The sequence below is a fragment of the Lutra lutra genome, chromosome X (assembly GCF_902655055.1).
Source record: "Lutra lutra chromosome X, mLutLut1.2, whole genome shotgun sequence".
In the NCBI taxonomy this organism is placed as follows: domain Eukaryota; kingdom Metazoa; phylum Chordata; class Mammalia; order Carnivora; family Mustelidae; genus Lutra; species Lutra lutra.
In genome coordinates this window covers 57,178,851-57,248,504 of record NC_062296.1, presented here as the reverse complement: position 1 = coordinate 57,248,504, position 69,654 = coordinate 57,178,851, and the positions used below count along the sequence as shown (strand labels likewise).

The 69,654-nt window shown below is 47.3% G+C and overlaps 2 protein-coding genes and 1 non-coding gene across 14 annotated transcripts; all 3 read left to right on the top strand.

Annotated features, from left to right (window-relative positions):
• Window positions 1–4,619: 4,619 nt before the first annotated feature.
• Window positions 4,620–8,161, top strand: RBM3 (RNA binding motif protein 3). 3 transcript variants are annotated; one of them, XM_047715333.1, is made up of 7 exons: window positions 4,620–4,761; window positions 5,360–5,479; window positions 5,729–5,835; window positions 6,477–6,582; window positions 6,679–6,772; window positions 7,218–7,300; window positions 7,616–8,161. In XM_047715333.1, exons 2-6 carry the CDS (start codon window positions 5,377–5,379, stop codon window positions 7,273–7,275), a joined length of 468 nt encoding a protein of 155 aa, XP_047571289.1. In that variant the 5' UTR covers window positions 4,620–4,761; window positions 5,360–5,376; the 3' UTR covers window positions 7,276–7,300; window positions 7,616–8,161. The 3 variants fall into 3 exon arrangements, with proteins under 3 accessions (XP_047571289.1, XP_047571287.1, XP_047571288.1); XM_047715331.1 differs by having other exon boundaries at window positions 7,215–7,300; XM_047715332.1 differs by lacking the exon at window positions 4,620–4,761 and adding an exon at window positions 4,791–5,227 and having other exon boundaries at window positions 7,215–7,300.
• A 12,775-nt stretch (window positions 8,162–20,936) lies between these two features.
• Window positions 20,937–39,480, top strand: WDR13 (WD repeat domain 13). Of its 10 annotated transcripts, none has more exons than XM_047715323.1 (12): window positions 20,937–21,091; window positions 21,439–21,518; window positions 22,198–22,438; window positions 23,267–23,376; window positions 23,487–23,617; window positions 24,168–24,475; window positions 25,287–25,467; window positions 25,564–25,705; window positions 27,082–27,200; window positions 27,531–27,711; window positions 38,967–39,024; window positions 39,332–39,476. In XM_047715323.1, the coding sequence occupies exons 2-12, from the start codon at window positions 21,478–21,480 to the stop codon at window positions 39,350–39,352; spliced, it is 1,533 nt and encodes a 510-aa protein (XP_047571279.1). In that variant the 5' UTR covers window positions 20,937–21,091; window positions 21,439–21,477; the 3' UTR covers window positions 39,353–39,476. The 10 variants fall into 10 exon arrangements, with proteins under 10 accessions (XP_047571279.1, XP_047571280.1, XP_047571282.1 ...); XM_047715324.1 differs by having other exon boundaries at window positions 20,963–21,091; window positions 21,424–21,518; XM_047715326.1 differs by having other exon boundaries at window positions 20,963–21,131.
• Window positions 39,481–46,596: 7,116 nt separating this feature from the next.
• On the top strand, window positions 46,597–46,699 carry LOC125092521 (U6 spliceosomal RNA). The gene has a single exon (XR_007124981.1). It is a non-coding gene; the product is annotated as a U6 spliceosomal RNA (small nuclear RNA).
• The last annotated feature ends 22,955 nt before the right edge of the window (window positions 46,700–69,654 follow it).

The window sequence follows — 69,654 nt, the reverse complement described above, 5'->3', positions numbered from 1 at the left end:
AGAAAATTAAACCGGATGTATTAGTTATCTACTGCTCTAGAACAAATGACCCCCAAACTTAGCAGCTTAAAACAGCAAACATTTATTTTCTCAGCCTCTGGAGTGTCAGGAGGAATCTGGGAGCCACTCAGCTGGGTGATTTTAGCTCAGTCTCATCTGAAGTTTCAGGCAAGTTGTCAGGACTGAAGACATGACCCCTCGGCTGAAGGACCCACTTCCAACATGGCCCACTCGGGAGGCTGCTGGGAGGAGGCTTCCATTTTTCGCCACCTGAGCCTCTCCGTGGAACTCCTCACAACACATGGTCCCAACAGGCAGGCAGGAGACCATGAGCAAGACGGAACTGTAGTGTCTGTTAGAACTTAACCTCAAAAATGACATACCATCACTTCTGCTATATTTTCTTGGTCACACCAACCAACCCTAGGACAACACGGGAGGGAATTACACAGGATGTGATTCCCAACAGGCAGGGATCGTTGGGAGCCATCCTGGAGGCTGGCTAGTGTACTGGGTATGCCATATAATTATAATATAATATAATATAACAATATAATATATAATATAATATCAGAAGAAGTATTGGGCCAGACATGAGTAATTTTAAGTAAATACAATAAATAGATAAAAGTAGAATATAAAACCAGAACAAGTGATATAAAAGGGACCTAAAGAAAATAGTAGGTGTGAGTAGGATAGGAAAAAAAGGAACAGAAAAGTACTGTAAATAGAGAATACGAAATGGGATGTCGGAAGTTTTACTATAATAACAATCACAAAAATATTTAGAACACAGAGACCCTCGTTGGATTTAAAAAAAAAAAAAAAAGGTCCCCAAAAAGAAAAACAGTCCAACAACACCCACACAAAGATTGGGAAATGTTGAAAATGAAAAGATGAAGAGAGGATAGAGCACATTAATAAAAGCCCAAAGAAAGCTGAGATAGCCATCCCAATAATTAATAACAAAATTTAAGATCACAAAAGACAAAGGACATACACTCATTGGCAGGAAAATATGTCTACCATAAACATACACACCTAAGGAGTACTGAACAATTTTTTTGAAGATTTTATCTATTTATTAGCGCACAGTGGTGGGGGGCAGAGGGAGAGGGAGAAGCAGGAAACAGACTCCCTGCTGAGCACAGATCCTGACACAGGCTTGATCCCAGGACCCCAGGATCATGACCTGAGCCAAAGGCAGGCACTTAACCAACTAAGCCACCCAGGCACCTGTGAACAATACATTTTTAAGCTTGGTATTTTATATATACACATTTATTTATACATCATATTATATATATGACTTAGATATTAATATATATAAACACATTCCTATATATATGTATGGTTTTTATATATTCACATATATGTAAGAACACATTCCTGTATAACCCACACTTAACAAATGGAGAAGACTACTTTTTTTTTTTTAAGATTTTATTTATTTATTTGACAGAGAGAGATCACAAGTAGGCAGAGGCAGGCAGAGAGAGAGGGGGAAGCAGGCTCCCTGCTGAGCAGAGAGCCCGATGTGGGGCTCAATCCCAGGACCCTGAGATCATGACCTGAGCCAAAGGCAGAGGCTTAGCCCACTGAGCCACCCAGGCGCTCCAGAGAAGACCACTTTTATGCTTACACTTAGTTACAAAAATAGACCATGTTAGGGCACTAACATCTCGATGAATTCAAAAGTATTCAATATTGGGGCGCCTGGGTGGCTCAGTGGGTTAAGCCGCTGCCTTCGGCTCAGGTCATGATCTCAGGATCCTGGGATCGAGCCCCGCATCGGGCTCTCTGCTCAGCAGGGAGCCTGCTTCCTCCTCTCTCTGCCTGCCTCTCTGCCTGCTTGTGATCTCTCTGTCAGATAAATAAATAAAATCTTAAAAAAAAAGTATTCAATATTAAACATTATCTCTGACCATAGTACAATAAAATTAGCAACAGCAAAAAGCTAAAAAAAAAACCCATCTTTGAAACATTACTAAATAATTCTTAGATGAAAGAAATCATAAAGGAACTTTAGAAATATTTACAACTAGGGCCACCTGGCAGGTCATGATCTCAGGGTCCTGGGATCAAGCCTTGTGTCCAGTTCCGAGCACTTTGTCTGCTTGAGAGTCTCTCCCTCTCCCTCTGCCCCTCCCTCCTGCTCTCACTCTCTTTCTCTCTCTCTTAAATAAAATGAATAGGGGTGACTGGATGGCTCAGTCTGTTGAACATCTGCCTTCAGCTCAGGTCATGATCTTGGGGTCCTCCAAGCCCTGCACTGGGCTCCCTGCTTGGCGGGGAGTCTGCTTCTCCCTCTCCCCCCATCTGTGCACGCACTCTCTTTCTTGCTCTCTCTCAAATCTAAATAAATAAATAAATACAATATTTTTAAAAAGAAAGAAAGTAAAGGGGCCCCTGGGTGGTGCAGCCAGTTAAACACCTGATTCTTGGTTTCAGCTCAGGTCATGACCTCAGGGTCTTTTTTTTTTTTTTTTTTTCATTTTATTTATTCATTTGAAAGAGAGAGCAAACACAAGCAGGGGAGCTGCAGGCAGAGGGAGAGGGAGAAGCAGACTCCCTGCTGAGCTGGGAGCCCAAAGTTGGGCTATATCCCAGGACCCTGAGATCATGACCTGAGTCAAAGGCAGATGCCCAACCATCTGAGCCACCCAGGCACCACATGATCTCAGGGTCTTGAGATCAAGCCCCGAGTTGGGCTCTGAGCTCAACAAGTAGTTTGCTATAGTTTTTCTTCTCCCTCTCCCTCTGCCCCTCCCTGTGTTCTCTCTCTTTCTCTCTCAAATAAATAAATCTTAAAAAAAAAAAAAGATTGGGGGGCCTGGGTGGCTCAGTGGGTTAAGCCTCTGCCTCCAGCTCAGGTCATGATCCCGGAGTCCTGGGATCGAGCCCCACATCGGGCTCTCTGCTCGCTGGGGAGCCTGCTTCCCCCTCTCTCTCTGCCTGCCTCTCTGCCTACTTGTGATCTCTATCAAATAAATAAAATCTTTAAAAAAAAAAAAAAGATTTACAACTGGGGGCACCTGGCTCGTGCAGTTGATAGATCATGGGACTCTTGATTGTGGGGTCAAGAGTTCAAGTCCCATGTTGGGCATAGAGTTTACTTAAAAATATAAATAGAGACACCTGGATGGTTCAGTCCGTTAAGCATCTGACTCCTGATTTCATGACTTAGGTCCTGATCTCAGGGTCCAGGGACTGAGCCCCAGATTAGGCTCCATACTTGGTGGGGATTCTCCTTGGGATTCTTGCTCTCCTTCTTCCTCTGCCCTTCCTCACCCCACTCTCCCCTCACCTCATGCTCTCTCTCTCAAATAAGAATCTTAAAAAATAAAATGTTAAAAAATTTACAACTAAATAATATAAAAATACTACATGCAAATTTTGTAGATCACAGCAAAATCAGTTAAAACAAGAAACCTGTAGGTTTAAATACATTTATCAGGAAAGAAAGGTTGAAAAAGATACACTTTAAAACCAATAAAATGGTTAACTGTAGAAGGAAGAGAACAAAAGTTGGGTGCAGGATTGAAAGAGAATAAAATGAGGGGCTTTTTGTGTAACAACAATGAAGATGTGTTATGAACCATAGAATATGATCAGAGCTCACTTTGAGAGTCAAACGGGTACTTCTTTTTGCATGGGGCCTCAGATTCCCTGAGGCCTACCTAAGACTATTATGTATATGCACAATGTGAAATCTATTCATGTCCATCCATGCCTGGATATGGCAAAAGCCAGACAAGTTCATTTTGTGGATGCATACAATTGTGTACTCCAAAAGTTAACAAATCTAGTCTGTATTTGGAGGGCTGACCCTTAGTAGGACTTGGAAATGTAGAGTTTCTGAGAGCAGAGGAACCCAGTCTTCCTTGAGGGGGAGCTCAGAAACTCTGAAAGCTGGACAGGTCCACTGTGTACTGTGAAAGTCTTTGCGGATCAAGGGCTCAGGGACCCTCCATGATAACAAAAATTGTTCTGTGGATTGGAATTTACTCCCTCTGAAGACTGGGGCATGCTGTTTTGTAGAAAGCATCTCGGGCAGTCTACCGGCAGAGAAATCAAGAGACTGACTTCGGGAGGCAGTCAGATAAGGAGTAGGGCTGAAGTCAGAAATGAGAAGGAATGATGCCAGGAAAAAGGATCCCATGACAGGCGGCTAGATGTTGGGCAGAGAAAACATAGGGATCAGCATCACACACTGAGAAAACAGAGGATCTGACGTTAAGGACTGTGAAGGGTGAGGACGACAAGTAAAGTAGGGGATAAAACATCCGATCCTTGAGGAATACGAGAGAACTGGGGGGTGAAGGAGGTTACAGTAATTACGTCTTGGGGACCTGCAGGAAGACGACTGAGATGGAGGGGAAGACGCCAGAACCAATGGACGATATGACATCAAGGACGGCCAGGGTGACGTCAGGGCCGGAAAAGGGTATCAGAGCGAAAAGGCTCCTGCGCACCGCTGGGCCCGCGAATGGATACGGACTCCACAGTACACCAATCGCACAAGGCTCGCCTCCCTTTCCGGAAGCATGCTGAGCTTATTGGTCCGTCTGCTCTGCCATCCCTTCCTCCCACCCCCTTGCTGGCTTCAGCCAATGAGCATGAACGCCGGTGCGCGCGGGGGACGTTTCGTGACGTGCATGCTACGTGCGCTTTATCAAGCGTCTTCCTGCGCGGCAATCTTCCCAGTCTCTCCGCTCCTGCACGGTAGCTGTTCTTCCAGTTCTTTTGCATAATTTGCAGGTAAGCAGCGCGTATCTTGTGGGCCGGCTGCTCCTGGCCTCACTGATGTGCGACGCGCCAGCCAGGAGCTAGGTGCGCGAGTGGGGAGAGCAGCGGCTTCTGACACGTAGGCTTGGGCTTCTCCCGAGTGGGTGGGTCCGTGCTGAGAGATGAAACTTTTCTTTTGGTGGGAGGCTGGCTCCTTATATCCGAGTGCGAGGAATGCTGGGAGGGACTGGCGACGTCTGTGGCGGGAGGGACCGCGCGACAGCCGAGATTCGCGGGTGCCCTTCCCCCCCCCCACCACGTGACCGCCGCCATCTTGTTCTGCCGGCGCGGAGGGAACGCTAGGTTGATCCGACCCTGCGCAGTGGCACAAAATGACGGGCGTGGTGGTGGTGATTTGAGCATGCGCGAAGGCCGCCCCCAAATGGCTGCTTCCCTGATCGGGCTCTGCCGATTCCCGGCTTTTCCGCTGTTCTTTTAGGTCTGTGTTCAGGTGTCTCTTTGTTTTCTCTTTTTTGTAGTCTTCCTCTTTCTTTATCCTTTCGTGGTCCTGCTTTTTTCATTTTTTCTCTCTCTACGGTTTCTCCCACCCTTTTTCGTACTCCCTTTGCAGTACTCAAATTGACGGCCATGTCTTCTGAAGAAGGGAAGCTTTTCGTGGGAGGACTCAACTTCAACACCGACGAACAGGCTCTTGAAGACCACTTCAGCAGCTTCGGTCCTATTTCGGAGGGTGAGATATGGGCTAGTTGTATGATGAGTTGGGTGTTTGAAAGTCTGGGGCCCTTGAGTTTCAAGAAACAGAAGAAAAATCAGGACCTCAGACTTTCACATATTCCTTTTTTTTTGTTCCTAGTTCTAAGGTAATCTTGCAAGAACCCCCTAATTTTCAGTTGAGGAGTGATGGGAGGGGTCTGTTCTCTAGGGGACACCCTTTGCGGCTTATGTTTCTTCCTACCCACATTTTTCTCTTTTTCCCCAGTGGTTGTTGTCAAGGACCGGGAGACTCAGCGATCCCGGGGTTTTGGTTTTATCACCTTCACCAATCCAGAGCATGCCTCAGATGCCATGAGAGCCATGAATGGAGAGGTGAGGTCTCCTACCTGCATAGGGGCCCTGCCCCCATCTGCCACTTGCACCATTCTTTCTGTTTTTCCCTCTGTGTCTGCTAGGGGCATCGCGGCCACCAAACCCCGCAGTGCCCACTCACAGGAGCGTGACTGCCTTCTGTTCTAGGGGGTGGAGGGCAGCGGCAGACAGAGCCGGGCTGCCTGGGAGGCGACGACTGGTCCTGCATGAGGCCGAGAAGCCACCTGTGGATGGTTGACCTGCCCTGGGCTTAGGTAGTAGAGTCTGCAGACCTGCGGGCCTGGCCCGGAGAGGACCTCGTGAGTCTTCTGGGATGGACTCTGAAGTCTCAAACCAAGAGAGGTGTCTGTCTGGCCCTAATAGTGGGGCAGCTTGTAGGAGTGGGGAGGAGAACTCAGCCTGAGTTCAGTCAAGATGTAAGTAGTAGCAGGGGGAACACGGTGGATTCAGGTCATTTTGTGGGATTCTATGGCTCCTGATAAAGCCGTTCTGGTGAAAGGAGCTTATTCTGGAACATGGCACCCAGAACCTGGTGCCCAGCAGGAGTTTCTGGGCAAAAGCCCACCTGCCCTACCCATTTTTCCTTCACCACTGCCCTGTTTGACCACCAACCCATCCTCCTTGTGTCTCCCCACACGTAGTCTCTGGATGGTCGCCAGATCCGTGTGGATCACGCGGGCAAGTCAGCCAGGGGAACTAGAGGGGGTGCCTTTGGGGCCCATGGGCGTGGTCGCAGCTATTCTAGAGGTAAGTGCAGTGGTAAGTGTGGATATGGGGGAGAGTGGCTTATTAGTGACTTATGTCTAGATGGCTGCTTTTCAATTTTTTCTTAATCTACTGTAGGTGGTGGGGACCAGGGCTATGGGAGTGGCAGATATGACAGTCGACCTGGAGGATATGGGTATGGATATGGAAGGACCAGAGACTATGGTGGCAGGTGGGTAGCCAAGGGATTGGGGTGCTCTGGTGGTGCTGCTTTCTTCTTAAGAGCTCAGCTGCCTGGGAGTTCATACATACTTGATTTTGGTGTTAACTAGTGTCAGTTTTTACGAATTGTAATGAGGTTTTAAGTGTGATACTGTGTTTTGAGGTGTGTATGATGCACTAGTATATGGTAAGATGATGCAATTGTAATATGGTAGGTGGTAATAACATGTTTATCATGTTTTGTTGGTTGTATGTGTTGTGTGTGTAATATGCTATGTGCAAGTTACATGTCCCGTAATTACGTGATTTCTGTACAGTATGTGTTTGATACATGATTTACATGTTACAGTGTGTAATAACAGAACGTGACAGGATATGTAAATATGTGTGGTTTTTAATACCAGGGTTTCTAGGATATGTTCTTGCTAACTGCCATGTATGTTTTCTCCCAGAAGCCAGGGTGGTTATGACCGCTACTCTGGAGGAAATTACAGAGACAGTTACGACAACTGAGATGAGGCATGTGCACCTAATGTAGGTGAGGCTTATGTGTTGCCACTGAGCGGACCTCTGTCCACCAGCCCTGTCCTGTTCCACTCGAGCTTTCCTCCTGCCTGTACTTAGTTCACCTGGCCCACCTGACACCATTCCTAGGCCTCCTTTGCTCTCAGGTGCCTATCAGCTAGTCTGCTGTTGGGAGGGGATGTCTAAAAACCTGTCTACCCTGTATCTCTTGCCTGGGTATGGAGGAGATGAAGCGGCATTGCTCAGCAATCCTTACCAACCCTGGGAGGTGAGCATGTGTACCTCTGCCTTCCCAACATTACAATTCTCCCCTTCTTACTGTTCTCAGATACACAAGGAATAAAACTTCTGGTCCAGGATCATCCTTCCAAATGGCTGTATTTATAAAGATTTTTGGAGCTGCACTGACATCTGTTTTAGTACATCAACTTCTATTTTTGAACTGAGCTCCCAAGGTAGCTTGTCACAAAGAACTTTTAGAAAGCTCCATGTGTTTTTAAAATTTTTTTCTCTTTTAAATAATAATCCTGGGACTTTTGTAGAGTTTGGGTATTTTTTCCTTCTGCCAATTTTTCAGTTTGGGCTCTCAGGATTACTGATTATGGCAAAAAAATAATGTTCAGACTGTTGTGTTTTGTTTTTTTAATAACGTGCATTTAACATAAGCATTTCCAAATGCAAGTACAAGAAATCAGCACAATTAGAGGTGGGTTTTTTTTTATTCAAGGTCCCCACCCTTGAGAATACAGAAGTTTCTTAAAGTATTTGTGAGTGTCCTTTTTTTTAGTACTGGAAGAAAAAATACTCTGTTGTGTCTCACTAGCATTTTAGGATGTTCTTCACGGAGCTGATTAAAAAGTTTAAAAATGAAAAACTGATATGTGTTTTTTTTCCTTTGCTGACCTGTTTTCAAACTAAAAATGGAAGATCAACAAGGGATGCTTCTAGGAAAGAGTTTAGTTGGGGGGTGGGCAGCAATTTCCGTTAAGAGTAGACCTCTCCAAGGCGCCTGGGTGGCTCAGTGGGTTAAGCCGCTGCCTTCGGCTCAGGTCATGGTCTCGGAGTCCTGGGATCGAGTCCCACATCAGGCTCTCTGCTCGGCAGGGAGCCTGCTTCCTCTTCTCTCTGCCTGCTTGTGATCTCTCTGTCAAATAAATAAAATCTTTAAAAAAAAAAGAGTAGACCTCTCCAGCCCAAAGTTTGGTTGCGTTTGGGTATACATGAAGTGTGGGGGTGCTGGGGGTTACAGAGGAAATAAATACTATGCTGGAATTGGGTTTCCTGAGATAGCCTTTTGGTTCCATTGTTTTTTTCACCATTGTTTTGTTCATTGTCAGCTTGGGAATCCGACTGCTTCAGTTTGAATCTCCCTAGCATCTTGGAGCATCAGTGGGTACCCTCCTCACAGGATTGTTCTGAGAATTTAACATCTGGTGGGAGTTCGATCCTTTCATAAACAGCATTTTCAGTTTCTTTTGACTCTGAAATGTTGGGAAGTGGAGGAAGTGTGCTAAATTCCCCTTTGAGGAACACGGAAGAATCCTGACTTGAAAACAAGGTTCTAAGAGCCCAGACTCTGGATTCAGATCCAGGATTAAAACAGAGCCTCTGCTGCTCCCCAGCTATTTGATCTTGCGTAGGACACTTAACCTGTGTGCCTCAGCCTCATGGGCATTTCACATTTCTTCTTGAGGGTTTGAGTACAGTGAGTAGGCATGTACAGCCATTGAGAACAATTACCAAACTTCCTACAGGGATTCATTCAGTCTGGTGGTGTGAGGGTCTTTGGTGGTAAGGTGGCAATAGTTGGGTCTGCTTTTGCACCTGTAGCGGGTCTTAGTTCCTCAGTCCTCCTGCTACTCCCTTTGGTCCTGGTTCTCAGCTGCACTGAGGTCCTGTTGGCTTTATCCCTCCTTTTGGAATTTAATGGTGGTGTCTATGGCTTCTACCTGATTGATGCAAAAGTCCCATACCACCAGATAGCCAGTTCTGGGACATCTTTAACTGCCTTATTCCCTCATTCGTAGGGCATGTGTTAATAAACTCAGTATGTTCCCTCAAAAGTCCTATATTGAAACCCCAATATGATGGTGTAAGGAGGTGAGGTTCTTGGGGAGCAGGGGTGATGAAGATAGGTAACTAGGTCATGAATGGTAGTACCCTGAGTCACAGGAAAGCTTCCCCCTTCTGTTCTCAGCCACGTGAGGATACAAGAAGCTAGTAGTCTGGGAAAGCACTCAACAGAGTTCAACCATGCTGCACTGTGCTAGACTTTAGCCTCCAGAACTGAGAAATTGATGAGCCACCTTATTTGCCAGAGCAAGCACAAGCAGGGGAGTGGAAGGCAGAGGGAGAAGCAGGCTCCCCCCTGAGCAGGGAGCCCCGTGCAGGGCTCAATCCTAGGACCCCAGGGTCATGACCTGAGCCAAAGGCAGATGCTTAACCAACTGAGCCACCCAGGGGTCCCAGTCTGTTGTGGTTTTCTAGCTCTGAACTGACTGAAATTACAGGTTCCTGTATTGGAAGAGTCCCATATTGGAAGCCTCCCTCCTGGCCCCAGCTAGTTGGGACAGGCTTCAAGGACCCTTCTACCTAAGCAGTCATGAATCTGCTTAGTTTGGCAGGTGGGTGGAGACTAGGGAACTTCATACCTCCTGACTGAGCCAGGAAAGGGGGCATTGTGGCTACCACCACTGGTTAGGTATTGGGTACTTGGTCTGAGAAGGTGTTCTGTGCAGGGCCTTTGGGGAGCAAAGGCAGTGGGGGCTTGCAGGAGGAGCACCGTTACCATCGTGTAAGTAGGCCATGGTGGGGGGCACCTGCTCCCTGCTGTTGGGAAGTGAAACGTTCTCACCCTTGGTGTGGCTTGAGATTGCATAGTCCGCTGCAAGAGTTACTGCAACAAAGTGATCCCCTAAGTGATATCAGTAAAGACTACAGCTTCCTACACCTGCTCTGCTATCCTGATGCCTGATGTTAGAAAGACCTTGTAGAGGTGCCTGGCTGGCTCAGTTGGTAGAGCATGTGATCCTTGATTTTCGGGGTTGTGAGTTCAAGCCCCACATTGGGCATAGAGCTTACTTAAATAGAAGATCTCTTATAATCCAGCCGGGGAAGGCCCAGTCTCTGGCTGATAATTTGCTCTAAAGAAAAGGGCTTAGAGAACTCTTGGTTTTTCTCACTGCAATTGCTGATAAAATTTCCAGATATGAGATTCAAAGTCCCCTTAAGATGTTTATTAGTCCCTGCTAAAGTTTTACCAGAATTTCCCTAGTGTGCGTGCTTGTCAAGAACCCATGGAGACCAGAAACTCCAATGCAGAAGTTCCTTGAGTACCTCTGAGCCGGGGCATATGAAGACCAGATCCCTAGTCTGCAGATACTTCTATTTTCAAGCCCTAGATCTTGCCTACACCAAAAACGTTGACCCAAATGTTTCTTCTAGACACCCCACCTCGCCCATTTCAAGAATAAATCCAAGGCCCTAACCCCTCCCACCTCATGTGGCCTGAAAACCCTGAAGTCCTTCTTCACAGCTTTCTCTGCCTCAGGTTCAACGTGTATAAAATGGGAATAATAGTGCCCATCAGATGGACATTTGTAGGACATGGCAAATTACCAAGTGAACACCCACAACCTTGTCCCACACACTCCTGGATCTGAGGGTCTAAGAAACAAAAAAGCTTTTTAAAAGCTGCTGTGAATACTTGAGTAAGAAGGCATATTGGATAATGGTCAGTAGCCAGTGTTCCACGACTGCTCAGGACAAAATCTGTCCCTGCCCAGCTGCTGCTTCCACCGTCCCCCACCACTCCCCCTCCCCAGGCTAACATAAAGGCCATGATCCTTTAGGATTCACAGTGCATAAAGATCTGAGGAACTAGAAACAGTTTTTTTCAAATTGGGTACAAGACTTGACATGGTGCTTTTCATAATCTTTTTATTTTTTTTTAAGTAACCTCTACACCCATTGCAGGGCTCAAACTCAAAACCCCAGAATGGTCGCATGCTCTTCTAACTGAGCCAGAGCTCTCATAATCTTTCTTTTCCTCCATGTGCAAATGCATGCAATATACCGCTATAAAGCAGTTATGGCAAGCTGCTCCAGATCCTAATGGGTGGGTGGTCTTAACATACAGAGAAGGCACAAGGAAAGTTAAAAGTTTCTAAATTGTCAAAAACAGACCATGACATTCTGTATAAATGTTCCTTGTACAATGTTGAGTCAAATGTTTTAACTCCATTTTAAGCTTCCTCTAAGTAAAACTCATCTTTGGAATTTTTCTTCGCTTTTTCTAGTTCTTAGTAGTTGAACACAAGATTCGCAGTCTCTATTTTAACCTTTATGACTGTAATCCATAGTAGCAGGGACATTTTTCCTCACTGGAGTCCAGTCCACCCATTTTTCTATGTAAGTGGAAGAATGGCTTGATGAATGAAATGGGCAAAGTGCCCTGGTGTTTCCCACTTTATTGTATCTTTTTTTAAAAAGATTTTATTTAATTATTTGACAGAGATCACAAGTAGGCAAAGAGGCAGGCAGAGAGAGGGGAAAGCAGGCTCCCGGCTGAGCAGAGAGCCTGATGCTGGGCTTGATCCCAGGACCCCGAGATCATGACCTGAGCCAAAGGCAGAGGCTTAACCCACTGAACCACCCAGGTGCCCCTCTTTTTCTTTTTCTAAGACTTTATTTACTAGGGGTGCCTGGGTGGCTCAGATGGTTAAGCGTCTGCCTTCAGCTCAGATCATGATCTCCAGGTCCTAGGATAGAGCCAGCTCAGCAGGGAGTCTGCTTCTCCCTCTCCCTCTGCCTCTCCCTCTGCCTCTCCCCCTGCTTGTGTCTCCCTGTCTCTGTCTGTCTCTCTCTCATGAATAAAATAAATCTTTTTTTTTAAATTGACAGAGTACAAGCAGGGGTGCTTGTTCTATAAATACCAGCTTCTCTTTCTTGGCATCCGACATTATTTTCCAGATACTGGCCCCAGAACCGCATCCTGCTTCCCTGCCCCAATCACAGATCTCAGAACCCCTCTGGCTTTTCCAGGCAAAAGGACTATCGCTTTGCCTGGCACTGGAGTTCCTGCTTCGAACCTCTGTACCCAGGACCTCTGGCCTATAAAAGGGGGGTAATGAAGGTAGCCCCTTAAATGAGTTAAGACATGGGAAGCACCTAGAACTATGGTAATTGCATGTGGTCCATAAATGTTAGCATTGTTTTGTTTTGTTTTGGGTTTTTTTAAGATTTTACTTATTTGAGAGAACATGAGCAGGAGCGGCGGTAAGGGGCAGAGGGAGAGGGACAAGCACACTCCCCACTGAGCAGGGACCCAGAGGCAGGGCTCTGTCCCAGGACCCCAAGACCATGACCTGAGCCAAAGTTAGCTGCTCAACGACTGAGCCACTCAGGCGTCCCAAATATTAGCATTTGTTATGTGTGACAGATAACTGTAGGAACAGCAATGGATACATTTCTTTCCCTCAGGAATCATGTCATACTGGGGTTTAAAGACAGTAAAGTAAGAAATCAGTGTGTAACATAATGTTAGGGAGTAGCAAGAATTAAACCCGGGGGTGTGGAGAGCGATGGGATCCACTATTTTATCTAAGCTGGTCAGGGGAGGTTACTCAGGAGGCAGCCTTTCAACAGAGACGTGAAGATAGCACTGGCGGGGGAGAGCAAGCAAGGAGGTTATCTGGTGCTGAGGAAGGGTTCTGCCATGGCACTCAGGCTGCCTTGCACGTCTCCACATAGGCCAAGTAGGCAGGCTGATCTAAGTACTGGCAGAACGCCCTGTGAGCCTCAGGACACGGAGCACAAGCAGCTTGAGGAACTACCATGAAGCCATTTCTCACCCCTTGTCTACAAAAGAGGCTGTCATGAGGCGGTTTTCCATCATGCATGGATCTGGGCAGGTATGAGGCCTTCTGTCCTTTTCCTCCACTGCCTAGCATGGCACTTGCTCCTCGGCAACGGGGTGTCCCGACATCTGTGCTGCGGTAATCTGGCCCCTTCCATTTCGGTGTTCCCCAGCACGTGGGACACGGGCTGCATCCGTGGCTGGTCCTGTGTTCACTGTCTGTAAGTAACCTCTTGATCGAGTGAGGGCACATTTCCTTGCTGACCAAATCCGTCAGCCTAGCTTTGCCTTGACATCTGGGAGAGAGTTAGAGGCGGAAGGAGAAGCAAGCAAGTGCAAAGGCCCGGAGGTGGGAGCTTGTTCAGGGTGGCAGGAGCAGGGTGAGTGAGGGAGCCAGTGGCAAGAGGCAAGGTTGGAGAAGTGACAGGGGCCTGGTCCTCTAAGGCCACACTGGCCACAGGAAGGACTCAGTCTTCTCTCTGAGAGATGGAGGCAGGACAGGCATGTGAGCAGAGGAGGGCCGAGGGCTGACTTGGGTTGGAGCAGGACTCTCTGGCCGCTGTGAGAACAGACAGGGAGGGATGGGGGTGGAAGCAGTGAGGCCACGGCAGTAGTCGAGGCCAGTGATGGCGGTGGTGGCAGTGAACACGAAGAGGCAAGGTTGCGTTCTGGATACATTCTGAAGGTGGAACTGACTGCTGACGGGTCGAATGAGGGGAGCAGGATGAGAGAAATACTTGTTACAAATCCACATTAGAGAGGCCCCTGGGTGGCTCAGTTGTTAAGCATCTGCCTTTGGCTCAGGTTACGATCCCAGGGTCCTGGGATCAAGCCCCGCTTCAGGCTCCCTGCTCAGAGGGGAGTCTGCTTTTCCCTCTCCCACTCCCCCTGCTTGTGTTCCCTCTCTCAGTGTCTCTCTCTGTCAAATAAATAGATTAAATCTTAAAAAAAAAAAAAAAGCAAGGATTCCCAAAGCCAAGTGGCCTGGGTACACATCCAGCCCTGGCGCCAAATGACTGACTTTGGGCAGGTCATGTTGGCTCTTCCTTCCATTTCCCCATCTCTGACATGGCCTAATAGTACCAATTTCATGGGGTGGCTGGACTAGGATGAAAGGTTTTCCATGTCTATAAAGTGCTTAGGACAGTCCCTGGCACAGAGCACTTGTTCTTAGTAACATTACTGTAGGATGAATGGAAGCGTTCACCGAGAACGCACGGGAGAGAGTGTTCCGGAGCCCAGGAACAGTCTGTGCAGTTTTCAAAGGATGTGCAAGAAAGCCAGTGTGGCTGGAACCAAACGCGATAGAGTAAGAGCAACAAGGGGGCGAAGATAGAGAGAAGGCCTGAGAGCCGCTCCTCACAGCAGTCGGGAGCCATTGTGAGTTTCAGGATGGACCTGCCAGTGCAGGAGGGCAAAAGAGACAGGAGGGAAAACCAATCTGAGACTCGGGCCCGGGGGTGTATAGAGAGGAGAGGGAATGGAGCACTGTTGTCAACACCAGGGGCTGGTGGTTTCTGATTTCTGGGGCCCAGGATAAGAAAATGAGTCCAGTTTGACTTCTTGCCTGAGTCCAAATGCTGGTTCTAGTATCTTCTGCTTCCGTGACGGGCGGTAAACTCCTCCACAGTTCACTTTCCTCATCACAGCGGGGCTAAATGGCACACATACCTCTCACTAGGGTGGTTTGTGACAGTTACAGAAGATGGAAGTAGTAAGAGCCTGGCAAATTCAGGCTGTCACCGAGACCAGGCAAGGCTGAGCTCAGGAAAGCAAGGGTGCCTTAATATTCAAAGAGCAGGGGCACCTGGGTGGCTCAGTGGGTTAAGCCTCTGCCTTCAGCTCAGGTCATGACCTCAAGGTCCTGGGATTGAGCCGTGCATTGGGCTCTCTGCTCGGCGGGGAGCCTGTTTCCCCTCCCCCTCTGCCTGCCTGTCTGCCAGCTTGTGATCTCTGTGTGTGTGTGTGTGTGTGTGTGTAAAATCTTTAAAATATTCGAAAAGCAATGAGATGTAGTTAGTGTATTAGGAGAAAACAAATGTAAAGAATCAAGGGCTGTGCCCATTTATCTATATTGCTAGAGAGTGAGGTACCAAACGCAGGGTCCAGTCTTTCCCAGGCCCACCATCTGGCCCCAAATCCTTCCCCGAGTAAATAGAATTGAGATCTTAAGAGCAGACTGACCCCAGTTCTAGCCCCGTGAAGTGACGTTCCCGTCTCTGAGTCAGTCACTGACGAGCCTCATTGGCCTTGTCCACACACTCAGCGTCCAGAGCTCTGTGTGCCTGGCTCCTTTTCATTCAGTTTCCAGCCAAAATGTCTTTCTCATCCCTCCTTCCTTCCCCCACAGCTCAGCAACACTAACCAAACTTCTATTTTAACAATAGTACCAATTTCTTTTTTTTTTTTAAGATTTTATTTATTTATTTAACAGAGAGACACCAATAGAGGGGGTACAAGCAGGGTGAGTAGGAGAGGGAGAAACGGGTTTCCCACCAAGCAGGGAGCCCGATGTGGGGCTCTCGATCTCGGGACCCTGGGGTCATGACTCAAGTCGAAGGCAGAAGCTTAATGACTGAGCCACCCAGGCGCCCTGAGTATCAGTTTCTTATATGACCTTCTTGTTTATCTGTCCAGTTACAGTGGCAGCTCCGTGAGAGTGGGTTCAAGTACTACTGTTTTCCCAGTGCCTGGCACCGAGTAGGAGCTTGACAAGTAGGTGCTGCTTGGTAGGCTGGCTCTCCGTTTCAGCCTGCGGGGGCTGTTCAAGTGGTCTGTGAGGCTTCTCCCAACCGCAGGAATCTTGTTCCTGACTCAGGCCATGGAGAGTTATTACCATTAAGAACTTTGGTGATGAGGAGAACTTTGGCTTCAGAGGCAAATGTTTTTTTTTTTTTTTTTTTTAAATATTTTATTTATTTATTTGACAGACAGCGATCACAAGTAGGCAGAGAGGCAGACAGAGAGAGAGGAGGAAGCAGGCTCCCTGCTGAGCAGAGAGCCCGATGTGGGGCTCGATCCCAGGACCCTGGGATCATGACCTGAGCTGAAGGCAAAGGCTTTAATCCACTGAGCCACCCAGGCGCCCCTAGAGGCAAATGTTTTTTGTCAGGAAATGGTAAAATTTAAGTTATGACCTTATGTCCCAACCCCCACTTGTCCTGTTTAGGAAGAAACTTTGAAGGTGAGATAAGTGAATAAAGAACCCTACACTCCAGGGTCACCTGGGGAGCTCAGTTGGTTAAGTGTCTGCCTTTGGCTCAGGTCACACCATCCCAGAGTCCTGGGATCGGGTCCCATGTCGGGCTCCCTGCTCACCAGGGAGCCCGTTTCTCCCTCCACCTGGTGCTTCCCCTGCTGTGCTCTGTCTCTCTCTGTCTCTTTCTCTCTCTGTCTCTCTCTCTCTCTCTCTCTGGCAAATAAATAAATAAACTCTTTAAAAATAAATAAATAAATAAATAAATGTAAAAAAAAAAAAAAAAGAACTCTAGACTCCGGTTACACCTCAGCTCTATGTCTCCCATTTTGCTCTTGGGTCTTGATTCTCAGCATACCCTTGTCACCCCAAGCCACCCAGGCTTTCCCTCAAATTGCACTGCCCTTTGTCCCAGAGGATGGGGCTCAACTTCATGTTTGGTGTCAGCCTTAGTAATGAAAAGTGTTTGCAGCCAGTGTGGTCCAGTGCTTGCCTTTGCATTTCTAAACTAGGGGCCAGGGGTGGGGGTTGAATGGGCAGGAGGCACAGGAAGGAAGGAAGAGTCCAGGAAAGACATAGCCCCTGGCTGTTTCTCCCACCACTCAAGTCCCTATTGTGATGTGTTATCTTCAAACAGCTCTGGCTTCCAGTCTTTTCTGTCTAAATCTGTTTGTTCTTCTGTCTAGGACCCTTAATTATCAATCTGACAATAAAACAGCCCCAGGTCCTGTTAGAGTAGGACTTCATGGGCTTCAGCTTTTTTCTCTAGATGTCATGATTGCAACCAAGGTCACTCCCAGCCTCCCCAAGCTGCCTCTGATGACTTGATAACCCCAGACCTGAGACCCTCCTTTCCCTCCCCACTGACCTGCCTGCCATTCTTGCCAATAAATTCTGCCACGTTCTGGCCAAGCTCCCAGCAAACTGAAAGGTGCCTTATGTCACCAACTTGTTCAAAACCCCTTGTTTAACCCAGTGAGAGTGTGTAAATATTTTAGAGAAAAATGCAAAATATGGGGCCCCTGGGTGGCTCAGTGGGTTAAGCCTCTGCCTTCGGCTCAGGTCATGGTCTCAGGGTCCTGGGATCAAGCCCCACATCGGGCTCTCTGCTTTGCTTCCCCCTTTCTCTCTGCCTGCCTCTCTGCCTACTTGTGATCTCTCTCTCCCTGTCAAATAAATAAATAAACTCTTTTAAAAAACGCAAAACAAAACGAATGTAAGAGGTGGCTGTGGTTGTTAATTCACATTATTTCTGTACCAGAACAACCTCTGGCAGATGGAGCTGTATTGGGAAAAGTTCTTAAAACAACTGATGGTATTCAACCTTTATTTTTTTTAAGATTTTATTTTTTTGACAGAGAGACAGTGAAAGAGGGAACACAAGCAGGGGGAGTGGGAGAGAGAGAACAGGTCTCCCTCGGAGCAGTGAGCCTGATTCGGGGCTCGATGCCAGGACTCTGGGATCCTGACCTGAGCCAAAGGCAGCTGCTTAACGACTGAGCCACCCAGGCACTCAAGCAGTCAACCTTTAGTGGGTATTTTCTCTTCTCCAGATGCTCTCTAAGCTTTACAAGTATTAACTCATTTAGTCCTCCGTATAACCCTATGAGGCCATTTTTTTCAGATGAGGAGACTGAGCTACAAAGGGATTAAGTGATTTTCCCAAGATCACAGCTCCTATTTGGCAAAGCCTACAGCAGTGGCCAAGTTATACTGCCTTCTGAAAAGTACGGTAGAACTTCTCAGAAAAACAGCAAACGTTCACACAACAGGTGTTGTGAACACTTACTATGCATTATTTCATTCCTACTTACCTCAACCCTATCATTAGGTTTTTATCTAGTATCTTATAGCATGATAGGAGTGAAAATTTAAAAATAATTTTTGAAATTTTAACATACAGAATATTGTAAAAACAACAACAACAACAACAACAAAAAAAAAACAATTCCAGCAGTTCAGAGAGTACGTGTCGCTGGCATCCCTGACTTTCCTGTACTTTTTTCCCCACCATGTTTCTTTGGAAGCTGAGTGGTAGTATGAAAGGGCGGGGCCCCATCCAGGGAGGGTTAAGGTGTGAATGGGAAAGAGGTTGGTCACAGCATCCTTTATGGAAAGAAAAATACTTGAAAGTAAACCCGATGCTGGTCTCAAATAAAAGACCAGTTCAATAAAATGTCACCCTTGAACTCCCTGGGCTTCAGCTTTCCTCATTTGTAAAATGGAGATAGTAAGGAGACCCAGAACATTCAGTTATTAGTATTAAATGGATTAATACATGTAGATCACCATGTGTCCAGCATATTAGCCAATAAATGTTAGTGGTTATACGTTTGTGCAGTGAAACAGTTTATTCTTTAGCAACCATCAAATAGAAGGTATTTAAAAAGACACACATAGGGGCACCTTCACTGTTAAATGTCTGCTTTCAGCTGGAGTCATGATTCTGGGATCAAACCCTGGGATCAGGCTCTCTGGTCAGCAGGGAGCCTGCTTCTCCCTCTTCCTATGCCTGCTGCTCCCCTGCTTGTGCATGCTCGCTCTCTCTCTCTCTCTCTCTGTCAAATTAATAAATACAACCTTTTAAAAAAATTTTTAAAAGACACCCACAGCTTAGTTACATGGACAAGGGAGGTGCTCTGTTGATCCAAAACAGAGTGGTCTATTTTTGTTAGAACACACAAAGTGCAATTCGTGTTTTGGATGTGTCTCCTCATTTCTTTTTTTTTTTTTTTTAAGATTTTATTTATTTATTTGACAGACAGAGATCACAAGTAGGCAGAGAGGCAGGCAGAGAGAGAGGAAAGAAAGCAGGCTCCCCACTGAGCAGAGAGCCTGATTCGGGGCTCCATCCCAGGACCCTGGGATCATGACCTGAGCTGAAGGCAGAGGCTTTAATCCACTGAGCCACCCAGGCGCTCTGTGTCTCCTCATTTCAAGTGGCTTTAAAACTGTTCAGATTAGGGGGGCACCTGGGTGGCTCAGTGGGTTAAGCCGCTGCCTCCAGCTCGGGTCATGATCTCGGGGTCTTGGGATCGAGTCCCGCGTCGGGCTCTCTGCTCGGCGGGGAGCCTGCTTCCCTTCCCCTCTCTCTGCCTGCCTCTCTGCCTACTTGTGATCTCTCTCTGTCAAATAAAAAAAAAAATCTTAAAAAAAAAAAACTGTTCAGATTAGGGACACCTGGGTAGCTCAGTCAGTTAAGCTTCTGCGTTTCGCACAGGTCATGATCCCAGGGTCCTGGGATAGGGTCCCACATCCTGCTCCTTGCTTAGCAGGGAGCTTGCTCCTCCCTCCGCCTACAGCTCCTCCTGCCTGTGTATGTGCACGCCCTCTCGCTCTCTGACAAATAAGTAAGATTTTAAAAAACTGTTCAGATTATTGTATGTTATAAAAAGTAGTGTGAAAAATAAAAGTTTTGAGAATTGTGGTAGTTAGTGGATGTTAAGATCTAATAGGAAGCTACTAGATTTTGTATTTCAATTTTTTTTAAAGATTTTACTTATTTATTTGACAGACAGAGATCACAAGTAGGCAGAGAGGCAGGCAGAGAGAGAGGAGGAAGCAGGCTCCCCACAGAGCAGAGAGCCCGATGCGGGGCTCAATCCCAGGACCCTGGGATCATGACCTGAGCTGAAGACAGAGGCTTTAACCCACTGAGCCACCCAGGCACCCTGTATTTCAATTTTTTTTTAAAGATTTTATTTATTTATTTGAGAGAGAGACAGTGAGAGAGAGCATGAGCAAGGAGAAGGTCAGAGAGAGAAGCAGACTCCCCGCGGAGCCGGAGCCCGATGCGGGACTCGATCCCAGGACTCCAGGATCATGACCCGAGCCGAAGGCAGTCGTCCAACCAACTGAGCCACCCAGGCGTCCCTGTATTTCAATTTTTTAAGTTCTTTTAATCCTGACCACATTAAGATGAATAGAGGGGCACCTGGCTGGCTCATTTGGTAGATCATGCAACTGCTGATCTCAGGGAAGTAAGTTTGAGCCCCATGTTGGATGTAGATTACTTAAAAAAAAAAAGATAAGCAGTTAAGAGTTGCAACTTCCTGTTAGAGTTGAAATAAGGATGCTTCAGATAACCTCTTGGGATCCAAAGCCTGTTGTGCCTACTTAAATGCTTTCTGCCTTTGGAGACTCAGGCCCAGACCAAGATTCCTGGGACCATCCAACTCCACCCCACACACACCCCCACCACAGAACAGACTACTCTCATCAGGGTTGTCTGGATGCTCATCAATCACTTTAAGAACTGGAGAACAGCCTAGGAGCCTCTGCATGTGTGATTATTTTTGATGGTATAACAAGTGATCAGCAGTGGTGATGGGGGTCCCTCCCATGCTTCAAATCTTGCTTAGCCAAGATTGTGCTAAGTTTATTCCACGGTTTCAAAAGAAAGTCGTATTTCTAATTTGGGGGGAGTGATTCGCATACTCGACCGTCTCTCTGACCCCTGGACATTATTCTTGTGTATACAAAAAGTGCCATTAGGAATTGGGGGTGGGGTGGGTAGAACTTAAGGGGTGGAGCCTCCATCCAGTACCGGAAGCTACTGTCCCAAAGCGCGCTTGCGTGGTTCTCCCACGCCCTGGGAAAGATTCCTATCCATTCGCTCTGGGCTTGGCAGCTCTTCCTGGCAGTAGGCGGCCATCTTGCTGGAGCCTGAGAGAGGGAGCCGAGAGAAGGAAAGGGCGACACTGGTCTCAGGGCCGCCCCGGGGGCCTCAAGAGCCGGAGGCAGCCCCGGAGGTGGTCTCTGATCCCCGGCTCTGCTCTTGAACCTGAGAAGGGAAGGCGGAGGGCGGTGGGGGATGGGGAATGCCAAGAAGGATTGCTAGACGGGAGGAGGGGCGTCGCTATGGTGACCGGGGAGGGGCGGGATCAGATCTGAATCGCTGTTGTGAGTCTTCCGGGAACTGCCCGGGAAGGGCAAAGCAGGGCAGGGCTGGGGTGATGACCATGCTAGCTGCCGGGTGGTATTTCGCGATGTCCCGGCGTCGAGGGACTTGGTGTCTACGGCAAAGATCGTCTGATAGAAGGGGCGGAATTAAATCCCTTCACTTGAAACTTTGACATTCCAGGCCCTTGTCCTGCAGGCTCCCGCGGGCGGACACGCCAGAAGAGGAGGCCGGGGAATGGCCGCGGTGTGGCAGCAGGTCTTAGCAGTAGACGCGAGGTGAGGCGTGGGGTCGAAGCCCATGGGAGCGGAAGTTACTGTGGTGCATGCGCAATGGCGATAAGTGAGGCTGGGCGGAGAACTGGTTTTATGCGGCTGCGTGGGCATGCCGGAGTAGAGCATGCGCAGTATCAGGGTGTGGGGGCGTGTAGGGCTGGCAAGAGGGTCGAAAAGAGCATGCGGGGAAAACGCAGCCAGATCTGGGCATGCGCAAGGAGGCTGTGCTGTCAGAGCCTTTGGAAGGGGATGATGGAGCTCAGGCTGGTGACATCCTATTCCCCACCATTGCCCTCCCCCCGCAGCCTTCTCTTACCATCATCACTTCCCCAATCTGACCCCATCGCCATCCCATCCTGACTTCCACCATTGCCTACACTGACACCCCCATCACCATGTCACCCTGACGCCTGCTATTGTCTACACTGACTCAGTCACCCCATACCAACTCCAGCAAAGCTGCAGACGGCCTCCATTGTCAGCACAGTGACCTCATCACCATGCCTTTTATTACTGTAGATCCACTCTCATCACAGCACCAGAGGGACCCCCATCACCACTGCTGATCACTTGTCCTCCTGACCCCTCGCTGCCACACACCTCACTCTCTTTCCCTGTCCCCTGGGCTGATTGATTCCCTCTATCCTGTGCCTGCTGCCCGTCCTGCCTCCTGCCATCATAGGTACAACGCATACCGCACACCAACGTTTCCACAGTTTCGGACACAGTACATCCGACGGCGCAGCCAGCTGCTGCGGGAGAATGCCAAGGCTGGGCACCCCCCAGCGCTGCGTCGGCAGTACCTGAGGCTGCGTGGGCAGCTGCTGGGCCAGCGATACGGGCCCCTCTCCGAGCCAGGCAGTGCCCGTGCCTACAGCAACAGCATCGTTCGCAGCAGCCGAACTACCCTAGACCGCATGGAGGTGAGCTCCTCCCCACACTGCCAGCCATGCACACCACCCGTGTCCATATGCATTCACTCAGCACACTTGTCGGGCACCTGCTCTGTGCAAGGCACCGTGCCAGGCTCTTAGGAGAAGCAAAGGGCAGAAAGAGATAATAACATGGGACGCCTGGGTGGCTCAGTTGGTTAAGCCACTGCCTTCGGCTCAGGTCATGACCCCAGGGTCCTGGGATCGAGTACCGCATCGGGCCTCTTGCTCGGTGGGGAGCCTGCTTCTCTCTCCGCCTCTGCCTGCTCGTGTGCTCTTTCTTTCTGACAAATAAATAAATAAAATCTTTTTTAAAAAGACAATAACGTGATAACTCAATAAATGGACAACAGACAAGATGAACACATTGATAAATAGGCAATAAACAAGATAAATGGGTCAAGAGACATGCGAAGCCAGATAAATCAATAATTAACATGGCTTACTAAGATGGAAAAGTAAAGCAGGCCTGGGGGTAAAATGAGACTCCTGTGGGGAACAGAGGGGAGCTATTTCTGATGGGGACGATCAAGAAAGTTCTCTCCGAGGAGGTGACAGTTGAGCTGAGGCTGGAATGAAGCAAGAGCTGGCTCTGAGTGGTTTTCAGGGGGAAAGTGTCCATTCTTTCCTCACAGACTATTTATTGAGTATCCACTCAGTGGGGAGCTAGTGCCGAGGCCACCCCGGTAGTACCGGCCATGGTCATGGTAGTGGGTAGGGTGAGAAGGGATCTGGTTCTGGGTATATTTTGAAGACTCCAGACCACACGTTCTTGAGGACCATCTTTAAGATGTGCCCACCCTGACCTTCCATTTGCAGGATTTTGAGGATGATCCTCGGGCCCTAGGGGCCCGTGGGCACCGCCGTTCCGTCAGCCGAGGCTCCTACCAGCTGCAGGCACAGATGAACCGTGCTGTCTATGAGGACAGGTATGCAAGGGGCAGTTATGAGCTGGGGTCTGTAAGGGGGAGAGGGACCATAGGGCCTGAATGCTAGCACCTACTTCATGTTATCCCCCCCAACTCCTGTTGGGGCCCAGGCCCCCTGGCAGTGTGGTACCCACATCAGCAGCAGAAGCAAGTCGTGCCATGGCTGGGGACACATCGCTGAGTGAGAACTACGCCTTTGCGGGCATGTACCATGTTTTCGACCAACATGTGGATGAGGCAGGTAAGCCAGCAGGTAGCGGGTCCCCTCACCACTCATTTTCCCGAACTGGGACAGCTACTCAGTGCATCCCCTTCTGCAACTCAGAGTCTCCGGCCCACCTCCGAAGGAGGAGTTGCCATCCCTAAACCTCTCCCCAAGCCCACAAGCCCTCTGCAAAGTAAAGCAGCCCACAAGATCTCAAGTACTTGGGCTATCGTAAAAGGGCCTGGCAGCTCAAAAGAGGACTTTGCAGAAGGCTTCCGGGGTCATGAGTTGCTTGAAAGAGTTTAGAGCCTTGGCTACAGAGAAATCCCCTCACAATGGGCAGCGCAGGCTTTGCAAACCGCTGAGACGTTGGTAACTGTAAAACACTGGCTAAAGTGTAGGGAGCTTTTGGCAGAGGGCCTTCTAGGGTTCCCACTCCCGTTCTCAGCCAAGGAAAGCCTTTTGCAGAAGCCCCCGTGCTTGGCTCAGTGGGTTCCAGCCCCCAGTGCGCACAGCAGAGCCTTTTATAAATGAAAGCGCCTGGCGAGTGTGCTCTGTCCCACCAGCGGCTTCTTGGCATTTGCAGTCCCAAGGGTGCGCTTTGCCAACGACGACCGGCACCGCCTGGCCTGCTGCTCCCTGGACGGCAGCATCTCCCTGTGCCAGCTGGTGCCCGCCCCACCCACAGTGCTCCGCGTGCTGCGGGGCCACACCCGAGGTGTCTCTGACTTCGCCTGGTCCCTCTCCAACGACATCCTCGTGTCCACCTCGCTCGACGCTACCATGCGCATCTGGGCCTCTGAGGACGGCCGCTGCATCCGGGAGATTCCTGACCCCGACGGCGCCGAACTGCTCTGCTGCACCTTCCAGCCGGTCAACAACAACCTCACAGTGGTCAGGCTTCAGGGTGCCGCTCACCAAGGGTGGGGCTGCCGGGCCTGGAGAGCCATCCCGGGGAGTCAGTATGGGTGGGGGGGGGGTCCCCTCCAGTTCCTCATCACAGTCGTCCATGTGGTCAGACTCAGAGAGAAATAGGTCAGAACCGGGCCACTGTGCTTGACATTGGGTTGGCTTGCTGTGACAGACTCCAGTGGGGGACTGGTCAGGAGCCAGAGTCCCAGCTCTGGTACTCCTCCGGTCCCATCAACAGCAGGGCTGCTGTTCTCCAGCCATGGGGGCCACTGGTTGGGGGGCAAGATGGCTAGTCAGAAGACTGGGCTCCTCCCAGTGGCACAGCTCCACTGTGGTCTGACCCCAGGACTGAGAGTCAGAGGGCGGGGAAAAGAAGTGAAAATCTGGCCAGGCTCCGAGTGGCAGAGAGGGGACCCGCTGAGTGAGCCTGTTGCATTCTGGGGTTCCTTCGGCTGCAGCTCTGGCCCCAGTGTGGTCAAGTCTCTGGCGAGGACCAGTCAGGAAGCAGACTGGCTGTCCTTACCAGCCTGGGATGGCCCTGTGGTTTGCCAGTCACAGGGTTGGGGGGCATGCTAAGGGGCAGCTGCCCATCCTGGTTAGATGGCAAGAGGGGGCTGGCTCTGGTTCTGAAGGATCACAGACCTCGGTCACCTCCCAGTCTCCCCGCTGCAGCCGCCCCAGGGTTAGATTCCAGTAGGAACCAGCCAGTTCCATCGACAGCTGCTCCGTCGTGGTCAGACCCAAGGAGGGGCGGGCTGAGAGCAGTGTGTGGTGTGCTTGGTCTCCCCCACAGGTGGGGAATGCCAAGCACAACGTGCACGTCATGAACATCTCCACGGGCAAGAAAGTGAAGGGGGGCTCCAGCAAGCTGACAGGCCGGGTCCTCGCTCTGTCCTTCGATGCCCCTGGCCGGCTGCTCTGGGCAGGCGATGACCGTGGCAGTGTTTTCTCTTTCCTCTTCGACATGGCCACAGGTAGGCCAGCCCCAGGCCTGCATCTGGGGTATTCGGGCTGCCACCGTCCCAGCACACAGCCTCTTATTTGTGTCCCCTCTTCCTCTGTTGTTCCAGGGAAGCTGACCAAAGCCAAGCGTCTGGTGGTGCATGAGGGGAGCCCCGTGACCAGCATCTCCGCGCGCTCCTGGGTCAGCCGCGAGGCCCGGGACCCCTCGCTGCTCATCAATGCTTGCCTCAACAAGCTGCTGCTCTACAGGTGGGTCCTCCCCTTCCAGGTCTCCAGGAGAGGTGGGGCCTGCCGCCGCCATCGGACTGGCGTGGCTAGGGCCTGAGAGCCTGTCTCCTCCATCAGGTTAATTTGAGTGAGCAGGGAAATCAGGTCTCCTGACGATTATGCCGGCTGTCAGTGGGAGGAGTGGTGGCAGAAGTAGCTGGTGCTGACGGAGCGAGGGCTGCCACCAGGCCCTGGGGGAGCGCCTCATACCTAGTGCTCCACTTAATCCTCAGAACAGTGCTGTGAGAAGGGGCCTGTGATTGTGCCCATTTCACAGATGAGCCACCTGAGGCATAAAATAGACTAGGGCCCTCTCAGAGCAGTGGCCTGTTCTTCCTTCCTTTCTTCCTTCCTCTTTCCCTCCTTCCGTCCTTCCCTTTTTTTTCTCTTTTTCCTTTTTGGTGTTTTTGAGTGGAGGAATTTACTATCCCCGCTCACCTATGACATGTTACTCAAACGCAGTTCTCAGCCTGGGCTGCACGCCAGAATGACCCGGAGGGCTTCACAGAATCATGGCCAGGCCCCACTCCAGGCCGGTGATTTCAGAAGCCCTGCGGCGGGACTGGGTGCGTTGGTGCACTGAAAAGCTCCCCCAGCAATGTCCAGCCAGGCCTGAAAGGCACCGCCCGGCAAGATGTTTCCTTTTGTACTCTTTTGTTTTTCTGCTTTTTAAAAAAAAAAATTCACACACGCACATAGTCGTATGTGTAATTCTTAATTTAGGCATACTCCCAAATGCGGGGCTCTTCCCCCCCCATCTTCTCCCTTCCCTCCTCCCTCTTCTGCCACCTCGGCCAATGACTCTGTGTGCCCCTTCCTGGCCAATGACTCTGTGTGCCCCTTCCTGTTTTGTTCTCTCCTTGTAATCCGAGGCATGCGCCCCCATTCCCCACATTTCGGAGGGAGGGTCTTTTCATGGAAGCAGGCTCCTCCTCCATCCTCTCCCACATCTTGCGCTCCTCACCAGAGGATGCTTCTGGAACAGCTCCCAGGCCCCCTGCAGTGCCTTTGTCTCATCCATTCTTTCGAATGGCATGGGGGGTGGTCCAGTTTGGTTGGCCCTGTCCCCTCCTTGTGCCCATCTTAACCACCAAGGTCTTTAAGAAAGAGAAACCAGCAAACCATGCTGCCTAGGTTCCGTATTTCCACCGCCAGGTAGCTTCCAGACCCTCACGAACGCACGTGCCAGCCCTGCTTGATAGGTTTACGCAGTCGCCTCAAAACCAGACCTCATGAGCCTTGGAAAGAACTCGGGCATGGGGGTGGGGACACAAACCATTACCCCCTCCTCACTCCCCCCAGTTCACTGCCGGCCAGCGCTGAGGCGACGCCCTGACCCACTGCCATCCTTCCCTCAGGGTGGTGGACAACGAGGGGACACTGCAGCTGAAGAGAAGCTTCCCCATTGAGCAGAGCTCGCACCCTGTGCGCAGCATCTTCTGCCCCCTCATGTCCTTCCGCCAGGGGGCCTGTGTGGGTGAGTCCCGCAGAGTTCGGGGTGTCTGGGTGGCTTGGGGCAGGGCAGGGATGGACACCCCGGCCCTCTGGTGCCCGGACTTTACGGGCCTCGAGAGCTCTCACCCCAGCAGCCTCCCACTTTGAACAAAGACCCCCAAGAGTCCAGGAAATTCACAACGTGAGACACAGCCTACCCCCCCCAACCCCCAACAGCTCAGACACCTCACACTCTGGACACGGGACTAAAACAGCCAGGTGACCCAGGTCCAGGGACTGTCCCTCCCAGGGCACCCTGCTGCCTCTGCCACCACCTCCCAACGCCCCCCCCTCCTCCCCCTACCCTGGGCAGTGACCGGCAGCGAGGACATGTGTGTGCACTTCTTCGATGTGGAGCGGGCCGCCAAGGCTGCCGTCAACAAGCTTCAGGGCCACAGCGCCCCCGTGCTGGACGTGAGCTTCAACTGTGACGAGAGTCTGCTGGCTTCCAGCGACGCCAGCGGCATGGTCATCGTCTGGAGGCGGGAGCAGAAGTAGGTCCTGCCGGGTCGCCTGCCCACCCATCTCCCACTCCAGCCTTGTGTTTGTAAATAAAGTTCCTGTGGTTGTGCCTGTGGCTGGCTCCCAGGTCCGCTGGGGTGGGGGGTGGGGGGGTGGCTCTAGCACCCGAGCTGGCACAGGGTTCGCTCCCTTGCTCGCGCCTTCAGGCATCAATTTCCTCACTTAGCAACTGGTCATTGAATGCCTCCCCGTCACGGGCCCCCCTGTAAGTGTTTGGCTCAGTCTGGCATTGGACAGACATGATTGAGCACCTGCTGGGCACCAGAACCGTTCTAGGCACTGAGGGGCGGTAGAGCCGTGACCTCAACGGACAGAAGTGCCTGCCTTCGTGGGGCTCCTGTTAAATGGCAGGTGGTTGGTAGGCAAAAATATATCATGGCCTGTGTTGGGAGGGCAGGACATAAGGGCATAGGAGCGGAAGATTGTACTATTTTTGGTGCTGTGATGAGAGACAACGACATTCCTGGTAGTGAAATTGAAACAAAGACCTGAATGAAGTGAGAGAGAGCTGCGGGGTGGGGGAGAGAGGAAAGGCAGTGAGTGCAAAGGCACTGTGGCCGGAGTGTGCCAGAGGGCTCACTGAAGAGGCAGGTGTGGCTGGACCAGAGTATGGTAGGAGATGAGGTCAGACAGGCCTGATCCTGGAGAGCTCTGTGGCCACAGAAAGGACTTGGGCTTTTTCTGAGTGAGAGGTGAGTCACCCGAATGAGCGGAGGAGGGATGTGATCCCATTTGGTTGGAAGAGGACCCCTCCAGGTACTGTGAAAAGAACAGACTTGGGAGGGGGGTGCAGGGGCAGAAGCAGGGGGACCAGTCACAAGGCCCCACAGGAGTTGAGGTGAGCAGTGATGGGGACGCAAGTGGGGGAAGTGGGAGCTGAGATGGGGAATATTGGCTTCTACCACGAGAATTTCATGCTGTTAGTCTACAGGGTTCTACTGGCTCCTCAGGAGGGCTGAGGCCTTCCAGCTCCCCTTCCCCCTCCCCAAGGCTCTTCCCCACAAACAGGGACCAGATGAGTTGAGGATGTGGAGTACAAAACCCATGTAGAAGCAACCATGGACCCTAATCCTGAGCTGGTGGTTCTTGCTGATGGGGGGAGGGAATGGGGATTCTCTCTCTATCCCCAGAGGAACCCCAGACCACCCGTAGCTCCTTCCATGCCCACCCAGGGCCCAAATTCAAGGCCCAGAACAGCTCAGAGTCTGTAAAGTGATGTTCATGTTTGAGGGGACCCCCAAGTGAGGAGAGAAAGCTTAGGATATTAACAGGGGGCAAGAGAACCAAAAGCCCTTGTCAATGACCTCAGTCACCAGGAAATGTCAAAGTTGCCAGAAATGCCAAGGAGGTGCTCCAGCTGCTCCCTTCCCTCCAGCTGCATAGGCTGCCATATCCAGATGCATCAGTAGGAGCTGGGGCCTACAATCTTGAGACCTCAGGGTCCGTCCACAGAGCCACAGGCACTCCAACACCACCCAACGTTATCGAGCTACCGAACTAACACTAGCAGTCTTGTTGGAGGGGAAGAAATCCCTGGTTTGTTGAAGCCAGCGTTAATAACAGTGTGGTTAACTTGCAGGCAGAAGCATTTCTATGCGGTGCTTCCACCTTGACCTTATGGTGAATGGTGAGGAGGTAGGGACATCAGTGAGCTGAACGTTCATGACGCAGTTCATGCGTCTGTAGGTGTCAGAGGTCCCCCAGACCACCCAGACTCAAGATCTGCTGGGAGAACTCTTGGTCCCAGCCTATGGTTGCATACATACCTTTTATTTCTTCCCGCAAAAAGACACAGAACACAATTGGCAAAGGGAAATGGTGACCTGGGGCGAACTCCAGGGCAGACCAGGCATGAGCTCGCAAGGGTCCTCTCCCAGTGGACTCACAGGATGTGCTTAATTCCCCCCTGTCACGCCACCTGACAACCGGAGAAGCTCATTCTTAGAGGTTGAGTGCCCAGGGTTGCTTCTGGGGGGTGGTCACACGGGGGGGGTCCCTGCCTGGCACATACCCAACTCCAGACTGTCCTGGAAGGAAAGCAGGTGTTCAGCATAAACCAGAGTGTGCGTATGAACAGTTGAGGCACAGTGAGCCACTCATCATTTAGAGAGTGGTGAGAACCCTGTTGAAAGACACTTAAGTTTCCAGGTGCCAGCCAAGGGCCATCCTTGAAGCAGGCCTTTCCCAGGAGAGAAGTTCAGGCCTGCTGTGTTAACTCTTTCTACACACTGTGCAACACCAAAAAGCCACTCCGTTTCAACCAAGGTCAGTGGCGGCCAAGATCACTTGGGGGAACCTCATTTTTCTCTAGCACCTTTTTTTTTTTTTTTTTAAAGATCTATTTATTTGAGAGGGAGAGAGTGAGAGAGAGCATGAGAGCTGAGGTCAGAAGGAGAAGCAGACTCCCCATGGAGTTGGGAGCCCGATGCAGGACTCGATCCCAGGACTCCCAAGATCATGACCTGAGCCGAAGGCAGTTGCTTAACCAACTGAGCCACCCAGGTGCCCAAGCACCTTCTTATTTTCTTCACATTCTTCATGTTGTTTATTGAGTCGGAATTCAAGATGGCTAATCACGGATATTGTTATACATGATTTGGGGGGTTTCTTTCCCATGAAGTTTTGAGGTGGCTGAGTTGACATTCTGCTTTATTTTATTTATTTTATTTTTATTCTTAAAGTAAACCCTGTGGCCAACGTAGGGCTTGAACTCATGACCCTGAGATCAGAAGTCACATATGACTGACGTTCCACTTTGTTTACTTATTTATTTTTTAAGATTGTATTTATTTATTTGACAGAGAGAGCAAGAGAGCATAAGCAGGCAGAGCAGCAGAGGGAGAGGGAGAAGCAGGCTCCCCACTGAGCAGGGATTCTGATGCGGAGCTTGGTCCCAGGATTCTGAGATCATGACCTGAGCCGAAAGCAGTCGCTTAACCGACTGAGCCACCCAGGCACCTCATCCTGATATTCTACCTTTTTTTTTTTGTTTTGTTTTGTTTTGGACAAAGAGAGAGCACAAGTAGACAGAGCAGCAGGCCAAGGGAGAGGGAGAAACAGGCTCCCCAGTGAGCAGGGAGCTCGATGTGGGACTTGATCCCAGGACACTGGGATCATGACCGGAGCCAAAGGCAAACGCTTAACCTCCTGAGCCACCCAGGCGCCCCTGACATTCTACTTTAAAATCATTTTTGTGATACCTTTTCTTGACTTACAACCTACAAGGAAATAAGTAATGAGCAAACAATTTTAAAAAATCATATTATTTGTCAAATTTAGGCCTCTGTTAACTTGTTCATCATCACTGTGCCTCCAGTGTGACATCAGATCTGAACTCTTAACCATTCCACCATCAATGCCATTCTAGTCTTTGACTTTGAACCCATGTGTTTATTTCACGATAGCCTTGCTAGTCTGAGCTTGAAGCAGAGCCCCTGTTAATTACTACCTCATCAGTGTCCCACTGGCCAAATCTCAAACCAGGGCCTCTGTATAATGTCCCACCAGCTCTTGTCTTCTGATCTGACCTTGAATTTCAGATTCTGTTCATTTGTGATCAGTGCCCCTTTGCTTCAGCAAGCATTCCAACCATGAGGACCCTCAGTCCTGACGTTGAATCTGGGCCTCCATTAATTATTTTGCCATTATTTGTCTATTTATTTTAAAGATTTTATTTATTCATTTGACAGAGCACGTAGAAGCAGGGCATGCAGAGGGGACAGAGAGAAGGAGAAGCAGACTCCCAGCTGAGCAAGGAGCCTGATGCGAGGCTCGATCCCAGGACCCTGGGATCATGACCTGAACCGAAGGCAGATGCTTAACCAACTGAACCACCCTGGTGCCCCAGTTATTTTACCACTGATGCCTGTGTGGTCCAAATGTCAGACCAGTCCTCTGTAACTAACTGGTCTACTGTCACTGTCTCTTGTCTAACCTCAAATCTGGGCATCTCTTAATGTTTCCTTCACCAGTTCCTCTCTGGTAGGACCCCAAATGCAGACACTTATAACTTTACCACCATCGGTCCTGGGCCTCTGTTTTTTAGTTGTTTTTTTTTTTTTTTAAGATTTTATTTATTTATTTGTCAGAGAGAGCACAAGCAGGGGGAGAAGCAGGCTCCCCGCTGAGCAGAGATCCCAGAGAGGGCTCAATCCTAGGACCCTGGGATCACGACCTGAGCCAAAGGCAGACGCTTAATCAACTCAGTCACCCAAGCATCCCTGGTTTTCCTTTGAACTTGAGTCTTTTTAACTCTTCCCCCATCAGTGCTACAGAGGTCTAAACTCTGAGACTCTATTTATAATTCCACCATCAATAACTCTTTGTCCTTGAATCCAGGCTTCAGTTAACTGAATATCACTGCACCTCAGGTCTGAAACCTGAGCCTCCATGGGCTTTCCCACACTCACTGCTCCTCTCACTTGACTTCAAGAAACTGTACCACTCTATACCCCTATGATCTTACCTCGAACCCTGGCCTCTATTTACTATTTTCCTATAATTGCTCTTTCGATCTGACCTTGAACCTAGGACACTGGTAACACTTGTAGCATCAGTTCCCCTCTAGGCAGACCTCAGAAATCATGTGTCTGTTAACTATTCCATTATCACTTCTCTTCTTCTCTGACATTGAACCTGAGCTTTTTTCAACTATTCCATCATCAATACCCCTCTGGTCGTATTTGGAATGGAAATTCTGCTGACTACTCTTTGGTCCAACTGAATCTGGGCCTCTAATTAATACCCACCGTCACTGGCTTTTTGCTCTAACTGGGCCTTTTGGAACTCTAGAACCATCAAGGCACTTCTGGTCTGACCTCAGATCCAGACTCTGGGGATCCCTGCATGGCTCAGTGGGTTAAGAGTCTGCCTTCAGCTCAGGTCATGATCTCACGGTCCCAGGGTCAAGTCCCACATCGGGCTCCCTGCTCAGTGGGGATTCTGCTTCTCCCTCTGCCTACCTCTCCCCACTCCGACAAATAAAAATTAAAATCTTTTTAAAAAAATCCTTGGGACGCCTGGGTGGCTCAGTTGGTAAAGCAGCTGCCTTCGGCTCAGGTCATGATCCCAGCGTCCTGGGATCGAGTCCCGCATCGGGCTCCTTGCTCGTCAGGAAACCTGCTTCTCCCTCTGCCTCTGCCTGCCATTCTGTCTGCCTGTGCTCGCTCTCTCTCCCTCGCTCTCTCTGACAAATAAATAAATAAAATCTTTAAAAAAAAAATCCAGACTCTGTTAGCTTTTACTCCATCAAGACCTCCTTTTTTTTTTTTTTAAGATTTTATATATTTATTTGACAGAGAGAAATCACAAGTAAGCAGAGAGGCAGGCAGAGAGAGAGGAGGACACAGGCTCCCTGCTGAGCAGAAAGCCCGATGCGGGGCTCGAACCCAGGACCTGGGATCATGACCTGAGCCGAAGGCAGCGGCTTAACCCACTGAGCCACTCAGGCGCCCCAAGACCTCCTTTTTTTAAAGATTTTATTTTTTATTTTTTTAAAGATAAAAGATTTTACTGTCACAGAGAGAGAGTGAGCGCACACAAGCAGGAGGAGTGGCAGGCACATGTCTTTCAACATCTGTGCCCCTTTGGTGAGATTTCAAACCCAGCTCATGGTAAACATTCTGGCAATGGTAGCCTTCTGGGCTGAACTCACATATAGGAGAGGTACACCTACTAAACTTATAAGGACTTCAGAGTGGTCACTACTGGTGAAATACAGCCTATGGTCAGATATAATGGGGCAAGAGGTTATGATGTGGACTTAAGTGTTCACAAAAATAAATGGGCATTTGGGGTACCTGGGTGGCTCAGTCATTAAGCATCTGCCTTTGGTTCGGGTCATGATCCCGGGGTCCTGGGGTCAAGTCTCACGTTGGGCTCCCTGCTCAGCAGAGAATCTGTGTCTCCCTCTGCCCCTCCCTTCCCCCTGTTCATGCACGTGTGCAACTTCTCTCTCTCTCTCTCTCTCTCTCTCACTCGCTTTCTCCCAAACAAATAAATAAAACCTTAAAAAAAACAATAATAATAAATGGGGACTCTAGTGGAGGCACGGACTGGGATATAGACACCCTCACGATCCCTACCTGACTTGGTGTGAGCCAGGGAATCTCCACAACCCAGTCTGTGTGACCCACGGGTGTCCAAACTCCGGTCTGTGTGACCCTGGGAGGTCCATCCCCCAGTATGTATGTACCCAGAAGTGTCCACATTCCAGTTTCTGTGACCTGAAAAGTGTTACACCCTGGTCTGTGTAACCCCAGAAGCGCTCATAGTATGGTCTGTGTGACACCAGGAGTGTGTGTATACCCAGTCTGTCTGACCCCCGTGTTTCCAGACTGCACGCTGCGGGACTCAGTGGGAGTCCACATCCCAACCTGTGTTATCCCAAGTGGGCCGGCACCCCAGTCCGGCAGACTTTCAGAGTGTCCAGACACCTGTCTGTGTGACCCCAGGAGTTTCATACCCCACTGACAAAGGAGAGAAGGAATGAATAGATAGATAGATTTCATTTCTGCTGCTGATAATTAGATAAATGTAGATTCCAATAAGTTTTTATAAACACAGGTACTTGTAAGTAAGCTAAATTAAAAACAGGAGATAGAGGGGCGCCTGGGTGGCTCAGTGGGTTAAAGCCTCTGCCTTCAGCTCAGGTCATGGTCTCAGGGTCCGGGGATCAAGCCCCACATCGGGCTCTCTGCTCAGCAGGGAGCCTGCTTTCCCCTCTCTCTCTGCCTGCCTCTCTGCCTATGTGTGATCTCTCTCCCTTTGTCAAATAAATAAATAAAATCCTTAAAAAAAAAAAAAACAGGAGATAGAACTTCCAAATCACTTGAAAAAAATGATTCTATAACAAAAAGTAGACCACTAAGGAAATATCAAGCAAGGAAGCATGAAAAGAGCTGAAAACATAGGGCACCTGGGCGGCTCAGCCGGTGGAACGTGCGACTCTTGATCTCAGGGTCGTGAGCTCAAGCCCCCGTTAGGCATAATTGCTTCTAAAAAGCTTAAAATTTGGGGGGGCACCTGGGTGGCTCAGTCAGTTAAGTGTCTGCCTTCGGCTCAGGTCATGATCCCAGGGTCCTGGGATCGAGTCCCACATCGGGCTCCTGGCTCAGGAGAGAACTGCTTCTCCCTCTGCCTGTGCTGCTCCCTCTGCTTGTGCTCATTCTCTCTCCCCCCGACAAATAAATAAATAAAATCTTTAAAAAATTTTAAAGAGTTAAATAAGATCTAAATCTTATTTAGATTTAGATGAATGATTCAGAAAGATTTTTTCAATGATAAATACAAAAGTGAGAAAAGAGCAGTTGCAATATACATTCAAGATAAAATTAAGGGAAAAAGCAGTAAACACACTAAAAGGACCCTTTTTATACATCAAGGGCATGCTCAGTTGAAAACATAACAGTCACGAATTTCTGTAGTCTGCATAACAGAGACCAAGCCTTTAGCTAAAGGAACAGAAGCCAGCCAACAGGATCCTTGCCAACTCCTTCACAGGGCTGGGACAAGCGCAGCAGTGTTCACACCAGACACTGAAAAATGAAATAGGCTTCTAAATTAGTAATGGAGGGAAATAGAGGAAGTGGACACATGGTCTACCCATTTTCCCAGCGTTGGGCCCAAGGACAGATACTTTTGCGGCCTTGGATGTTGTCCCTTGTGGTGAATATGAGAGGCCACAGGTACCATGTGGAAGGATCCTATTAGATCTTGACAACCCTAGGTCCATCTTCAGGTGCTTAGTCAATGGGAGAAATCACTGATGGTCTCATTCTACCCCCAGGCTCAGCTGAGTGAAAAAGACAGGCACTACCCAATTACCCAACCACAGGAAACCCTCAGGTTGCTAGAAGGAGAAAAAAAATTATTCTGCGATGTCCCTTAAATCAAAGGAGCTCTGTTCTGATCGGCCTGTAGAGATAGAGATGCACTGGTACAAATCAAAATTCCCCAACGAAGGTAAATCTTTGGCAAATGAGACTCATTTAATGGTTTGATTTCATAAAAATAATCACACTTTCTCTGATTGTCGATGGTTGGTGTAATACAAGTAGGCATTTTGTTCTAGCTGGGTTTGTTTTTTTCCTAAATGGAGACAGGTTCACGGATCAAACAAGCTAGTCCTCCTCCATTTAATGGAAGATGAGGAAAAACTGAAGACTTGACTGGGTCTGGGGCAGGGGGTTCATTTCTGAGAGGTGCCTCTGGTGTGACTGGCTGGCGTGGATGTTAGCTGCTGGCCCGGGGTGTGCTTCGTTTCTCTTCCCCGCACCCTCCCTTCCTCCAGAACTCTCTTTCTCATGTAGCCTTTCCAATAGGAGAGCCTGGACTTCTTGACATATTGGCTGGGCTCGATTTGAAGGAGGGAACGGGAGAGAGAGAGAGAGAAAGCAAACAACCAAGGGAGAGAGTTCACCTAACAGCTGCAATCTTTTTTTTATAAACTAATCTCAGCGATGCTATCCCATCATTTCTGCCATTTTCTCTTTGTTAGAAACCAGTCAGGAAATTCAGGCCACACTCATGGGGATGGGATTGGGGGAGGGGGGCATCACACAAAAGCAGGAACACCAGGAAGCCGGGATCTTTGGGGACCATCTTTGAAGCTGCCTGCCACATTGCCCCTAAGGTATGTGGGACCCCAGACAAATATGTGTTTGCAGGATCTGTCTGTACAATGGGAAGAAGAAATGCATTATAAAGTCATGGGTCCGTATGCGGAAGTGTGATTTATTGAGGAAGATTTAGAACAAAGTAGGGAAGAGGCACTTAGGTATTTGTTTCTTGTCCGCCCAAGGCACCTGAAGAACCCTTAGTGTCCAGGCTCTACGTCTTCCTGTTCTGGTGCAGGAACCAAGTCCTGATGTCCTTTACTGCCAAATATGCCTAAAAAGGAAAAGCAACCAATTTTTCACTTCTATGTAGAGAAGAAGCCAGTTTTTCACCTCCTTCTGTGTTTCCTTTCCCCAAATGTCATTTTTATGACTCACCCAGAGTACTCACAACGTTGCAGACAGCAGGTGTGGGAGGGTTCTCTCCCCCACATCAGGCAGTCCTCTGCGACCCCAGCTGGGTGTCCTACGATTTAACTCAATTCTGGCTCAGATCTGCCTGGACAGAGTGTCACTTCCCCAGGCTAAGGGTTCAGTCCCACAAGACCATCCTCCCTACAATAACTTCAGATGCCAGTCACAAGTGGCAGGTCTCCAGGTTACCCACAACTGCAGTCGGATTTGGCTCTAACGCAGAGGTTCCCACCACCCCTTCCTTGGTTTTTGATTAACTTGCTAGAGCAGTTCACAGAACTCGGGAACATTGACTTAACATTTACCAGTTTATTACAGAACATGATAAAGGATACAGGTAAACAGCCAGATGAAGAGATACATGGAGGCCTGTCCGGGAGGGTCCCAAGCAAAGGAGCTTCTAGAAGTTCCTGGGGAGTTGGGGTGCATCACTCTCTCGGTGTGGCTGTGTTCGCCAACCTGGAATCCCTCTGAACCCCACGCTATTGGGATTTTGATGGAGGCTTCCTCACACACGCACGATCTGTCATTAACTCCATTTCCAGCCCCTCTCCCCTATCTAGAGAACAGGAGGGATCGGGCTGGAAAAGCTTCTTTTTTTAAAAAAAAAAAAGATTTTATTTATTTATTTGACAGAGAGAGAGCGATCACAAGTAGGCAGAGAGGCAGGCAGAGAGAAAGATGGGGAAGCAGGCTCCCTGCTGAGCAGAGAGGAAAAGCTTCTGATGATGCTTTGGCCTTTCTGGTGACCAGCCTCTACTCTGGAACCATCCAGGAGCCCCCTCCCCCCGCCCCGAGTCACCTCAATGGGATAAAAGGTGCTCGTAGTGCTCTTATCACTTAGGAAATTACAAAGGTTTGAGGGGCTCTGTGTCGGGAACCAGGAGCAGAGACCAATCTGTGTTTCCTATTATCACACAGTACCACGGCTCTTTAGAACCTGTCTGTACTGGAAAAACCTAGATATTTTTACCTTGTCAGGTCCCTACACCGTTTATTTAACGCTGGTCACATCCTCCTCGTGACATTGCATTATCCACTGGGCTGCCCATAAATACTGGCTTCCAGAGACGACTCCTCCAGGAGGGGTCCCCGTGCTTTGTCAACAGGGACCACAAAAGCAAGTCTTCTGTCCAGTACACAGGAAAACGTAGACAATCCTGCATTTTCTGGTCATGTTACATTTAGTGTTTGGAATTTTATGGCAAAAATATAAAAACACACATCTTCTAACCATGTCTTCTCTTGAATTCTTTAAACAACAGTCACTGCATTCCTAGAATGAAATCTACAGCAACCTCAGTTGGACCCCTGCCTTCCACACTCCCACCACTGGTGGGGCAGAGAGGCAAGGGGCCCATGGCAATGAGAAGCGTAGTCCTGTTTGTACCAAGAATGTCCATTCCTCGGGCGCCTGGGTGGTTCAGTCGGTGAAGTGGCCACCTTCCGCTCAGGTCATGATCCCCAGGGTCCTGAGATCGAGCTGTGCGTCAGGTTCCCAGCTCTGTGGGGAGTACGTTTCTCCCTCTCCCTCTGCCCCACCCCTGCTTGTACCCCCTCTCTTTCTCTCAAATGAAAAAATAAAATCTTAAAAAAAAAAAGAACCAAAGTTCATCAGGGCATCTGTCTGCCCCCATACCTAAGGTCAAGGGGAAGAGCATCTCCAAGAAAGAGAAATGGGGATCAGGGTCCGCACGGGTCCTGGTCCAGATCTGGGCCGCCTCATTCAAATGGTGCTCCTGGCTCTGGCCAGTCCCAGCCACCAGAGGGGGTTTTAGACCACTTTGAGGAAGGCATTCAAAGCAGGGGGCACCCTGCGGCTCAGGGACCAGAGCAGGGGTCCTCCTTGCACTGCCTGGGACTTACATGTCAAATACATAAACTCCATATCATCCTGCTTTAGGAAACTATTAACGTTAACGTGTCCTCTATTAGAGAGGTAGTTTCAGAATGAGTGCAGGAATTCTTTAATATTCCTCCACTCAAGTGACATTACTTAATCCCCCTTCCCTGGAGAGTGGGCCAGACTCAGTGTCTCATTTCTCATGAACAGACTTTGGTTCGGTGACAGTGTGTAGCTTCTAACAGTAGCTCATAAAATGCATCTGTTGAGACTTCCTTCTTGTTTGTTCTAGTGTTCCCGCAGGTTCTATTGTGTTCACTCTCTCTCTCTTTCTCCCCCTTGTCACCTGCTCTAGGGGAAGACAGACACCTTATTGCAAGGACATATCAAGAAGCCGTTTGGAGGGGCCCATGGTAAGGAACTGAGGATACCCACCAACAGTCAAGGGAATAAACTTGAAAGCAAACGAGCCTTTCAGTGAGACCCCGAGCCGCCATTCTGGCTGAAACCTCTCCAGAGAGCTGGAGGGGGAACCACCCAGCTAAGACAGTCCTGGACTCCAGCCCTTGGAAAATGTGGATGATAATAAATTGTTGTCGTTTTAAATCACTAAGTGTGTGTGTGGCGGGGGGGGGGTGATTTGTTCCACAGCAAAAGATAGCTGGAACAAATGTTATTGGTTAAAAATGTTCGATAACACTCTGTAAATTACGTCTCCAGTTCACAGGTGGGATGAAGTAGAGGAAACAGGAGGAATATATTGGCCCTTCTGACAAGGAAAGATCTTCATGTTTACGTCTGTTAACTGTTGGGCGCCTGGGTGGCTCAGCAGGTTACGCCACCACCTTCGGCTCAGGTCATGATCCCAGGGTTCTGGGATCAAGTCCCACGTTGGGCTCCCTGCACAGCAGGGAGTCTGCTTCTCCCTCTGACCCTCTCCCCTTTCATTCTCTCTCTCTCCAATAAGTAAGATCTTTAAATAAAATTTAAAAATAAGTTTGTCAACTGTTACCATTTATATAAATGTTGTGCTAAAAACTGTTGTATCATTCTTAGCCCCCACCACCAAAGAGCTATTGAATAGTTGTTATTCACCGTGAGTTATTGGATATATTTAGAAATATGAAACTGCATTAAGAGACTGTATTTAAATTATAATTAAAGCTTGCAAAGAGTTTATTCTTGTTTTCCTTCCAGCTAATCTGGGTGTTTGTTTACGTTTTTGTACAGAGGTTGCTTTGCATAGACACGCTTGAAGATGCAGCAGAATTCTTAACCAGCTTAGTGAATAAGGCAGGGCCATGAGATGTTAGGAGCTGGGATCCCTGAGCCAAGGATTGGAGGATTTTAGATGTTACTGCTTCCAGCAATCACCTCCCAGGGCTAGGATGAGGCAAACAACATGTCTGGAGTGCAGAATTATTTTTTTATTCTTATTTTTTTGGGATTTTGTTTTTAAGTAATCTCTATCCCCATCATGGAGCTCGAACTCACCACCCTGAGATCAGCATCACAAGCTCCACCAACTGAGCTGGCCAGGCGCCCCTAGAGTACAGAATTTAAGGAGACACTTCAACTAATGAGTGAATAAGCAAAAGGTGGTCTGTCCCTGTGGTGGAATAGTATTCAGCCGTAAAAAAGAATGAAGTACTAATAATACACGCTGTCACATGGATGAAACTCAAAGACATCATTCAGTAGGGAGAACTTGAGGTTGCCAGGGAACCCCAGAAGGAGATGAAAAATGGAGACAACATAGAGAAGGCAAAGCTGAGGAATGCAGGGATTTCGAGCCCGTGGATCCAGCCCCGTCCAAAGTCAAACTACACCTGAACTTCCTGGTTGTATGCTGCGGGTCCGGAACTCAGAAGAGCAGCCCATCAGCGATAATGGCTTACCTCTGCTCCTCTTTATCTGCGGTTTCAGCTGGAAGACTAAGACCGGATCCCCTGAGGGCTCCCTCCCCCCAGGGCGACAGCTAATGCTGGTTGAAGCCCACGCCTCAGTTCCTCTCTACGTAGCCCTTTCCCCACAGTTGGTTTAGGCTTCCTCGCAGCATGGTGGCTGGGTTCCACGTCCAAGCATCCTGAAAGAGAGAAAGGCAGGTGGAAGAACTATCGCCTTCATGACCTAGTTTTGAAGGTTATGTAGCATCACTTCCCCTGAACCCAAGGCACTGAAGCAGGCACAAGGTCCTCCCCAAGTTCAGATAGTGAGGAAATAAGATTCTGTTTCTTGATGGCGAGTGACATGATTCCAGAAAGGCAGACGGGGCCAGAAATACTCCTGGGACCATTTTTTGAAATTATGATCTGCCACACTAACCACATAAGATACCAGGCAAGTTGTTTTACCTCTCTGGGCCTCAGTTTCTTCATCAGTAATGTGAAGATAATAATAGTGTCTTTAGTGTAGAGACAGAATCACATGAGATAAGGCATAGAATGGACTTAGCACGGTGTCTTCAACATGACACGTGCCCAGTGAAAATTAGAAGTTATTGTCAATAGGGACGCTTGGGTGGCTCAGATGGTTAAGCGTCTGCCTTCAGTTCAGGCCATGATTCCAGGGTCCTGGGATAGACTCCTGCATCAGGCTCCTTGCTCAGCTGGGAGCCTGACTCTTCCTCTCCCTCTCTCTGCCACATCCCCTCCTTGAGCTCTCTCTCTGTCAAATAAATAAATAACATCATAAAAAAAAAAAAAGAGGGACGCCTGGGTGGCTCAGTTGGTTAAGCAGCTGCCTTCGGCTCGGGTCATGATCCCAGCGTCCTGGGATCGAGTCCCACATCGGGCTCCTTGCTTGGCAGGGAGCCTGCTTCTCCCTCTGCCTCTGCCTGCCATTCTGTCTGCCTGTGCTTGCTCTCTCTCCCTCTCTCTCTGACAAATAAATAAAAAATCTTTAAAAAAAAAAAAAAGAATGTTTTCAAAATAAATAAATAAATAAATAAATAAAAGATGGGGCGCCTGGTTGGCTAAGTGGGTTAAGGCCTCTGCCTTCAGCTCAGGTCATGATCCCAGGGTCCTGGAATCGAGCCCCGCATCGGGCTCTCTGCTCAGCGGGGAGCCTGCTTCCCCACGCCCCCCACCCCCGCCTGCCTCTCTGCCTACTTGTGATCTCTGTCTGTCAAATGAATAAATAAAATCTTAAAAACAAAAAAGAAAATCCATGTATAGGGGCGCCTGGGTGGCTCAATGGGTTAAGCCTCTGCCTTCGGCTCAGGTCATGATCTCAGGATCTTGGGATCAAGTCCCGCATAGTGTTCTCTGCTCAGCAGGGAGCCTGCTTCCTCCTCTCTCTCTGCCTGCCTCTCTGCCTACTTGTGATCTCTCTCTGTCAAATAAATAAATAAAATCTTAAAAAAGAGATTTATTTATTTGACAAAGAGAGAGGGAACACAAGTAGGGGAGTGAGAGAGGGAGAAACAGGCTTCCCGCTGAGCAGGGAGCCCAATTCGGGACTCGATCCCAAGACCCTGGGATCATGACCCAAGCCAAAGGCAGACACTTAACAACTGAGGCACCCAGGCACCCCCCATTTCTGTTGTTTTAAGAAAAAAAAAAGACTCAGCAGACATTTACTGGGCGCCTACTCTGTGCTGGGCACTGGAAGTAAGATGGCCTCTTGGGGAAGGACCTGACCCTGAGGAGCAGGCTTCCATATGGCAGTAAACCAGTAAATGGAGGGGCCTTGAGAATGATGGTGTGGTACCATGTAGAAGATGTTTTGTGTCCAGGGTCCCCAAGACCACCCCGTTTCGATGATTCACTCTGAGTGACTCCATGTAGTTGTACTCATGGCTGATTTTTTTGTAGATTGTATTCATTTATTTGTCAGAAAAAGAGAGCACAAGCAGGGGGAGGGACAGGCAGAGGGAGAAGCAGGATCCTCACTGAGCAAGGAGCCCGACACGACACTCGATCCCAGCACCCTGGGATCATGACCTGAGCCGAAGGCAGATGCTTAACCGACTGAGACACCCAGATGCCCCTAAAGATTTTTTAAAAGTAATCTCTGCACCCAGCATGGGGCCCGAACTCACAACCCCAAGAGCAAGAGTTGCATGCCCCACCGACAGAGCCAGCCAGACACCCTGGAGCTTGTCATCTAGATTACAACAGCTCTTTCCCCTTGTGTTGAGAAAGTTCCAGCCACCTTGACCACGACTGTGACACCAGAAGTTGATGTGGGAGCAGAAGGCAGCCCTACAAGGACATGACCTAACAACTCACCCCAAAAGGGACATGTGTATTGGGGTGGCAGTGATCAAAACCTTCCTTTGAGATGTGACATGCAAGGGAGGCATAGTAGACAGCGGTTGATGACGTGAGCTTTGGAGGAAGACGCTGACATTCAAGCTGGATTGGAATTGTGACTCAGAAGCTCTTATTGGCATGACCAATGCTGCTATTTAGTAAGTATTTGAAGAAAGCTTTATTTTTTTAAAGGTTTTGTTTTTAAGTAATCTCTACACCCAATGTGGGGCTTGAACCCACAACCCCAAGGTCAAGGGTCACACACCCTACTGACTTAGCCAGCCAGGCGCCCCAATATTTGAAGGATGCTTTAAAATGAAATGTTTACCCATGGGAAAGTTGATTTGTCAAGTCTCAGTTTCATCATCTGTAAAACTTATGATGATAATAATATTCTCACCAAATTGTTCCATAGGTATACATAAGGATTCAATACGTACACAATAAGGATTAAGGTGCCGCTCCTGAGGCCTGGCTCCAAAAAAGACTACTAGAATTCAATTTAAATAGTCAGGGGATGAAGGACCGTGAACGGAGGGTTATATGAATTCCGGTCATTTCCTGATGATGCTGAGTCATTCTGGGGCTGTGCTAAGCCAGCAACTTTCGAAGTGATAGAATTCCTAATGACTGGGAGGGAACAAGACACTAAGAATGTTCTCATGAACCCTTGTAACAAATCTCCAGCACTAACCATGTGTTTAGATTTGTGGTAGTTGGATTCTGGAAAAGGAGTGCATATTTAATAAGCACTCACTGACCCCATATCAAATGGCCAGACAGTAAAACATGACCTAGTTCAGAATTTGGCACTGGCAAAGCGGAAAGACTCCAGAGGCACTTATAATGCTAAATGGAGCAGTTCATAATAATGTTCTAATGGCCATAAATCTCTATGTACTAAAGAGTAGAATGGCAAGATGTAAAATGTTTAACTTCCGGGAAAAGCAAGAAATCAATGATGGAAAAACAACAGCAGTAGGAGGCTTTATATCAGCCTAGGATAGACGTAGTAGACACAGCAAAAAGAGTGTAATTAGGGGCGTCTGGCTGGCTCAGTTGGAAGAACATGCAACTCTTGATCCCGGGGTTGTGAGTTCAAGCCCATGTTGGGTGTAGAGATTAGTATATAATATATATTTTATGTATGATATATATATTACGCATATGTTATATAATAAATATGTTTATTAATATATAAACACTAATACAATAAACTATAATATATAATAAATTTATATATCTAAATATATAATATAATTAATAAGGCTATATTAAGTTTATTCTCTTATAATTATGAATATGTCTTTTAGTCAATGACCAGGGAACATTAATAGTTATTGACCCTCATATTAGGCCACAAAGAAAAGTTCAGTAAATTCCAAAAAGTAGAATGGATACACACCACATTCTCTGACCATAGTAGGATCGACTTAGATTCCTTAAAAACTTCAAACAATATCTGTCTTAAATAACTCTTGGATCAATATAACAGTACACCAAAATTTGCAAGAAATCTAGAAAAATAGGATTCGAAATTTCTCTGTAATGAGGACATTATGTATCAAAGTGTACAGGGTAGAGCTAAATGGGATCTCAGAGCAAAATTCACAGTTTAAGATATGCTTATATACCATAGCGTTGAAAAATTTCCAAACGACTAAATATACCCAAACCGAAATCAATAGACAAGTGATAAGCTGGGAGAAACACTTGCAGTACACGGAAGACGACAAAGGGTGTGATATTGTGATTTATAAGGAACTGGGTCATTCATTTCTCACATGCATTTGGTCTTTGTCCACAGTCCCGGACTCACAGACCCCCAACGCCTCGGAATTTCCCAAGTGGGGGAAGTGATAAAGGTATCTTGTGTTATGTTAATGAGGGGACTTTGGAAAACACCTTAGGTCGGGGGCTGGTTGCTGGGGGAACCAATGGGGGTTGAGAGGGTTGGAAATTTCAGCTTCTTCCCCCTCTCCCCCAACTTCCAGGGAGGGGGGAGGGGCTGGAGATTGAGTCCAAGCACTGACATCAGAGATTTACTCAATCATCCCTATGTAATGAAGCCTCCATAAAAACCTAAAAGAACGGGGGTTCGGGGAGCTTCCGGGTTGGTGAACACGTGGAAATTCGTGGTGAGTGACGTGCTCAGAGAAGGCTTGGAAGCCCTGAGCCTTTTCCCCATAGCTTACCCTATGTATCTCTTCCCTCCAGCTATTTCCGAGTTACATGCTTCCATAATAAGTCAGGGGTCTAGGGACGTAAAATGTTTCTCTGAGTTCTGTGAGCCGCTCTTGCAAATTAATGGAAACCAAAGGAGAGGTGTTTGTAGCTGGTTGGTCAGAAGCACAGGTGATCCTGGACTTCTGACAGGTATCTGACGTTGGGGGCCGGTTGCGGTCTCCTGGGACTGAGGCCTGAACTCGTGGACTCTGATGCTGCCTCTGGGTAGACAGTGTCAAAATTGAGTTGAAACTGTGGGACCCTCAGCTGGGGTCCGGAGAAATTCCTGTTGGATGCGGGCAGTGGATTTGGGTTCAACACCCAAAAGAATGAGTGGCCTTTGTTATTTCATAAATCAATAAGACAAAAAGTGAACAGGAATGGACAAAAGATATGAATGGAAAGTTCACAAAAAAGAAAGGGGAATAATAGTGAAAATATGCTCAAATTCATTCATAAGCGAAGAAACTAACCAATGTGATCATCTTTTCCTTTGCCAGATTGATAAAAATGTGTATGTTAAATATCCAGTGTAGACAAGGCATGAGGAAACGTGACAAGCATAAGAGGCAGGAGTATAGACCCGAACAAGTGTTTTTGTTCTTGTTTTTTATTAATACACAATGTATTACTTGCTTTAGGGGTATAGGTCTGTGATTCACCAATCTTACACAATTTACAGCACTCCCCAGTGTCTATCACCCAGCCACCTCTCCCTCCCACCCCTCTCCCCTTCAGCAACCCTCAGTTTGTTTCCTGAGATTGAGAGTCTCTAATGGTTTGTCTCCCCTTTGGTTTTGTCTTGTTTCGTTTTTCCTTCCCTTCCCCTATGATCCTCTGTCTTGTTTCTCAAATTCCTCATATCAGTGAGATCATATGATCATTGTCTTTCTCTGACTTATTTCGCTCAGCATAATACCCTCTAGTTCCAGCCACGTCATTGCAAATGGCAAGATTTCAATTTTTGATGGCTGCATAGTATTCCATTGTGTATATAAACCACATCTTCTTTATCCATTCATCTGTCGATGGACATCTAGGCTCTTTCTATGGTTTAACTATCGTGGACATTGCTGCTATATACATTGGGGTACACTTGCCCCTTCAGATCACTACACTGAACAAGTGCTTTGAAGGAAGTATTTGGAGGAAGTTTGGTGGAATTTGTATATATTATGATCCAGAAATTCCGATGCTAGGAAGTTATTTTTTATTTTATTTATTTTATTTTATTTTATTTATTTTTTAAAGATTTTACTTATTTGTCAGAGAGAGAGAGAGATAAAGCGAGCATGGGAGTGGGGAGGGAAGTGGGCAGAGGGAGAAGCAGACTCCCTACTGAGCAAGGAGCCCGATGCAGGGCTCGATCCCAGGACCCTGGGATCATGACCTGAGCTGAAGGCAGATGCTTAATAACTGAGTCACTTAGGTACCCCATATGGCTGTTTTTTTAAAAAGTCAGTAAAGTAAAACAAACAAACAAACAAACCCAATGTCAGTAAAGTGCTCATGTCAGCAGCACATACACTAAAATTGGAACAATACAGAGATTATCATGGCCCTGTGCAATGAAGACGCACAAATTCATGAAGCATGCCATATATACTGTGAAAAAGAAAACCACGGGCCCAAAATGGTGTCATTTATGTTAAGGCCCCATAAGTAAACCAAGACTTCATACTTCACTGAACTGCAGTTTCACTCCCCTTCCACATATCCTTTAACAGTCAACATGGGAATTTCCTGGTCAGCAATAGGAAATTTACTGATAGACTTCTTCCATTCCCCTTAGGAGGGTGACCTTGCCTAAAACAATGGTTCTTTGCTAATTTCCTTTTCTCCACTCCCTCTCTGCCTTTAAAAACCTTTCTGTAACCCTTTGGAGCCTCCCTCTACTTGATAGACAGGATGCTGGCCAATTCACAAATCAATTAATAAAGCTAATTAGATCTTCAAAATGTACTCAGTTGAATTTTTGTTATTAACAATATAAAAAGTAATAAAAATTGAAAGTCAATTTAAAAAGTGAGATAACAGGGACGCCTGGGTGGCTCAGTTGGTTAAGCAGCTGCCTTCGGCTCAGGTCATGATCCCAGCGTCCTGGGATCGAGTCCCACATTGGGCTCCTTGTTCTGTGGGGAGCCTGCTTCTCCCTCTGCCTCTGCCTGCCATTCTGTCTGCCTGTGCTTGCTCTCTCTCCTTCTCTCTCTGACAAATAAATAAATAAAATCTTTAAAAAAATAAAAAGTGAGATAACATGGCTTCTTATGGGATGATGGGGAAGGTGGAAGGGGGAAGAGACAGTAGAAGATAGATTTCTCTGAATGTACCATACTGCTGTTGAGTTTGGAACCATGTAAATATAATCATCATATTATATAACTATATTCTGTTTTAAAAGGTTTGTCATATCCCAAAGCAAGAAAGTTATCGAAGACTACAGCGGTTAAATCAACCGAGTTTTAAAAAGCTCCCACCAGGGGTGCCTGGGTGGCTCAGTCTGTTAAGTGGCTGACTCTTGATTTCAGCTCAGGTGATGATCTCAGCGTCTTGAGATCAAGCCCCGTGTGCGGCTTGGCACTCAGTGTGCCATCTGCTTGAGATTCCCCCCCTCCCTCTCCTTCTGACCCTCTGCCTGCCGATGCTCGCTCTATCTCTCTCTAAAATAAATAAATAAAATATTTAAAAAATAAAAGTAAAAAACCTAAAAGGCTCCCATTGGCCAAAGATGGGTCAATCTGAGCACCAAAAAGAAAAGTAACCAGGGCGCCTGGGTGGCTCAGTGGGTTAAGCCGCTGCCTTCGGCTCGGGTCATGGTCTCGGGGTCCTGGGATCGAGTCCCGCATCGGGCTCTCTGCTCAGCAGGGAGCCTGCTTCCCTCTCTCTCTCTCTGCCTGCCTCTCCGTCTGCTTGTGATCTCTCTCTGTCAAATAAATAAATAAAATCTTAAAAAAAAAAAAAAAGAAAGAAAAGTAACCACAACAGATTGAAATACATCAACTGGCCACGAGATCATAATGATGCTCAAAAAAATACCATTGGCCACCTTTGGAGGGCGCTGGTGAATCACGGTATTATTCTGAAAGCAGGTAAATAAGGACAGAAAAAGTACCTGACTCGGTAACTGATGATATTAAAGAATTATTGTTTCATTGTTGAGATAGGACAATGATGTATGGCTAACTTGTTCAAAAGAGCTACTGCTTATAACAACATCTTAAAATATTTATGGATAAGATGAAATGGTATCTGGGTTTGTTTCAAAGTAATCCAATAGGGGGGTGCCTGGGTGGCTTAGTCAGTTGGGCGTCTGCCTTAGGCTCCAGTCTTGATCCCAGGGTCCTGGGATCGAGCCCTGCATTGGGCTCCTTGTTCCGCAGGAAGCCTGCTTCTCCCTCTCCCACTCCCCCTCCTTGTCTCCCCTCTCTCATTCTGTCTCTCTCTGTCAAATAAATAAATAAAATCTTTAAAAACACACACACACACAAAGTAATCCAATGGGGATGGAGAAGTGGGTTGAGGTATGGCTGAAAGATTTTTTTTAAGATTGATATTATTTAATGTCTTTATTTATTTATTTATTTATTTGAGAGAGAGAGAGGAGGGGGGGCTGGTGGGGGGCGCAGAGGGAGACGCAAAGGGCGAGGCAGAGAATCTCATGTGCCCAGTGTGCTGTCCCACAAGGGGCTCGATCCCACAACCCTGAGATCATGACCTGAGCTGAAACCAAGAGCTGGATGCTTAACCGACTGAGCCACAGAGGTGCGCCTGGATGAAACACTTTTTATAAGTTCATAAATGTTAAAACTAGATAATGAACAGATGAAGATCTGTTATACCATTCTCAATACTTCTTAGCAAAAATATAGGGGCGCCTGGGTGGCCCAGTTGATTAAGTGTCTGCCTTCAGCTGGGGTCAGGATCCCAGGGTGCTGGGATCGAGTCTCTCATTGGGCTCCCTGCTCAGCAGGAAGCCTGCTTCTCCCTTTCCCTCTGCTGCTCCCCCTTCTTGTATGTGCTCTCTTTCTTTCTCTCTATCAAATAAATACATAAAATCTTTAGAAAAAAGAAATATAATTCTCTAAGGAGGCAAAGGTGTAAGCGATGGTTTATACCTATGCTGAGAGCCTGACTCAGGCCCACATTGCTAACTATGATGTCTTAAATTGTTTGTTCTGTTTTGTTACGGAAAACAAAGAAGAGAGGAAAGTCATGAAGTATTGTTTACCTAGGGGGAACCAGAACTGCTACAAAGAGAAGGGGACATTTAAGTAATGTCTTTCAAATAAAAAAAAAGGGGGTGCCTGGGTGGCTCGGTGGGTTAAGCCTCTGCCTTCGGCTCAGGTCGTGATCTCAGGGTTCTGGGATCGAGCCCCGCATCGGGCTCTCTGCTCAGCGGTGGGCCTGCTTCCCCCTCTCTCTGCCTGCCTCTCTGCCTGCTTGTGGTCTCTCTCTCTCTCTCTCTGTCAGATAAATAAATAAAATCTTAAAAAAAAAATGGCTTACAATTCCAAGCCGAAGATGAAGTAATGGGCAAATGCATGGTGACCCAGAATTCTTTTTTTTTTTTTAAGATTTTATTTATTTATTTATTTATTTATTTATTTATTTAAGAGAGAGAGAGAGAGAGAGAGAAAACAGAGGGAGAGGGACAAGCAGACTCCCTGCTGAGTACAGCGCACATGGGGCTCGAACTCATGACCCTGAGATCATGACCTGAGCCAAAATCAAGAGCTGGACACTCAGCCAACTGAGCCATCCAGGCACCTCAGCATGGTGACTTAGGATTCTATGTCATTTCTCAGAGAACTGAAAGGAATGTCCAGAGTCAGATAGCCCAGGTTCAAATCTCAGTTCTGCCATTTACTGTGTGGCTCTGGGCCAGTTACTCAACCTCTCTGTGCTTCAGTTTCTTCATCTGTAAAATGCGAATAATAGTATCTACTTCGTGGGTTGTGAGGATTAACGAAGTCACGAGTGCAAAGTATTTACAACACAGAGTGCATGACACATGGTAGGCACTCAGGAAGCGTTAGTTATTGTGATTATACTTGTGGGGGTATATCATACGAGGAAGACATGATGACAGATGAGGCAGGAGAAGGGGCTAGGACTGTAGGTTCAGGGAAGGAGCATGGCTTTCATTTGGCAGGAAGTCACTGCAGGGTTTTAAGCAATGCTCACAGCTAACACTGTGGACTGAGGACAGAAGCTTCATGTCTCACAAGCGGCTGCAACGCGAATTTCCTATGTGTGCGATGAACTGCGATGCTTCAGGACAAGTTGAGAACCGACTGTGTTCATAGAACCCTGGTCATTCCGCACACATACAAAACGCCGTACTGCACTAATCCCACTAGAAAAAGGAAAGCTAACCGTGGGCTGAGCTATTTCCTTAGCAGGAAGTAGGTGCCATGGGCTTGGGAAATGACTCATAACAGGGGACATGACTCAGGAGCCCATAAAGCTGGGAAGTGTAAAACTTGATTAAGTCACATTTCGTGCAAGCTGTATGTATACTGCTTATATAACTGGGTTATGTTCTAAGAGTGTGCTCAAAGCTAGCTCTGATTAAGGGTACTTACTGTGCTTCTAAAAAGCATAATTCCAGGGGCTCCCGCCTGGCCCAGTCAGCGCAACGTGGGGCTCTTGATCTCAAGGTCGTGAGTTTGAGCCCCATGTTCAGTGGAGAGAGTACTTACAAATAAAAGTAAAAATAAATAAATAAAAGGCGTGATTCCAGTCATCAATTTTTTTTGTTTTGGCAAATTAAAAACACACCACAAGGGGCACCTTGCTGGCTCAGTGGGGAGCGTGTCCAACTCTTGATCTCAGGTTGTGGGTTCAAGCCCCACATTGGTCGTAGAGATTACTTAAGAATAAAGTTATTTTTTTAAAAAAAAGGAAAGAGAAATAAACATTCCACAGTCTAGAGAACAGCAAAAATGAACATTCTGTACCCATCAGCCAACTCCAACCTGTGTGGACTCATAGCCAATCTTACTTCATCTATAGCCCACCTACTATGCACCCCTCAGATTATTTTGAAGCAGATTCCAGACATCATATTCTTTCATTTAGAATATGTCAGTATTTGGTTTTGAAAAATAAGGACACTTTAGAAAACCTAATCTCAATACCATTTTTCTCCTCTAAAAAATTAATAATCATTTGGGGTGCCTGGGTGGCTCAGCCAGTTAAGCATCATGATCTCATGGGTCCTGGGATTAAGCCCCAGGTTGGGCTCCCTGCTCAGCGTGGAGTCTGCTTCTCCCTCTGCCTCTGCCCCTCCCCGCCTCATGCTCTCTCTCTCTTTCTCCCTCTCGTTTGCCCTCTACCTCAAATAAATTAAACCTTAAAACAATTCATAATAATTTGTAAATGTCATAAACTACAGTCAGCATTCACATTGCCCTGATTTCGTATACATATATTAGGGAAGGCTTCATAAGGATGCTGTGTACTGGGGCTCCTGGGTGGTTCAGTCCGTTAAGCATCTGCATTCATCTCAGGTCATGATCCCAGGGTCCTGGGATTGAGTCCCACATCGGGGTTCCTAGCTCAGCAGGGATCCTGCTTCTCCTTCTGCCTGCTGCCCACCCCCACTTGTGTGCTTTCTCTCCCTCTCTCTGACAAAGAAATAAAATCTTAAGGAAGGGGATGCCTGGGTGGCTCAGTCGGTTAAGCCGCTGCCTTTGGCTCAGGCCATGATCCCAGGGTTCTGGGATCGAGTTCTGCACTGTGCTCCTTGCTCCGCTGGGAGCCTGCTTCTCTCTCTGTCTCTGCCTGCCACTCTGCCTGCTTGTGTGTGCTCTCTCTCTCTGATAAATGAAAAAATAAAGAAAATCTTTAAAAAAAAAAATCTTAAGGGAGAAAAAAAAGGACGCCGTGCACCTCCATAATCAGGCATGTAAGTGTTGGTGATAAATTTCAGTGCTACCAGCGGTCACTGATAAGCAATTCCCGGATCATCTATTCACAAGCGGTAGCCAGACGGAATGTCCTGATTCCCTTGTTCCTTCTTCATTTATGCGCCAAACTATCTATAAAGGAGAACTTCCCCTGGCCAACTCTTTGGCCTGTGTAAGAAAAACAGAACTGCTCGATTCTTACCTCCTGTGTATCAGTTTTAAGTATCAACCCTTGTTTCCCTGAGCATCCTCTCAAGGTAAATAAGGCGAACAATGAGCTGTTTTTATTTAATGAGCTATTATTATTTATTCCTGAACTTGTGGATTTCATATTAAGTTTTTAATTTTTTTTTAGATTTTATTTATTTGACAGAGAGAGCGCACAAGTAGGCAGAGAAGCAGGCAGAGAGAGAGGAGGAAGCAGGCTCCCTGCTGAGCAGAGAGCCCAATGGGTGACCTGAGCCAAAGGCAGAGGCTTTAACCCACTGAGCCACCCAGGCGCCCCTCATATTAAGTTTTAAATTTTAATTCAATGTAGTTAACATGCAGTGTTATAGTAGTTTCAGGTGTACAGTATAGTGATCAAATAATTCTATAGATTTCTCAGTGCAGGTGAAGGTAAGTGTACTCTTGGTCCCGTTCACCTATTTCATCCATCCCCCCACCCACCTCCCCTCTGCTAGTCATCTGTTTGCTCTCTGTAGTTAAACAGGAGTCTAACTTGTGGATTTTACTTTATTTTTTAAAATGTTTATTACTCTTAATAATATTTTATTTATTTATTTGATAGAAAGCACAAGGAGGGGGAGCCGCAGGCAGAGGGAGAGGGAGGTTGAGCAGGGAGCCCCGAGGTGGGACTCGATTCCAGGACCCAGCGATCATGACCTGAGCAGAAGGCAGGTGCCTAACCGACTGAACAACCCAGGTCCCCCTTTTTTATTTTTGTTTAAGATTTTATTTTGAATCCTCTCTACACCCAAGATGGGGCTTGAACTTACAACCCCAAGATCGGGAGTCGCAGCTCTACCGACTGACCCAGCCATGCGCCCCTAACTTGTGAATTTCAAACACGTTTATAATTAATGTGTTTGAATCCATTGGGCAGTCGCAAAGCACATGGGCGCTACCAGTCAGTGGGATCATCTTTACTATGGTTTCTGGATCCTTTCTCAGGACTTCAGAATTTTCTGCTCTAATGAAGCATTCCTTTCTCTCTAGTCCTGCTGGCTTATCCGGTTCGTCCACAGGGCTGGTGGCTTTTGTCAGAGTTTCCTCTTGGTGACAGTGTTGCTCCACAAATGCCAACAAGCCCGTCAACCCTCACTCCACCCCCACCCACACGTGGCCTCTGCCCCCGCCCTTCGCGTCTGAAAAAAAAAATGCTAAGGAGCGTGAAAGTCTCGAAAGGAGGTAACCTGTTGCTGCCGGCTTTGCGGGAAACCTACTGGTGGCCGCAGTCCTTGCCTTTCTTTGACGCTGAAATCAGTCCGAGGTCTAAAGAGCAAACTCTCATCAGACATCATTTCTAGAATTCCACTTCTGCTCGTCCTAGGCTTGGTCAGCCCTCCCTGGCTGACTCCATTTAGATCCCCTCAAAGTTACCGTGTTGCCAAGAAATGCTGGAAATTCAAGGCCTGAAGGAAAGAAAGCAGCCCCGGCCACCTCGCTTGGAGGTCGGCGGGGGCGGTGGCGGGGGTGGGGGTGGGCATGGTGGATCACACACCCTCCAGCGCCGACCCCCCTCCCCGCTGTGTCCGCCTCCAGGTGGACCCGGAGGTTCTCAAAGTGAACGTCTTAGAAATGTAAATTCTCAGACCCCAGCCCAGACCCACTGGATGGGAAACTGGGGAGCCTGGGTTGAAGCAAGCCCTCCAGTGGATTCCGAGTATTACTGCACGGGGCCAGGCGTGCTCCGTGGGAAGTAGCTATTTAGGGCAAGTCTTTTCTGGGGGACGGTGGGACAGTCCCGACCGGTTGGTCAGTGCGCACCGTGCACGGCTCAGAGGACCGCCCCGGGACTCCACGCGGAGGGGAAGGACAGTTTGGTCTTGGGGTTTTATCACTGATACTGGAACCTGCACCCTTTCTCATGCCATTAAATAGCCTTCCGTTGCTTCCCGTTTCCTTTTACTTTCATTTCATAAAGAGTGATTAAGCCACCCAGGCGCCCCTATTTTTTGCTTTTTAAAAGCCTGATCACTTAGAGGCGTCTGAGTGGCTCAATTAAACGCCTGCCTTCGGGACGCTCAGGGGATGACCCCGGGGTGCTGGGATTGAGCCCCACATCAGGCTCCCTGCTTGGCTGGGAGCCTGCTTCTCCCTCTCACACTCCCGTTTCTTGTGTTCCCTCTCTCACTATCTCCCTGTCTCTGTCAAATAAATAAATAACATCTTTATAAAAATAAAAATAAAAAATAAAAGTGTGATCACTTTAACAAGAACGGATTCATCAGGATCACAGGACACTCTTTTTCCTCCGGTCTCTCGTGTTAATATTTTTGGTAGTTTAATTTCTAGCTTGTTAATAAAAGTTATCAAAAGCATAAAAATATACTGTTATCTTCTTTGCTAGTCAATGTTCATTGACATATGCCAGCATTCTATACCAATTGCTTTGCTCATTTGGGGACATTTTTCACCCAGGATTTCTGGCCGTTGATCATTGAATCCTTATTTCTCCGATCATAACTATATTTTGTCCTCACTCTCGAAGGTTAACTGGACAGCGATATAGGCCTAGGTTTAAAAGAAACTACTCCAATCAGTTCATAGAAGAAGTGTTTATTGAGGGGCGCCTGGGTGGCTCAGTCCTTAAGCCCCATATCAGCAGGGAGCCTGCTTCTCCCTCTCCAGCTCCCCCTGCTTGTGTTCTGTCTCTTGCTATCGCTCTCTGTCACACATAAAATCTTAAAAAAAAAAAAAAGTGTTTATTGAGTGTCTACTATGTGCCTGGCCCTGTTTCAGGGACTGTACACATCAAAGGAAAAACAGCTTATATTCTGCATTCAACTGAATGAGAAATGAAATACCCCTTTGATCCGTATTCTTACAAATGTAATCTTTCTTTTTTCTTAACTTTTTCAGGATTTTCTTTTGATCCTTGTACTCTTGAAGTTCCACTGCTATTCCTACAGCTTGGAGAAAGCACCAAGCTAAGTAGACTAGATATGTCAGGACTGGGGCGCCTGGGTGGCTCAGTCCTTAAGCCTCTGCCTTGGGCTCAGATCATGATCCCAGGGACTTGAGATCAAGCCCAGCGTCGGGCTCCCTGCTCCATGGGAAGCCGGCTTCTCGCTCTCCCATTCCCCCTGCTTGTGTTCCCTCTCTCGCTGTGTCTCTCTCTGTCAAATAAATAAATAAAATCTTTAAAAAAAAGAAAGAAAGAAAGAAAGAAAAAGAAAGAAAGAAAGAAAGAAAGAAAAGTCAGGACTATCAGAGCAGACGATGGAAGAAGGGTCCAAGATGAGAGCCTGCTGGCCCGAGTCTATGATGTGGATCTGGGAAATCTCTACAAAAACCCACTGATGACGATGTCCCCTGGAGGGCCCAGGGTATCCTCTGTTTACCAAAGTGATAAAGAATGCCATGGAGAGGGGCTGTGGCCCACCTCTGTCAGTCATTGCCAGTGGGTGCCAGTCAGGGAAGGAGGAGGATAGTGGGGCTGGGCGGTGAGCCAGGGGGACAAGAAGGGCCTTGGGATCAGCCTGGGGTGCTCCATCCATCCTTTAGGTCCCCCAACACGAAGGTCCAAGGTTCAAGATCAACAAAAACATCTACCCTCTCTTTTTTTTTTAAGATTTTATTTATTTATTTGTCAGAGAGGGAGAGAGAGAGCACAAGCAGGCAGAGCAGCAGGCAGTGGGAGAGGGAGAACTAGACTCCCTGCTGAGCAGGGATTCTGATGTGGGGCTCGATCCCAGGACCCTGAGATCATGACCTGAGCCGAAGGCAAACACTTAACTGACTGAGCCACCCAGGCGCCCCCATACTATCCCTTTTTAAAGACACCCTGTCCCCACCACTACCGGCTATAAACAACTGATCTGTTCCTATCACTCGTTTTGTCCATTCAAGAATGTCACATAAATAGAATCATAAAGTATGTCACCTTTTCAAACAGGTTTCTTTGATTCTCCATAATGACACTAAGATTTATTCAAGTTGTGCTGCATATCAATAGTTTGGAGTAATATTCCAGTATATGGATGTAATATACCACAGTATATTTATCCATTTGTATATTCGTGGTTATTTGGGTTACTGCCAGCTTTGGGAAACTATGATTAGAGCTGCTATAAACATTCATGTACAGGTTTTCGTGTGGAGTTTTCATTTCTCTAGGGTAAAGACCCAGAGGTAAAATTGCTGGGTCACAAGGTAAATATATGCTTAGCTTTACAAGAAACTGCAAACCATTTTCCAGAGCAGCTGTGCCATTTTGCTTTCCTACCAGCAATGTACCAGCAATCCAGTTTCTCCATATCCTCTCCAGCATTTGGTGTTGTCAGTATTATTTATTTTATTTTAAATGTGACATATCTCATCATGGTGAGAATCTGCATTTTTCTTTTTCTTAAAGATTTTTAAAAATTTATTTAGTTGGCAGAGACACAGCGAGAGAGGGAACACAAGCAGGGGGAGTGGGAGAGGGAAAAGCAGGCTTCCCTCGGAGCAGGGAGCCCCCAGGCCCCTGGGATCATGACCTGAGCCAAAGGGAGACGCTTAATGACTCAGCCACCCAGATGCTCTAACGACTGAATCACCCAGGCTCCCTAGTGTTGACCTTTTTTTTTTTATGAGTTTGTTTGCCATCCTTATAACCCCTTCAGTGACATATCTATTCAAATCTTTTCCCCATTAAAAAAAAATTAGGCTTAAAATATTTTTAAAAATATAAGAAATTAAGTTTATTTTCTAATTGTTGAGTTTCAACAGTCCCTTGCATATTCTGGATTCGAGTTCTTTGTAAATGTGATTTGCAAACATTTCCTTCCAGTCTATATGCTGTCTTTCCATTCTTTGAACATTGTCTCTCACAGAGCAAAAGTTTTAAATCTGGTGAAGTCCAATTTGCATTTTTCTTTTCTGTTGTGGATTGTGTTTTGTGTCCCAAGAGCTCTCCACCTAATTCCTGGTTTTGTTGTTTTTTGTTTTTTTAAGATTTTATTTATTTGGGACACCTGGGTGGCTCAGTCAGTTAAGTCACTGCCTTCAACTCAGGTCATGATCCCAGGGTCCTGGAATCAAGTCCACATCCGGGCTCCTTGCTTGGCAGGGAGCCTGCTTCTCTCTCTCTGCCTCTGCCTGCCACTCTGCCTGCTTGTGCGCTCACGCTCTCTCTCTCTCTCTATCTGACAAATAAATAAGTAAATAAAAAAATTTTTTTGAAGATTTTTAAAAAGATTTTATTTATTTATTTGACAGTGAGAGAGACACAGCAAGAGAGGGAACACAAACAGGGCGAGTGGGAGGAGAAGCAGGCTTCCTGCAGAGCAAGGAGCCCCATATGGGACTCCATCCTAGTACCCCGGGATCATGACCTGAGCCAAAGGCAGATGCTCAATGACTGAGCCACCCAGGCGCCCCCCTAATTCCTGGTTAAAAAGATTTTGTCCTCTGTCTTCTTTTCTTCTCTTTTTTTTTTTTAATATTTTATTTATTCACTTGAGAGGGGAGGAGAGAGAGAGCACAAGCAGGGGGGATGGGCAGTGGTAGAGGGAGAAGCAGGTTCCCCACTGAGCAGGGAGCTTGACTGGGGGGCTCAGCCCCAGGACCCTGGGATCATGACCTGAGACGAAGGCAGACGCTTCACCGACTGAGCCACCCAGGCAGTCCTCCCAGGTTTTCTTTTAAAAGTTTTTAATTGTTTTAGGATTTTTTTGTTTTTGAGAGAGAGAGAGGGTGCATACATGTGCAAGTGAGGGTTCGGGGGGGCAGAGGGAGAGGGAATCCCCACATGGGGCTTGCCTTTAGTACTGTGAAATCATGACCTGAGTGGAAATCAAGAGTCGGTTTAACCACTGAGCCACACAGGCACCATCATTGTTTTATGTTTAACACATAGATCTATCATCCAACGGCTTTTCATTAATTTTTGTATAAAGTGTGAGGTTTCTGCTGGGGTTCATTTTTTGCATATGGATGAGCAATGTTCTAACGCTTTTAAAAAAATTTAATTATGGAGGTTTTTTAAAAAAGATTATTTATTTATTTATTTGACAGACAGAGATCACAAGTAAGCAGAGAGGCAAAAAGAGAGAGGGGGAAGCAAGCTCCCTGTTGAGCAGAGAGCCCGATGGGGGTCTCTATCCCAGGACCATGGGATCATGACCCAAGCCAAAGGCAGAGGCTTTAACCCACTGAGCCACCCAGGCGCCCCTTACGGAGGTTTGTTTTGTTTTGTTTTGTTTTGTTGTTTTTTTAAATTCTAGTATAGTTAGCCCACAGTGCTATATTAGTTTCAGGTGTGCAATATAGTGATTCAACACCTCCATACATCACTCAGGGTTCATCACAACAGGTGCCCTTCCTCAATCCCGGTCACATGTTTCACCCATTCCCCCCGCCCCCTCCCCTCTGGTAACCATGAGTATATTCTCTATAGTTAAGAATCCCAGTTCTTGGGGCACCTGGGTGGCTCAGTGGGTTAAAGCCTATGCCTTCGGCTCAGGTCATGGTCCCAGTGTCCTGGGATCGAGCCCCACATCGGGCTCTGTGCTCTGCAGGGAGCCTGCTTCCCCCTCTCTATCTGTCTGCCTCTCTGCCTACTTGTGATCTCTGTCTGTCAAGTAAATAAAATCTTTGAAAAAAAAATCCCAGTTCTTGGTTTGTCTCTCTCTGCCCTTTGCTCAATTGCTTGTTTCTTTTTTTTTTTTTAAGATTTTATTTATTTATTTGACAGAGATCACAAGTAGGCAGAGAGGCAGGCAGAGAGAGAGGGGGAAGCAGGCTCCCCGCGGAGCAGAGAGCCCGATGCAGGGCCCGATCCCAGGACCCCAGGATCATGACCTGAACCGAAGGCAGAGGCTTAACCCACTGAGCCACCCAGGCGCCCCATTTGCTTGTTTCTTAAATGCCGCGTGAGTGAAGTCATATGGTGTTTGTCTTTCTCTGACTTATTTCACTTAGCTTTACACCCTCTAGCTCCATCCACGTTGAAATGGCAAGATTTCGTTCTTTCTTATAGCTGAATAATATTCACATAGGTAACTTCTTCTTTATCCATTTGTCTATTGTTGGAAATTTGGGCTGCTTCCATAGCTTGGCTATCGTAGGTAATGCTGCTATGAACATAGGGGTGCATGTATCCCTTTGAATTAGTGCTTCTGTATTCTGTGGGTAAATACCCAGTAGTGCAATTACTGGAAGGCAATTCTCTTGTTAACTTCTTGAGGAACCTCCACACTGTTTTCCGCAGTGGCTTCACCAGTGTGCATTCCCACCGACAGTGCACAAGGGGTTCCTTTTCCTCTACATTCTTGTTGGCACTTGTCTCTTGTGTTTTTGGTTTTAGCCATTCTGACAGGTGCAAGGTGATCTCAGAGGAGTTTTGCTTTGCATTTCCTGGATGATGAGTGATGTTGAACCTCTCTTCATGTGTCTGTTGGCCATCTGGATGACTTCTTTGGAGAAATGTCTGCTCATGTCTTCTGCCAGTTTTTTTAATTTTTTTTTAAGATTTTATTTATTTATTCGACAGACAGATCCCAAGTAGGCAGAGAGGCAGGCAGAGAGAGAGGGGAAGCAGGCTCCCCACTGAGCAGAGAGCCCGATGCGGGGCTTGATTCCAGAACCCTGGGATCATGACCTGAGCCAAAGGCAGAGGCTTTAACCCACTGAGCCACCCAGGAGCCCCCTGCCAGTTTTTTGAAATTGGATTATTTGGTTTTGAATGTTGAGTTGTATTTGGTGTTGAGTTGTAGAAGTTCTTTATAGATTTTGGATATGAACCCTTTATTGGGTATGTCATTTGCAAATATCTTCTCCCATTCCATAGGCTGCCTTTTAGTGTTTTTTTTCCCTTTTAAAGATTTTATTTATTTATTTATTTATTTGAGAGAGAGATTGAGAGGATGTGCATAAGCGGGGGAAGGGGCAGAAGGAAAGGGAGAGGGAGAAGCAGACTCTCCACTGAGTGGGGAACCAGAGAGATTAAAGGCAGCTGCTTAACCGACTGAGCCACCCAGACGCCCATGTTTAGGAGTTTTTGTTTTGTTTTGTCTTGTTTTTGTGGGGGTTTTTTTGTTGTTGTTTTTAGATTTTATTTATTTATCCTACAGAGAAAGACATAGCAAAAGAGGGAACACAAGCAGGGGGAGTGGGAGCAGGGAGCCTGACTTGGGGCTTGACCCCAGGACCCTGGGATCATGACCTGAGCCAAAGGCAGACGCTTAACCGACTGAGCCACCCAGGCACCCCAGGTTTATGTCTCAAGCAGACTCCGCACTGAGTGCAGAGCCTGACACAGGGCTCGATCCCACGACCTCAAGATCATGACCTGAGCCAGAACCAAGAGTGGGAAGCCCAACAGACTGCACCACCCAGGTGTCCCTGTAGGCTTTATTTCAGCACACTCGGTTGACAAACATAAAATTCATAATCCAAGTAACATCCGGAGGTCTCTAAGCATTTAATGGTTAGAGATCAAACCTATTTGCCGTAGATCATAGAACTGGCCCTAATTCTCCACTCTTCCCTGTATTCATGCCCCTGTGCACTGACTTCATATCTTCTCCCATCAAGAGGTGGAGTCTGCTTCTTCATGCTTTAAATCTCAGCTGGCCTTGGACTTTCTCTGGCCTGTAGGACAGTAGCAATGTGATGTAAGCAGAGGCCTGAGACATGCTTACATATGTTGCTCTTAGGAACTCTAAGCCCAGGCTAGACTGCAGGAACAGAGTTGAGCCAAGCCAACCAAGGCCCCTCTCAGACTTACCACCTGCCATCTGCCAGATATGGGAGCAAGGCCCCCCTCAACCTTCCAGCCCCAACTGAGCTGGCCCATACCTGAATGACCCAGCCAACCCCCAGAATCATGAGAAATAATGTAAGGTTTATTGTTTTAAGTCACTAAATTTGGGGACTGTTTGCCATGCAGCCAAAGCCAGTTAAGAGACAAATTCTTAGAATGATTTCTATAACACTGACATAAAAATGGAAAAAGGTATTTTTAAGTAACCCCTTACTGTCGTTCAAGCATCATCAAAAAATATCTTTGCATAGAGCTTCTTTTTGGAAGTGAAGGAAAAGTTTATTTCATCACTTTCAGGAACAAGGCAAGGATGTCTGTTCTTGCCATTTCTTTTTTTTTTTAAGACTTTTTTTGTTTGTTTGTTAAGATTTTATTTATTTATTTGACAAACAGAGATCACAAGTAGGCAGAGAGGCAGACAGAGAGAAAAAGAGGAAGCAGACTCCCCGCGGAGCAGAGAGCCCGATGTGGGGCTCGATCCCAGGATCCTGAGATCATGACCTGAGCCGAAGACAGAGGCTTTAACCCACTGAGCCACCAAGCACCCCTTTCCATTTCTATTCAACACTGTAATGGGGGTTCTAGTCAGTGCAATCAACCAAAAAAAAAAAATGGAGTGAGGATTAAAAGTATGTACACTGGGGGGCACCTGGGTGGCTCAGTCATTAAGTGTCTGCCTTCAGCTCAGGTCATGATCCCAGGGTCCTGGGATCAAGCCCCACATTGGGCTCCCTGCTCCGTGGGAGGCCTGCTTCTCCCTCCCCCACTCCCCCTACTTGTGTTCCCTCTCTCACTGTCTCTCTCTCTCTGTCAAATAAATAAAATCTTTAAAAAAAATATGCACACTGGAAAGGAAGAAGTAAAACTGTCTTTATTCACAAACATCATGATCCTATCTGTAGAAAATCTTATCCTAAGGAATCCACTAAAAAATCACTACTGCAACTAGTGCGTTTAGCAAGGCTTCAGGATAGAAGATCAACAAACAAAATCAATTGCAGTTCTATATACTAGCAGTGAACTAGAAGTGAATTCAAAAGTGAAATTAAGGGGCACGGCACCTGGGTGGCTCAGTCCATTAAGCATCTGCCTTTGGCTTGGGTCATGATCCTGGAGACCAGGGATTGAGCCTCACTTCCAGCTCCTTGCTCAGTGGGGAGTCTGCTTCTTCCTCTCCCTCGTCCCCTCCACCTGTTTGTTCATTCTCTGTCTGTTAAATAAATAAATAAATAAATTTTTAAAAGATTTTATTCATTTATTTGATAGAGATCACAAGTAGGCAGAGAGGCAGGCAGAGAGGGAGAGGCGGAAGCAGGCTCTCCGCTGAGCAGAGAGCCTGATTTGGGGCTCAATCCCAGGACTCCAGGATCACGACCTGAGCCAAAGGCAGAGGCTTTAACCCACTGAGCCACCCAGGTGCCCCAATAAATAAAATCTTTAAAAAAAAAAAATAAAAGTAAAATTAAGAAAAACAGTAGCATTGACAATTGTATCCAAAAGAATAAAATACTTAGGAATACGTTCAACAAAAGAAACCCATGGGGGCGCCTGGGTGGCTCAGTGGGTTAAAGCCTCTGCTCTCGGCTCAGGTCATGATCCCAGGGTCCTGGGATCGAGCCCCGCATCGGGCTCTCTGCTCGGCGGGGAGCTTGCTTCCTCCTCTCTCTCTCTGCCTCCCTCTCTACCTACTTGTGATCTCTGTCAAATAAATAAATAAATAAAAATCTTTAAAATAAACAAAATAAAAAATAAAAACCTAAAACATTGCTGATAGATATTAAGGATCTCAAAAAATGGAGAAGCTGTTTATGTTAATGGGAAAGACTCAATATTGTTAAGTTGGCAAATCTCCCCAAATTGATCTATAGATCCCAAGAAATCCCTAAGAAAATCCCAGAACGCTTTGTTGTAGAAATTGACAAGCTAATCCTTAAATTTATATGGAAGTGCCAAAGATCTAGAATAGCCAAAACAATTTTGAAAAAGAACGAAGCTGGAGAACTTCTACAACCTGATTTCAAAACTTTCCAGAAAACTACAGTAATCAAGACAGTATGGGATTGATAGATAGGCATATAGATTGAGAGAACAGAATTGCGAGTCTAGAAATAACCTCTACATTTATGACTGATTTTGACAAAGGTACTATGAGAATTCAGTTGCGGAAAAGACAGTCTTTTCAACAAATGGTGCCTGGATGGCTCAGGCAGTTAAGCAGCTGCCTTCCGCTCGGGTCGTGATCCCAGGGTCTTGGGATTGAGCCTCAAGTCAGGCTCTTTGCTCAGTGGGGAGCCTGCTTCTCCCTCTCCCTCTGCTTGCCGCTCTGCCTACTTGTACCCTCTCTCTCTGTGAAATAAAAAAATAAAATCTTTTAAAAAATGGTGCTTGAACAACTGGCTACCCATATACAAAAAGTCGGCTTACACTGTTACCTCACACCGTGCAGAAAAATTAACTCCAGTGGATCATAGACCTCTATATAAACCTATAAAATGTTTAGAAGAAAGCATAGAAGAAAATTTTTGCAACTTTTTTTTGACACAGACAGAGATCACAAATAGGCAGAGAGCCAGGCAGAGAGAGGAGGATGCGGGCTCCCTGTGGAGCAGAGAGCCCAATGCCAGGCTCGATCCCAGGACCCTGAGACCATGACCTGAACGGAAGGCAGAGGCTTAACCCACTGAGCCACCCGGGCACCCCAAATCTTTGCAACCTTGAGGCAAAGAGTTTAGAAAGACATCACAAAGGGCTCCTGGGTGGCTCAGTCAGTTAAGCACCTGCGAACAACGGCTCAGGTCAGGATCCCAGGGCGCTGGGGTCGAGTACCTAATGGAGTCCCAGCATCAAGCCCCAGCATCCTGTTCGTTACTTAGCAGAGTCTGATTTGCCTTCTGCCCCTCCCCCCTGCTCCTATGCGGTCTCTCTCTCTCTTTCTCTTACAAAAATAAATAAATAAAATCTTAAAAAAAAAAAAAAACAGAAAAGACATCAAAAAAGGGACACCTGGCTGGCCCAGTCAGGTTAAAGGTCTGCCTTTGGCTTGGGTCAGGATCCCCGGGTCCTAGGATCTGGCTACCCTCTCAATGGGAGTCGGCTTAGCCCTCTGCCCCACCCACTGGTGCGCATGCGCACTCTCGCGCTCTCTCTCAAATCTTTTAAAAAGACACCAAAAAGAACCTATAAAAGAAAAAAAAGTTGATAAATTGGATTTCATTAAAATTTAAAGTGTTTGCACTTGGAAAGACACCACTAATAAAACGAAAAGACGGTGTTTGCTTTCGGAGCACATACACTATAATTGGAATAGTACAGAGGTTAGCATGATTGACAAATCAGTGAAGTGTTCCATATTTTTACAGAAAAAAAAATACGCTTTAAAATGAAAAAATTAGGGGCGCCTGGGTGGCTCAGTGGGTTGAGCCGCTGCCTTCGGCTCGGGTCATGATCTCAGGGTCCTGGGATCGAGTCCCACATCGGGCTCTCTGCTCAGCGGGGAGCCTGCTCCCTCCTCTCTCTCTCTGCCTGCCTCTCTCTCTACTTGTGATCTCTCTCTGTCGAATAAATAAATAAAATATTTAAAATGAAAAAATTAGGGACGCCTGGGTGGCTCAGTTGGTTGGATGACTGCCTTTGGCTCAGGTCATGATCCCGGGGTCCCGGGATCGAGTCCCACATCGGGCTCCCAGCTCCATGGGGAGTCTGCTTCTCCCTCTGACCTTCTCCTCGCTCATGCTCTCTCTCACTGTCTCTCTGTCTCAAATAAATAAATAAAATCTTTAAAAAAAAATAAAATAAATAAAATGAAAAAATGCAGACCTTTAACCTGACTGAGCCAGCCAGGTGTCCCTCTTTTGGATGTCTTTTTTTTTTTTTTTTGAAAGATTTTATTTATTTATTTGACAGAGAAAGATCACAGGTAGGCAGAGAGGCAGGCAGAGAGAGGTGGGGGAAGCAGGCTCCCCGCTGAGCAGAGAGCCTGATGCAGGGCTCTATCCCAGGACCCTGAGACCATGACTTGAGTCGAAGGCAGAGACTTAACCCACTGAGCCATCGAGGTGCCCCTGTCTTTTTTTTTTTTTTTTTTTTAAGATTTTATTTATTTATTTTTGCGAGAGAAAGAGACCCGCGCATGAGCAGGAAGAAGGGGCAGAGGCGAAGCAGACTCCCTGCTAAGTAACGGGACCCATGCAGGGACTCCATCCCAGGAACCTAGGATCATGACTGGAGCCAAAGGCAGACGCTTCACCAACTGAGCCACCCAGGCGCCCTCATATGATGATATTCATAGCAGCATTATTCATAAGAACAAAAATCCAGAAACTATCCCTATGTCCATTACTGATGAATGGATACACAGAATGTGGTGTCTTTGATACACAATGGATTCCTATCAGCAATAAAACAGAACAGAACACTGACAACACAGATGAACCTCAAAAATGTTGCACTAAGTGAAAGAAGCAAGATCCAATGTTTCCCGTGTTGTATGATTCCATTTATATGAAATGTCCATAAAAGGCAAATCCATAGAGATAGAAAGGTCAGTGCTTGCCCAGGACTGGAGGACTGCAAGTGGGCTGGTGGGAAATTTTAGAGCTGATGGAAATGTCCTGAAATTGACTTGTGATAATGTTTACACAATGCTATAAATGTACTAAAAATCATTGAACTGTACACTAGCAATGGGTGAAATTTATGATATGTAAGCTATACATTGATAAAACTATAGAATGTGCCCAGTGCCAGGAAAGACAGACAGGTTTTATCTTTTGCCCCAGCAACCACATCAATGCCAACCACAGTGTGTGTGGCCGGAAACCAAGACTGGGGTTCGCCCTCACACCATAGATGAGAGGGAGCTGGGGAATGCTGCAGTTGCCACTGGTCTCCTGGCCAGAGACTGCTGACTTCCCCAAGGACCTGCCATTAGAAATGTGAGAAGCTTCTACAAAAGTCTTCACAACAGAATATTTCTTTTTCTTGGCTTGAAATTTGACTTTTCCAGGTTTCCACAAATAGGCCAGGTTTTCTGTGTTATCTCTCTGTTTCCCCCCAAATCATTTCTTTTTATTTTATTTTTTAAAAGATTTTGGGGCGCCTGGGTGGCTCAGTGGGTTAAGCCGCTGCCTTCGGCTCAGGTCATGATCTCAGGGTCCTGGGATAGAGCCCTGCATCAGGCTCTCTGCTCAGCGGGGAGCCTGCTTCCCCCACCTCTCTCTGCCTGCCTCTCTGCCTACCTGTGATCTTTCTCTGTCAAATAAATAAATAAAATCTTTCAAAAAAAAAAAAAAAGACATCCAAAAGAGGGACACCTGGCTGGCTCAGTCAGGTTAAAGGTCTGCATGTGCCTTAGGTCATGATCCAGTTCCACCTCAGGCTCCCTGCTCAGCCAGGACTCTGCTTCTCTGGCTGCTGCTGCTGCTCCTGCTTGTGCTCTTTCTTTCTGACAAATAAATGAATAAAAATATTTTTTAAAATTGTTTAATAAAAGATTTTATTTATTTGACAGAGAGAGACAGCCAGAGAGGGAACACAAGACGGGGAGTGGGAGAGGAAGAAGCAGGCTTCCCAATGAGAAGGGAGCCCCATGTGGGGCCTGATCCCAGCACCCTGGGATCATGACCTGAGCCAAAGGCAGATGCTTAATGACCGAGCCATCCAGGCGCCCCAGTCATTTCTTAAAAAAAAAAAGAAAAAGACTTTTATTTATTTGAGAGAGAGCTTGAACAGGGAGGAGAGGGAGAACCAGGCTTCCCATGAACAGGGAGCCCAACATGGGGCTTGATCCCAGAACCTTGGGATCATGACCCAAGCCGAAGGCAGACAATCAACTGAGCCACCCAGACACCCCAATTTCTTTCTTTTTAAAAAAAATATTTTATTTATTTGAAAGAGAGGGAAAGAGAAAGAGAGAGCACAAGTCGGGTGAGGGGCAGAGGGAGAAACAGACTTCCTGCCAAGTAGGGAGCCTGACACAGGGCTCGATCCCAGGACTTTGGGATCATCACCTCAGCCAAAGGCAGTTGCTCAACCCACTAAGCCACCCAGGCGCCCCCCCCCAATTTCTTTTTTAAAAATTTTTATTTATTTATTTGACAGACAGAGATCACAAGTAGGCAGAGAGGCAGGCAGAGAGAGAAGAAGGGAAGCAGGCTCCCTGCTGAGCAGAGAGCCAGATTTGGGGCTCCATCCCAGGACTCTGGGATCATGACCTGAGCCAGAGGCAGAGGCTTTAACCCATTGAGCCACCCAGGTGCCCCACATACCAATTTCTTAAACCAAGAAGGGATCACAGGTATTGCCGGGCCTTAACACCATCAAAAAGACCTTTGTTTGCTTTTGGGAGGAAATTACCATTTCCTTTAGCCCCCCGCAGCAGATGTCCCATTTTATGTTGTTTGGAAAAGTGGGAGTTACCTTTCTTCTCTCCTTCCTCCTCAGTCTGTGACAGCTTCCCACCCATTCTTTTTTTTTTTTTTTTAGATTTATTTATTTGTTTGTTTGTTTGTTTGTTTGATAGACAGAGATCACAAGTAGGCAGAGGCAGGCAGAGAGAGGAGGAATCAGGCTCCCTGCCAAGCAGAAAGCCTGATTTGGGGCTCGATCCCAGGACCCCAGGATCAGGACCTGAGCCGAAGGCAGAGGCCTTAACCCACTGAGCCACCCAGGTGCCCCTCTTCTTTTTTTTTTAACTCAAATTTTGTTCCTCTTCATCTTCTTCACCTAGACCACCCATCCCTCCACCCTCCTTTCCTCTGGCAACCACCAGTTTGGTCTCTGTATTTATGAGTCTTTCTGTTCCATTTTGTTTTGTTTTTTGTTTGTTCCTTTTTGGTTTTTAGATCGCACATAAAAGTGAAATCATATGATATCTGCCTTTCTCTATCTGACTAATTTCACTTACCATTATATATCTCTAGGTCCATCTATGTTGTTGGAAATAGCAAGATCTCATTCTTTTTCATGGCTGAGTAATATTCCTTTATATATATATATACACACACATTTATATATGTTATATATATGTATATGTGTGTGTGTGTGTGTGTGTGTGTGTGTGTGTGTGTGTGTGTGTGATGTCTTTGTTATCTATTCATTTACGGTTGGACCCTTGGGTTGTTTCTGTATCTTGGCTATTGCAAATAACACTGCAGTAAACATGTGGGTGTGTATATATTTCGAGTCAGTGTTTTCGTTTTCTCTGGGTAAATACCTAACCATGAAATTGTTAGCTCATATGGGTATTTCTATTTTACTATTTTGAGGAAACTCCGTACTGTTTTCCGGATTGGCTACACCAGCTTGCGTTCCCACCAACATTGTGCAAGGCTTCCCTTTTCTCCACATCCTCACCAACACGTGTTGTTTCTTGTCTTTTTGATCCTGGCCTTTCTGACAGGTATGAAATGAGATCTCATTGTGTGTCTGATTTCCACTTCCCTGATGATGAGTGATGCTGGGTATTTTTCCATAGGTCTGTTCTTCACCTCTGTTCCTGCTTCTTTGTCTGGATCGCTGGAGCCCCAGAGGATGACGTGGCTATATTCTGAGATTATGTTCTTCCTACTTTTTTATGTGCGGAAAAAAAAAATGTTCTTCCTTTCATAAAATGATGGTGGGAATAGTTAGAAGTTGAGGATTTGTCAGTTTGTTAATGTCCTAAACTCGGCAAAATTGATGTTTGGCCAACCTTTGTCCCCTCCCACACACTCACATACATGGCCTGCCTGTTTTTTGGAGGGGGAGGGGGACCCATTAGTCCATAAAAAATGCGCCTGGGTGGCTCATTGGGTTAAAGCCGCTGCCTTCGGCTCAGGTCATGATCTCAGGGTCCTGGGATCGAGCCCCGCATCCGGCTCTCTGCTCAGCGGGGAGCCTGCTTCCCTCTCTCTCTCTGCCTGCCTCTCTGCCTACTTGTGATCTCTGTCTGTCAAATAAATAAATAAAAATCTTTTTTAAAAATGTGGCTAGTGTCCATGTTATGTATCTAAATTTTCTTACACTTTAAGAACTTATGTAATATTTATTATAAAATAATTCATAATGAAGTCACCAATATTCTCCATATTTCCTCTCGAAAATGTGAACTTTTATAGAAGGGCAAATCTGCTAAAGGAAAAATGCGGGCACCCAGGTGGCTCAGTTGGTTAAGCGTCCAACTCTTGATTTCAGCTCAAGTCATGATCTCAGGATTTTGGGATCGAGCCCTGCATGCATCAGGCTCCATGCTCAGCTCGGAGTCTGCTTGAGATTCTCCCTCTTCCTCTGCCCCTCCTCCCCGGGTCGTGTGATCTCTCTTTCTAAAATGGATAAATAAAATCTTTTTTAAAAATAGGAATAAAACAGGGCGCCTGGGTGGCTCAGTGGGTTAAGCCGCTGCCTTCGGCTCAGGTCATGATCTCAGGGTCCTGGGATCGAGGCCCGCATCGGGCTCTCTGCTCAGCAGGGAGCCTGCTTCCCTCTCTCTCTTTCTCTGCCTGCCTCTCCATCTGCTTGTGATCTCTCTCTGTCAAATAAATAAATAAATAATCTTTAAAAAAAATAGGAATAAAACAGGGGCGCCTGGGTGGCTCAGTCACTGGGCGTCTGCCTTGGGCTTAGGTCGTGATCCCGGGGTCCTGGAATCGAGCCCCGCATTGGGTTCCCTGAATTGGGTTTCCTGCTCGGCAGGAAGCCTGC

Bases quoted from the DNA above. Each gene is read 5' to 3' on its own strand.
- WDR13 (XM_047715320.1), top strand. From the start codon at position 21,161: ATGCCAAGAAGGATTGCTAGACGGGAGGAGGGGCGTCGCTATGGTGAC. The intron at 22,439-23,266 runs GTGAGCTCCTCC...TTCCATTTGCAG, and splicing joins CTACCCTAGACCGCATGGAG to GATTTTGAGGATGATCCTCG. The intron at 23,618-24,167 runs GTAAGCCAGCAG...TGGCATTTGCAG, and splicing joins CCAACATGTGGATGAGGCAG to TCCCAAGGGTGCGCTTTGCC.
- RBM3 (XM_047715331.1), top strand. From the start codon at position 5,377: ATGTCTTCTGAAGAAGGGAAGCTTTTCGTGGGAGGACTCAACTTCAAC. The intron at 5,836-6,476 runs GTGAGGTCTCCT...CCCCACACGTAG, and splicing joins TGAGAGCCATGAATGGAGAG to TCTCTGGATGGTCGCCAGAT. The intron at 6,583-6,678 runs GTAAGTGCAGTG...AATCTACTGTAG, and splicing joins TGGTCGCAGCTATTCTAGAG to GTGGTGGGGACCAGGGCTAT.